Below are 72089 nucleotides of genomic sequence, written 5' to 3'. Positions count from 1 at the left end.
CTTCTGCACTAGGCTTCAACACACCAGACCAAACCAAAATGAAGTCACTCATGCTAAATGCCAACTAACCAGGTCCCATGGTGAAGGGACCTGGTTAGTTCGGCTGTGGCAAAACCAGGAATGGCACAAAAACCTCATTCTAAATCTGTGCCTTAATATTATCAAAAAACAGTAGAGAACGTCTGACCTGGACCCTCTGCATCTCAGAAAGATTTATCATCAACCAAAGGAAATAACACATAGCCTTTGCTGGGGTCAGTGATGTGACAAGTCTCTGCCCCATCCTAGGAGCTGCCCCATGTAGGGTTCTTCCCACACCTGCCCCCACTTGGGCAGCCTGGGAGCACTGGGCTGATACGGCATCCTCTGGCTGGATCCTTTATGGCTGCTGCATTCTGCCAGGGCCAGCCCTCCCCTGAGAGCAGTGCTGTCTTTTTCTCTCTCTGAGGAGACACAAAGCACAATGATTAGGAATGGGCGAGCCCCGTAACTGCAGCACCTGCTGTACTCGTGTTCCTTGAGTAACAGTTGTGTCTACACATTTCCATCAAGGCTGCTTCATTTAGAGGCCCTGCATCAGACCCGAGTCCTGAGGCTCAGAACCACTAAAGACAGGTCATGCTCCAGAAGCCCCTGGCAGTGTGCAGGGGATCCTTTAGGATGCGTCCCAGGAATGATGGCATGCAAGGAGCACACTGTCAATGGAATGGTTTGAAAGGACACATGCCATGGGTCTATTTAGGGAAAGATAGGCATGGCTGGTCCATACCTGGCATGGACAGCAAACCTGGTCTGCCCTGACGGTGCCAGCAGTAGCAGGGGCTTGCCGACTCATCCTCCAGGTGTGTTCACGCTGGACCATACATCTGAGCTGCCCCAGATGGTAACAGGAAGTATTGCAGTCACCAAGTCCTGGAATTGGGATTCTGATTTTGATTTTGGAAGCTTTTACATTGTTTCCTACCTACCTGGGTGTTATGCCAATAGTGGTCAAGTCTCTTGCTCTTGGGTTTAACTGCCAATTCCATGACTGGGTTCCTGCCATAGTCTGAGTGCTTGAGACTTTCCTTATGACCACAAGAGTCTCATTTGGATGAAGGCCACTTGTTCGGAGTTTCCTTGATTTGTAATTTGTTTATTTTATTCTTTTTTGTGAAAAGAATGATCTGCAACCACACTTGGGCCAGGGCTTTGCTTTAATGGGATGGATTTCCCTGGGCTCAGGGTGATTCCCCTAGCATGGCTACTTTCAAGTTGGTTGCAGTTAAAGGTTCTGTATAAAACCAAGACCTCTCCCGGCACTTTGGGAGACCAAGGCATAAAAAACACATTAACCAGGCATGGTGGTGTGCACCTGTGGTCCCAGCTACTTGGGAGGCCTAAGTCTAGGAGGCTGAGGTTGCAGTGAGCTGTGATTGCATCATTGCACTCCAGCCTGTGCAACAGAATGAGACTCTGTCTCAAACAACAACAACAACAACAACAACAAAATGATAATAAGGGTTTACTGGGAATATGTATGGCAGATTTGTAATTATCACTAGCATTAATATCCACTGTTGATTGTCTCATTTTTTCAAATTAATTTTGAGACAGGGTTTTGTTCTCTCACCCCAGGATGGAGTGAGGAGGTGCGATCTCGACTCACACCACCCTCAACCTCCTGGTCTCAAGTGATCCTCCCGCCTCAGCCCCCCAAGTATCTGAGGCTACAGGCAGGCATCACCACACCTGGCTAATTTTTGTATTTTTTGTGGAGACAGGGTTTTGCCATGTTGCCCAGGTTGGAAATTCCTTTTTTTTTTTTTTTTTCCCCAGAAACAAGGTCTCGATCTGTCACCCCAGACTTGAGTGCAGTTGGCAGGATCCTACGTCACTGTGGCCTCAACTCCTGGGACCAGGCCATTCTCCCTGCTCAGCCTTCTAGGTAGCTAGGACTACAGGCAGATGCCATGATGCCCAGCAATTTTATGTTTTAATGTTTTTGTTGAGACAGGGTCTCACACTTTGTTGTCCAGGCTCATCTCAAATGCCTGATCTCAAGAAATCCTGCCTCGGTCTCCCAAAATGCTGGGATTATAGGTGTGAGCCCCCATGCCCAGCCTCACTGTTGATTCTTGACCAAATCAGCTATTAATAGGGCAGCTGCCAAATGCTGGTTCTCTAACTTCATCCCTCCTTCATTAATTACTGGGTCAGTGGCCACTCTGTGGTAAGGAAGACTTCTCTCTTTGCTATTTATTTATTCAGGTATATCAGTGTGGATCGGGGGCTAGTGGGGAGGGGCATTGTGCTATTCAACAAGTTGTAATCTGTCCCTACTGTCATTGGTTTTTGATGTCCAGATTGCCCCAATCTGGCTAGGCCAGTGGGAGCCTGTAACTTTGGCCTGTTCTGTCTCCCTCAGGACACCAGTCATTCCCTTTGCTTCCTACAGGCTCCAGCACACTAGCCTCCTTAAGTGACACATCTGTCACCAGATGTCTGTGAATGCAGACCCCACCTCCCATGAGATCTGGAGGTCAGAAATTCTGCTCCAGGTGAGAGCTGAGCTGGTCTCAGCTTCTGTTTCAAAAGAAACTGTTCAGCCAGCTGGGCGCAATGGCTTATGCCTGTAATCCCAGCACTTTAGGAGGCTGAGGTGGGCAGATCACCAGGTCAGGAGTTCGAGACCAGACTGGTCAACATGGTAAAACCCCGTCTCTACTAAAAATACAAAAATTAGCTGGGCATGGTGGTAGGTGCCTGTAGTCCCATCTACTTGGGAGGCTGAGGCAGGAGAATTGCTTGAACCCAGGAGTCAGAGGCTGCAGTGAGCTGAGATTGTGCCCCTGCACTCCAGCCTGGGTGACAGAGCAAGATTCCATCTCAAAAAAAAAAAAAAAGAAGAAAAGGAAAAGAAAAAGAAAAGAAGTAAAAAAAGAAAAAAAGAAAAAGGAAAGAAAAAAAGAAAAAAGAAAAAAAAAGCTGTTCAACCACCTTCCACTATGTGGGGCAGAATCCCAGAGATCGCCCCTCCGCCAGGGGCTGATTCTAAATTGTTGGTATTTTCCTATGACATTCAGAAAACATGAAAATAAATCTGCCCACCCTTCTAACTTACAGGTCATTGATGATCTTTTTCATCCCAGGATCCCCTGTCCATGAGAGTAGTTTCTTCTTGCCCGTGGTGATATAATTGTTAGTCTTTTTGTTTCCATCTCCCTTGTTGTTGGAGATGTTTCCTGTGATTACAATCATGTGGATATTAAGCCCTGCCCCAGTAACATTTTTATGACATTGAATGGTTAGGGATCTGTGCAGCATCCACAGGCCTTCCATCAATTCAAGGCATCCAAGTAGTAGGTGACAGAGTCCTTTGTCTGCCCAGAGGGGCTCCAGCCTCTCAGGATGGTATGGGCTGGCTCACTTCCTGAGTGCTGGCCATCTCCCATGTCCTGGCTATGTCTTTGAGGCACACCTCAGAGAGATTCAGCAGGTGCTGCTTCTGACACTGGATCCTAGTGCTGACCTGGTAGCCACAGCCTCACTGTTGACAACCTGGCATGTAGATAAGATAGGATTCTTTCTCCCACCTTGTACATAACTCTTAGTATGCGGGGTGCTGCACTTTTTGAAGCTTCCATGCCATTTCACAGCTTCCTCGAGGAGTGGAATGGTAGGAACCATGACCCCTGTTCAGAGGGGACCATGGTGCCCAAATGGCTCTCGGGTGTGTGGACTGTGGGCTGTGCTGGCCATGAAGTGGGCAGGAGACCATGACACAGGCTGACAGAGCAGAACTGGAAGGTTCTGCTGTTTTCTGTACCAAAGTATTAATGCCTTTTTTTTTCAAATTTTTTTTGAGATGGAATTTCTGTCACCCAGGCTGGAATGCAATGGTGAGATCTCAGCTCACTGCAACCTCCACCTACCAGGTTCAAGTGATTCTCCTGCCTCAGCCTCCCGAGTAGCTGGGATTACAGGTGCCTGCCACCATGCCTGGCTAATTTTTGCATTTTTAGTAGATACGGTTTCACCATGTTGGTCCAGGCTGATCTCAAACTCCTGACCTCAGGCAATCCACCTGCCTCAGACTCCCAAAGTGCTGAGATTACAGGTGTGAGCCACCACACCTGGTCCTTTTTGTTTTTTTTAATCAAGAAAAAAATTAATTCTAAAATATACATAAAATGTACTGTCTTAACCATTTCCACGTGTACAGTCAGTAAAGTACATTCATGTTGTTGTGCATCCCATCTCCAGAATGCTTTTCACCTTGCAAAACTGAAACTGAATCGGCCAGGCCATGGGGGCCTCACATCTGTAATCCTAGCACTTTGGGAGGCCAAGAAAGGAAGGATTGCTCAAGGCCAGGAATTCGAGACCAGCCTGGCCAACATGGATCCCTATCTCTGTAGTGAAAAAAAAGAAACCAAACCATTAAACAATTTCCCACCCAGCCCCTGGCAAACAGTATTCTGCTATGTATTGGACTCCTTTATTTAGAATATTTATCTACAGCACACAGTACTTATTTGTGTGTGACTAGCATGTTTCACTTAGCATGATGGACTCAAGTTTAATCCATGTTACAGCATGTATGAGAATGTCCTTCCTTCTTACGGCGGAGTAGTGTTTCATTATGTGGATGTAACACATTGTGTTTATCCACTCATCTCTCAGTGGACACTTCAGTTATTTTTTCTTCGAGATAGGGTCTCATTCTGTTGCCCAGGCTGGAGTGCAGTGGCGCAATCTCAGCTCATTGTAGCCTCAAACTCCTGGGAATAAGCGATCTTCCCACATCAGACCCCGAAGTAGCTGGGACTATAGGTGTGTCCCACCACACCCAGCTAATTTTTGTATTTTGTAGAGACAGGTTTTCATTATGTTGGTCAGACCTGTCTTGAACTCCTGGCCTCCAGTGACCCACTTGCCTCCGTCTCTCAAAGTGCTGGGATGACAGGCATGGCCACCACACCTGCTGGCTGCCTTACTTCATCAGTAGTATCTTTTGATGCTCAAGAGTGTTGATTTTGATGAAGTCTAGTCTATTTGTTCCCTTCATTGCCTGTGCTTTGGGCATATCTATAGTTAATCATTCCATAATCCAGTGTTATGAAGCTTTCTCCCATGTTTTCTTCTGAGAGTTTATGGTTTTAGTTCTTATCCTTGAGTCACTTAGTTTTTGGTGAATGTGTGAAGGAAGGACCCAGCTTCATTGTTCTGCATGTGGCTATTCTGTGTTCCCAACTCTCTTGTTGGCAGTATTGTCCGTTCTCCACTGAACGGCCTTGGCACAATTGTTGAGAATAATTTGACTAGCTAATGCTTTTTGCGGTTTTGTTGAAATGTGGCTTCACCAGTATTCCTTGGAGATATGCCAAAAAATGCAGTCCCCTCCTGCCAAGGTATGTTTCCACAATTTTTCTTCCCATCTCCTGCTTCTGACTCTGCTCACCCTACTGCTTCTTATCCTGCCTCTGAGTGAAGTTTGCACAGGCCGGTGGCGAGAATAGAAACACACCACCCACCCCTCACTCAGAAGTCAAACAACAGGTGGCCAAAGTTCTCTAGTTCCTGGTTGAGGCGGGAGGGGGGCCGAGTGCTGCACTGTGATGTGTGGATACTTGAAGCCTGGAGGTCTGGCCTCTCCGGAAATCCCTCCCTGGCAGGCAAACAGATGAGGTTGTGGTGCTCTTGCTCTTGGGGTCAGGGAGCTGGGATGTCTCTGGGAGCCATGTTCTCTTCTGTCTCCTGACCAACAGTTCCTTTGTGTTCTCCCATGGTTGCCTTGGGGCAGACCCTGCTCACTATGGTGACCTTGAGCATCCTTTGCCTGTCCACCCCACTCCCCCCACCTCCCCCAGAGCATGAGCAACAGCCCTTCTCATGGTGGGTGGGGGCTGGTGCCCTCTTGCATGAGGCCTGGCCTGCCTCCTCTCCCTCCGCCTCGCCTCTCCCCGCTCCCTCTCTGGGCTGCACACTCCTGGCAGATGCATGGAGGTGGTGGAGGCCCTGGGTCGCTCCTGCTGTTGCAGTCCCCAGAGCTAGCAACCCCCTGGACTAATCAGTGCAGATGCAGCTGGGGACTGTAGATCTTCAGTCTATCACCTACCATGGAGTGGCTTGACTCACGCACATCTGGGACCCTGCCTGAGGCGGCATCAGCCAGGTAGTCTGGTGCCCATGGTGTCTGCATCACTGTGCTTGGGAAACTTTGGCTCTGTCACTGACAACATTCTTGAGAGCTTCCTCCAGGATGAAGGCTCTGCTGATGAAGAGTTAAATTTCAGAGGAGCATGCTAACACTCTTATGGTTCTGGGGAAGAGCTGTGGGTCTCCTGCCACAGTCTCTGCAGCCTGTTCCCTGGCCTCAGGCTTTGCTGTGTGGAGGCTGTCTCAGAGTACAGGGTCCCCCAAATCTTCACCCTCAGCATCACATGAGAGGAAAAGGGGGAAAGGCTGAGGATCCCATCTTGGGCCTCCTGAGTCGCAAAGCACCCTTCCTGCTTCCAACACAGACTTGCTTCGTGTGCCTGGCCTGCACTTGAGGGCCAGTTTATTCCCAGGGTGTCCTCCTGTGGGCTCTGGGATGCTCTCAGTGCTCCAGCATGTGCTCATGGCTCGGCAGGGGCAGGAGCCGCTGCACTGCATTGTGTTCCTGTTGCTCCTTCTGCCTTCTGAGTGAGTGAAAACCCACCTACAATCAAGGGCCAGCCAGAAAGGCTCTTCTGGGCTGTCACCTGTGAAGATTCCGTGTCCTTGCGGGTCAGGGGGAAGAGCAGGTGGCTGTCCCTGTAGAGAGCAGGAGACGCCTTTCCATTCTCTACATTCACTTACTCTTGGCTAGACCTTGAGGTGGGTGAGTCCTGCTCAGAATGACTTGCAGTGGCAGGACCAAGTACGCAGAGATGCTCCACTCTTTGCCTCTTCCAGTTGAGGTAAAACACAAAACGTGAGAAAACTGGGTGGGTCAAAGCCAGGAAAAGGCAGCTGTGGAGGTCCGTGTCCTCCAAGGCCCCTTGCCACTTGTCTGGGCCTGTGCTGTACTTGCCATGTAGAAATTCCTGCCTGTCCGTCCTAGTACTTATTTTCAGATGCAAGAAGTGAGGCTCCGGGGGTACCTTCCTCACGCAGGTTGAGTCCAGAATGTGTGCTTGCTGTCCAACGGCCCTGTAGGCAGTAAGGATGGCCATGGTACTGCAGGCCACTGTGTTCCCGCAGGCGAGGGCAGAGACCACACTGGGTAACTGTGTCTGACTCTTCCTTGAGCCCCAGGTCTGACACAGGAAGGTTATGGAGGACAGCACCTCCCTGCCCCGCTTCTTCTCTCTGCCGTCTTGGTGTCTAGCAGGTGTATTCTATTTCTCGTGACGTGGAGCACAGTAGGCATGCTGCTAGGGCAGGAGGCATGGTGCTCTCTGGGCAGGATGTGTGCCAGGCTAGCTCTGGCTGTGCTGAAGTCATGATTTGGCAGACCATGGTGCTGTGGGGTGTGGAGGTTGGAGGATCCTGGCTGGGGTCCAGCTCAGCCTCAGGTTCCTGCTGCCTCTCAGTGTGTATGACTGTGGCCATATCCTTGCGGGCTCCTGCTTTTGGAAGCCCATCGTATCTGGAGGGTGGGAGTTCCTGGTGCAGTAGGAGAGGCTGCTCCAGGAGTCAGAGCTGATCTACACACCTCCTCAGCTGACCTCCAGACTGGGGGGGTGGAGGGCAAGAGCTGGTGGCCTGGGCCTGTGCTCATCTCTGTGCTATCCTTGGGGACCTGTCCTCCTCCTTAGTTTTTAAAGAACCACTCATGGTGGGAATATTGATTGGGTTTTAGACACACAGCGATTCATCATGTCATACCAATTTGGTAAATTTCTCAAGACAACCCAGGGAAGTTCAGTCAATTGACCCACGTGTCTCTTCTGGGCAGTCTTCCTCCTGGAACACACTCCACTGGTTTCTTTTCTGAGCCTCAGGATCTGAGGTCTTCATGGCTGGCAGCATGTCCCAGCGTGAGCCCTGGGCTCTTGGACCACTGTGGTGTGCACGTGCCACAGTGTGGCCTCAGAGTCGCTGGGGAGAGTGGGTCCCATCTGGAAGGGTATAGTAAGTGGGGCCCTTCCAATGAGATAGAGACGCATTTGGGCCCCAGTGACAGTGGCCACCCAGGTGACCTAGGTCTATTCACCCACGTCTCCAAGTCCAAGTAGAGTGCAGCCACAGCCTTGGCCTGCCTGTGAAGGGGGGGTGTGGGTGCTGCCCTGACCCATGGCTGCTGGGACTGCGATTATTTGGATTGTGAATACGCTTTTGTTTTTCCTTCTCACTTATGGGCTTGTTCTCATTGCTTTCTCTCTCAATTTCCCCTTCCCATGCATGGTCCCATCTCTCCCCTTCCCTACTCCATCCTCTTGTCCTCTGCTTTTCTGTATCTTCCAGCTTCTGTTCATTGTCTTAGCTGGAGATTCTGCACTACTGTCTCCAAATCGCTGCACAGCCCTACCCAACCCAGCCTCCAGGCTCTCCACACCTACGAAGTATTAGCTGCGCTCTTTCCTTCCTTTCCTTCTGCCCAGAATGCATGTCTATACCTCGCAAAGCAAGAGGCAGGCTGCAGGTGACTCAGAGGCTAGTTCCGGAAAGAATGAAGCCCCTGTGTTGTGAGGAGGCAACCTCCAGCTGAGCCTGGTCCCTGGCTTTGCAGACTAGCCTGATTTGAGTGGGAGTCTGGCTGTGAGGCAGGAAGCATGGCGCCCTGGCTGGCCACTGCAGGTGTCACAAGCTCTCTGGCGTTGGAGGCCCTGTGCTTGGCCTTGGTTTGAAGGGCTGGAGTCATCAGACCTCTGCAGTGGTCACGTTCACTCCCGCTCTGCAGGGTTTGGCACTTCGGAAGATACAGAGACCTGGGACTTCTGGGTGGTGTAGTTTGTGCTTTTTTCAGAAGTATGTCACCCAGCTTGGAGGTGCTGTGACCCACAGCCTGTGTGTGAGGCAGTGGGGTGGGAAGAACCTGGGGCTTGACCCTATAGCCCACAGAGAATGTCAGTACTTGACAGCCCAGCTGGGGCATGCCAGCCTTCACCTGGGGAGCCTTGGTCATTCATATACACCTCCAGGGGCAAATGAGAGTACGTGGTGACTTCATAGAGATTGGGACTGCATAGGCAGAATGACAAGTGCATTAATGGATCTGAGATCAGTGAAGCGGAGTTCAGACCTGTAGGGGACTTCACGGATGGCAGAATTAACCAGTCTGTGAGAGCTGGAGATGAGCTGTGCTCGCAGCCCCGCGTTTGTCCCATTCACCTGCGAAGGAGCACACCAGTGAACAGGAATTTGAGCACAAGATGAGAAAACGTGTTGGCCCCCAAGTGCCAGTGGCCTGGGATGGTGGCCACAGCACATGGGGACACCATTATGCAGGAGCCACTGCAAAGGGAAGGACCTGAGGATTTGGGCCAGGGAGAGAGAAGTGTCTAGGAAGCTTGTGGCAAACCCCATGGCGGGAAGGGTGACCAGCAAGGCCCAGGCGGGTTTGCTGAGGTTCTATGAGGCTCAGCCCAGTGGGAAATGGTGGGGCTTTGGGGACACATCCTTAAGAACCAAGCAGGTGTGACTGTGGCCAGGGACGCCATGGGAAACATGGCCCAGGAGGGATGCCGAGCTGAGGGAGAAGTTTAGCTCTGCAAACCTGTAAGAAAATAGCCTGAGAGTTTTTCCACGTGACTGCCAGGGGCAGAGAGTTCCACGTGACTGCCAGGGGCAGAGGCAGGCTCAGGGGCAGACAATGAGCCCTCCAGACCCTTTGGAAGGACTAGGTGAGGTAAGGCAAGTGCACCAGCAAGGGAAGGCAAGTTTCTAGTTCCCATGTGGAGGCTGTCCCCTCCCCTGAGCTGCAGGGAGAAGGTCGAGATTCAGGATCCCAGTCCAGGATCAGAGGGAAGGCCAGGGCTGCAATTGGCAAAGGACCCCGTTCTAACTTCCTACCCAGCTGGTGCCCTTGTAGTCGGGCGGTATAGGTACAGCTATTATATTTCATGTTTTTCTCCTTTTTTATTATTCTTTTTCCTTTTTTGAGAGGAGGTCTCCCTCTGTCGCCTAGGCTGGAGTGCAGTGACACATCTTGGCTTATGGCAACCTCCACCTCCTGGGTTCAAGCAGTTCTCCCGCTTCAGCCTCTGAGTATCTGAGAGTACATGTGCATGCCACCACACCAGGCTAATTTTTATTTTTGTAGACACAGGATTTCAACCTTTTTTGGCCATGCTGGTCTCAAACTCCTGACCTCAAGTATTCTGCCTGCCTCAGCCTCCCAAAGTGCTGGGATTACCGGCATGAACCACCGTGCCCAGCTCTTCCTTCCAAAACAATGTAAATTTATTGCCCAAAGACTTGAAGATACAGATAACTAGAAGTAACAGTCTGGCACGGTGGCTCATGCCTGTAATTCCAGTGCTTTGGGAGGCTGAAGCAGGCAAATTGCTTGAGCTCAGGAGTTTGAAGCCAGTCTGGGCCAACAACGGCAAGACCTGTGTCTACAAAAAAAAAAAAAAAAAAAAAAATACAAAAATTATCCGGGTGTGGTGGTGTGTGCCTCTGTTCCCAGATACTCCAGAGGCTGAAGTGCAAGGATCCCTTGAGACCAGGAGGCAGAGGCTATGATGAGCCAAGATCACACCACCACACTCCAGCCTGGGTGACAGACCTTGTCTCAAAAAAGAAAATGCCTCCCACCCCATAGCTCCATCCTGACTCAGCCACTGATGCCTGGGGTGCCACCTGGACCTGTGGGGACATTTTCCTGACAGGGAGACTTGAGTGGATGGTGATGTGGGCAGTGTCCCTTGTGGGGTCTGCATCATTCCAGGATACACCCAGAAGCCGTGCCCTGCACCAGCCTCAGCAGCACAGATGTGTTGAGGCCCAAAGGGTTGGGGGACAAATGTGGAGAGGTGAACACGTCCACTCAGACTCAGTGTCCTGCCCTCAGTGCCCCCATTCCCCTGCTCTCATCCACTGGATGCTCCCACTTGTCCTTTACAATACTGAGCAACCACAAGTCCATGGCCAGCAAAAAGGCTTTCCTCTCACGCTAGGTCTCCAGGACCCTACTTGTAGGTTGCAAATCAAAAGTTTGGCCTACATGCTTGACTGTGCTTCTCTGAGGGTTTTCCTGACCACAAATTCATCAGCAACAGAGTGATGCCCAGGGCTTCTACTGGACTGAGCCTTTGCCTGGTTGTGTCCAGGAAGAGTAGGAGGTGGAAAGAATTGGGGAGATAAGCGAAGCCACGGTGTTATTTTTAAATAGGGTCTTACTATGCCGCCCAGGCTGGAGTGCAGTGGCACGATCCTGGCTCACTGCAGTCGTGAACTCCTCAGTTCAAGTGATCCTCTCACCCTAGCCTCCTGAGTCACTAGGACTACAGGTGTGCACCACCACACCCAGCTCACTTTTAACAATTTGTTGCAGAGACAAGGTATCCCTGTATTATCCAGGCTAATTTCAAACTGCGGGCCTTGGTGATCTTCCTGCCTTGGCCTCCCAAAGTGCTGTAATTAAACCTCTGAGGCACTGTGCCTGGGTTCCTTGTGCTTTCTGTACACATTCGGGAGGCCGGTGGGAGACCCTGGATCCAGAGATTGGGGATGATGCTGGCCTTCTCCTACCCTGAGGATCAAGCAGTGCACAAGGGCACAGCCTGGAAACCTGTGGCCTGTATCACCCACTGCGGGTGCACAGCGGTGTAGAAGCAGGGCTAGGAGATCCCCTGCAGATGTGTGTCTTAGTGAGCCCTCTGCAGGGTGGGCTGTGTGGGTGTTGGGCCAAGTACTTCCCTATCACAAGCTGGCTGTAGTTCAGACCAAGCAGTACAAGGCACGTCCACTGCGTGCCAGGCACAGTGGTACCCCAGAGGGTGGTCCCACTCTTGGCCCGGCTCATGCCCTCCGTGGGGAAGCAAAGCTACCAGCCTGGGGTGGGATGTGGTCAGACCTGGAGGCTGAATGCTGTGGGTCAGCAGCCCTTCCCAACCCTGACCCTTCCTCCTCCACCTAGCAGTGGTTCAGGCCCACTGAGGAGCACTGCTGGTGTGCCTGCTGCTGAAGCACCTGCGTGCTTTCAGAAACAGCCTGAAGCCAGAGCACACCTCACCCACTCCCACGCCAACAGGTCCCTGGAGGAGTTCAAATGGTGGGTGGCCCCTGTGGTTTCCCGCCACTGCCATCTCCCCTGCCTTCCCCTCCTCAGCTATTGCCCACAAGGATCTCACCCCAGGGCATAGGGAACAGGGTAAGTCCCTTCCTGTTCACAGAGCACTTGAGGCCTCTGGAGAGCTAGGCAGGTGCCTTATCACCCTGACCAGCGCCTGGGCTCCCAGAGCCTCTCTCCCCGGACTGGCCAGAGGCCTCATCATGATGCCATCTCTAGCTCCTCCCTACCCCTATCAGAGGAGCTGGTGTGGCTGACTCCAGGCCCACCAAAGTGGGCTGTTTGTGTAGGACTGAGATGAGGAGCACGCGGGAGCTGCACTGGCTCAGCTGCCTGTGTGCTGTGTCTCCTTGGGATGTTCACTGGCCTCTCTGAATCTTGGTTTCTTCCTCTGAGAAACAGGGGCTGAAGCCAACTCTGATCTCCTGGAGATCCCCAGCGCTCTCTCCTGTCAGAGCTGACCCTCATTGATGGGAGCTCTGGGCTCATCTGTGAGCAAGGCCTCCTTACCGGGCAAGCAGCAGGTGACCCTATTTCCTGCAAGGCCCCGTCCCAAGGTTTGTCCAGCAGAAACTTGACCTTTTTGTGCAGCACTGCTTTGGCCACTGGCCCCTGGACACATTGTTCAGAACTGTGAGTGTTGCCCCGTTACACATCTGTGTTCTCTGTGTACCCCAATGAGAAGCGATCCCCTGTGGCAAATGAGAACAAGTATAGAGAAGGTGGAGGAGGAGGTGGAGAAGAGGGTGGAGAAGAGGGGGCTGTTGGAAGGCCACATGGTTCCGTTTTAATTTCCAAAGCAAACCCTCAGGTACAGGAAAGCCCTGCCCTGTCCCAGCTTTCTGGTGCCAGGCAGGTTCCTACCCTTACCTGTCCGGGGAGCACTGAGCCTTTTGGGCTGGGAAAAGCCCACCCATGGCCCTGGCTTCTAAACGGCCAGCAACAGAGCCAAACCTCACAGGGCTGTGCACATCTCTCCTGCACCCTCTGGGGGATGTAGGAAGAGCCAGCCCCACCCAGCTGCTAGCTGGGACACCGACTCCAAGCCACTAGAGGATTTGGCCCCCAGCCACCGGACCCTCAGCTCACACCCGCTCCCACATGTCCTGGAGATGTGGCCGACCTACCTGCAGCCATGGCAGCATGCTCCCTGACAAGCAGGTTCTGGGCAGTGACAGTCCCACTGACTCCCAGTGTGTGTTGGAAAAATAAGCCTCAACCCCGCTCCTCACAGTCATGCCACTGGCTCCTGGGGATGGATGTTGCTCCTGTGGGTCAGGAAACGAAGCCAGCAGCCTATCCTGGGGTCAGCCTGGTCCTGGCCCCAGTGGCCTCCTGTGGTCTTCTCCCAGGCCTTCCCTAGTGGAGCACAGACCAGCCCTTCCTAGACTCAACCTTATCAGGCCCTAAAACTGCTTTCTCAGGGAAGCAGTGCACCGGTGACCCATCCTACCCTGTCCCTTCCCCCTTCTGGTCCAGATAAACGTTCAGCAACACCCAAACTATCCCTTGACCCTCACCGGCACAGAGCGCAGAGCAATGGCTGTCTTCCCCTCATCCCCTGGCTGATCGTCATGGCAGACCTCCAGGCTAACGTGGCACCTGGCGTGCCCACTGACCTCTTCCCTTCTTGCCCAAGTCCTTCCCCTTTGGATCCTTCCGGGGATCGTCCCTTGGCCCCCACGTGCTCTGAGCCAGCCTCTGCCATGGCAGCCTCGGTCCTCTTGGAAAAGGGCCTCAGCCTTGCTAACAACGCAGTGTTCTCAGAGGGCCTGGGTGTCACCTGCCTCTGGCCTGCCCTCCATGCCCACCCACAGCCCTATGAGCTATCATCTATGACATCTTACCACCTTGGCCACAGAGTCTGGAAGCACAGGGATGAGCAATCGTCTTAGGGGCATGGAGTGGTGCAACCCCTGCCTCCAGCGAGAGGGCTGATCCCAAATTGCCACTTCAGTCCCCAGGGCACCCTTTGTCCAGGAGAATCTGCTGATGTACACAAAGCCGTTCCTGGTCTTCCTGAATGCGAGCTGTGCAGAGACTTGGTCAGCCCCATACATACATGCACTCATGTTGTGAGTAGTCAAAGTCTTTGCCCAGCCCAACTTGGCTGAGATAATCCAGGTAAGTCCTCAGCCTGGGCCAGTCTGGCAGACCCTGACCCAGCCAGACCAGGCCAGGACCTTAGCTGGTGGGTGGCAGGTCTGCAGAAGGGAACCAAGTGCTCAAAGTGGGCCCCAGCAAAGGGTGTTGTGGAGACTCCTGGGAAACATCTGCAAAGTGAAGTGTGAGACTGGCTGGATCCCTGCCTGCCCTGCAGCTACCAGGCACTGAGCGAGGGACTGCAGGTGTGCCCATAGAGGGCAGCTGCACAGTCCAAGCTGCAGCCCCACTTTCTCCCTGATGACTCATGGCAGCTGCCTCAGGTCATGGTGAGCCAAGTCACTGCTGTGTGTTCATCCTGACTGGATTGGACACTGGCTTCTGTCACTCCTCCTGGTATTTGCCATCTGCAAACACTGCTGGAAGCTCTGTGAGCCACCAACTACCCCCCCCCCCCCACCCTCCCAATGTCAGCCACCTACTGCATGGGAAACGCTATGAGCCAGGGCCTCAGGAGAACACCCCCGAGTCATGGCTCCCCAGACGCCTCGGGGGAAACCCAGAATTTTGCAAGCAGCAGCCGGGTACTCTGTGCCCCTGGAAGTGGGCACCAGGTTCGTCTCCTGCCTTCCAGGTGACTAGCTGTTCCTGGAGCCAGAGCTTGTCACCTCTCCACCACCAGCACTGACTCTTCACCGCCCCCACGTTCACCAGCAGTTTCCTGTCACTGTGGCTGCCAGAAGTCACTGATGCGTCCTTCAAGGTGAAGAGCCACGTCTACAGCCTGGAGGGCCAGGACTGTCAGTTCACTCTGATGTTTGTGCCAGAGGCCCACATCCTGTTGAATGGTCACCAGTGACCATCCTCAGGAACCCTGGAGCCATGGGGCTGAACAGACCCCGGGGAGTGCTGTGTTCTGGTGGGAAAGGTCAAGGCTGGGCTTAGAGTTCAGGCTATGTCTCCTTACCCCCTTTCAGTAAAGTCTGATTTTTCCTAACAAAGGCAGTGTTGTTTGGAAAATTTAACATTCAGAAGATCATCCTTTAGTCTTTAAAAGTTCCCTGGCAGAAGCTGCTCCTCCTGGCACTCAGCAGTTTGGCTGTGCATTGGTCTTGGGGCCCCCAGCCGGCCTGCCTGGGTGGTAGCACAGGCCAATCTGTCAGTGACCTGCCTGCACCTCCCTCACAGGCCCTGCACCTTGCTCAGCATATCATGCAGGCCAAGCACATGGTCAAGCCCATCTTGGACCAGTGTGGAGAGCGCCCTACAGCTGCTCCTTCCTGTCGTGACTGGGCTTTGGCCCCATGAACCCCAACGGCTCTTATCCAGCCAACGACCTAGACAAGATAGGCCAGGATGGTGTCCAGCAGACAGACGAGTACCTGGAGGCAGCCCTGGAGTACCTGCAACAGCTATTTCTGGTATGAACTATGGGGACTGCCCCACCCACAGCCATCAGGGTCCCCTTCCTCAAAGGATTCGCTCCTCCTCAGCCTGTTGTCAGCCAAGTGCCAGTCCCAGGCCCCACTCAGAGGGAGCCAGTGTTGTGGGAGGCAGAGCCCCACCCCATCGCCTTGTTGGCACTGTTACAGGCCTGTGGGGTGAAGATCGCTCCCCTCCCTTCACCTTGATGCTCAGGGCAGAGGCGCTTCTCTCTGGCAACTCAGTGAAGTGCAGCCCACACACTTCACACTCGCCTCGGGCACCACCCAGGATGAGAATGAAAAGCAGTAGCTCCTCGACTGCATCACAAGTGAGGATGGACTCATTCTCCCAGACCTGGGTCAGTACCAGCTGAGAGGTTCCTGTCCCAGAGGTGTATGGGCTGGGCCCTGACCTGTCCCCAGCTCCCTCCTCCCCCGTAGCAGAAGCAGCTCCGCTCCTCTCAGTTGTGTGCGAGCTGTGTTTTCTGACCTGTCCCTGTAGCCTGGGTTTCGAAATCATCAATGTGCTGTCAAGGTTTGAAATTTTAGTACCAGGGGAACCCAGAGCTGCAGTCCATCTTAGGCTACGAGATTGCCAGCTTTGTCTGTATGCTCTTCTGGTGGTTATCTGCCGTCAACTGCAATGACTGGGCAGAACGAGCCTCGCTTCTTCAGAGGATTCTGGATGCTCCTGCCCAGGGTGCAGTCCCAGAGTGGCCTGTGGGGGTGGGGTGCTGTTGTCCTGAGGCACATCAGTTTGCAGGCCAGATGTTCGGGGACTCTGCATTCCTGGGATGACTTCCTCAGCAAGTTTCTACCATCTCACCAGCCTGTGCTGGCCAGCAGGCACCTGGTAAGCCCCATGGGTAGAGATTGGCCGCCAGCCACTCCCATGACCCCAGGTTCAGCCTGCACCTCCTGGGTAGCTACTGGATGATGCTCTGGCTGCTGCTGGCCTCCTTTGAGGCCTGTTTTGAATTGGGCCCTCCCTGGCACTGCTCCTTGCCCTGGGCTATGTTCTCTATGCCTCAGACATGAGGCTGCTGAGTGGGGAAGCTGCAGCAGCCCTGATGGTATTGGCCTCTGTGTTCAGAGCAGGCTGGGGGTACTTGCCACACAGCCCAGCCCTTGGGCTTGGGAGGTGATGGAAGCACACCCTCCAGTGACGCTGCAGCCGCATCTATGAAAGCCCACCACACTTCAGCAGTGTGAAGTTCTCACCTGTCAGCTGTGGAATGTCAACATCCAACAGGCCCAAGAGGTGAGGCCCTGGGTGGTGGGGGTGGCTGTGCCGCCTGGCGCTGCTGCTGGCCCCACCATGCTGATGTCCCCATCTTTCAGCTGCAGTACCTCAAGTCTGAGTAATATTAGTACTGGGGGACCCAAAGCTGCAGCCCAAGGGAAAAGTGCCAGAGGCCCTGGGTGGCCCCCAAAGGAGGCTGGATCTAGCTCTTCTAAGTGAATGCCCAGTCACCCCTTCCCCATCCCTGGGGCCTGTTTGAGGCCCGTTGCTGACTCTTCCTTCACCCAGGGACCAAAAAGCCATTCAGTTCCCCAAGGTCTCCACCAAGAGCCTTTCCAAGAAACGGTAAGTCCCATGGGTGCGGGAACAGCAGGACAACCCTGTCACGTGGGCCCCAGGAAGGGAGTGGTGGAGGGGTAGCAGCACAGCAGCAGAGGCGGCCATGGCCTCACTGGATCCCAGTGAGAGTCATGCAGGCCCTACTCCCAGCACGCTCCACTCCTGGGGACACTCAAGGTGACAGTCTCTCTACCCACCCCCAGCCTGCTTCTGAGCCCCATGCCTGTGGCAGCACGTGCCATTCTGCCCGCGCTGAAGCAGACCCTGAAGAACAACTTTGCCAAGTGGCAGAAGAGGCTGCAGGCTCTGCAGAACTGGCACCTGTACTGCTTGGTGCTTTGAGATGCCTGCATCTGTTCCCGCAGCTGGTCAGTGCCAGGCACACCTACCTGCAGCTGGAGACTAGCTCTCTATAGAATTTCCTGATAATTCCACTACTTTTAAACCCAGCTAAATTCCAAGACAGATGACACTCAAGATGAGAAAAGTATTTTATCTCCAAACTGACAAAACTGTTTACGTTCTAATATTTTGCTATTTGCTATTCACACAAAAGAATATGATGAAGTTAAGTATCACTCTACCTGTTGAAAACTGAAAATAAAGCTTGTTTCTTTCCAAGTCACGTGTGTGCCTTGTTCCTCACCGGCTATCAGGCATTTCTTCCCAGTCCCTGGCCCCTAGCCCAGCCCCTGCTGCTTCAGGGACCTTCCTGGGCAGCCAAGGACTCTTGCTCATCCTGGGACCTGGCAACTGCCCTGGAAGAGAGGCATTGGCAGAGCCGCACACACCTCCCTGGAGGCGGGAGAGCCTCCTGGTCCCCTAGGCTGGGCTGCAGTTGCCTTCCAAACACAAGATCACTCTGGATCTCCTGCCCAGAATGTGTGCTCCTGGGGGCAAGACACTGTCCTCTTGCCCTGACATAGCAGCCGTGACAGGGGGTCCGGCCAGGCTCGCCTTTCTCCTCAGAGGGCAATCTTTAGAGTGCTGTGACTACAGCCACACCAACCCTCCCACCACAACACAGCTGTGTTCATGGTCTCAGAGTAGCCAGCTCAGTACCATCCTCACCCGGCAGCACAGTCCTCCCAGGCCCACGGTCCCACTTTCTTGGCATTAATCTCAGCCTCTTCCTGCTTCAGGGAGCAGGAACTTTGCCAGGAAGCTGGAGAATGAACCAGGACAGTATGTGAGACAAGGATAACTGAGGTCTGGGCTGACCAGGGCCAGACTGGACAGTGCCAGCTCCAAGGCTGACAGCATTCAGACGACAGCAGGCCCAAGTTCATGGAGAAGTGTACACAGTGACAGCTACTGATGAACACAAACAATTGTAACAATCACAGATGGGGTAGTGCACAGAAAGGGGGGACCTCTCATCAGCAGAGGGCTGCAGTACCTCAAGTACCTCCGGTGCCCAGAGCGTCGGGCAGCACAGGGAGGCACTCACTGCCTGGCCCTGCCAGCCACCAGGCCCACTCTTGATGGGTGGTGCAGTGCAAGGTGTTTTGAGGACACGGGTCCTGAAGACCTTGCTCTTCATCCCTTTACAGCGGGGACATGGTCCCCATGTGAGCAGCACAGGTGTGCCTGCAGCAGGATCCCTGATGCCACTGACCCCCGGGTGCCCTGCAGTGCTCAACAGGAATGCCACGAGGGCTGAGGCCCAGCTGGTGGTGGGAAGCCAGCAGTGCCCACAAGCCAGCCCTTCCTCTGAGGGGCAGCCTTTGTGTTATGGACTTGGGCTTCCCCGGGGAAGTGCCCCACTTGCCTAAAGCAGCTCTGCCTGGACTCAGAACTGTGACGAGAAAATCACATGCATGTTTCAAGGGTTTCCTATGCCCTGTGTTGTCTTACAAAAATGAGTAGGAGTGTGTTGCCCACACACAAGATGCTCTAACACCACCGAGTGCACCCTCACACAGTTGAGATGAACCTGGACCGTGGACAGGCCGAGTGGCCCAAGGATCTGGCTCTCCCTGAAGGAAGTTACACGGAGAGCCTTCTCTAAGAACATGGCCAATGCCTGCCAGACAGCCTGCTCCACTGCCTCTGTTCCAGTTCCGTCCAAGCGTGGGATTTCATTAAGCAGGAACTAGGCAGCCCCAGTAGTGCCCTCTACCCAAGGAAATCACGCTGTCCTGACCTGGCCATCAAGCAGACAGACCTGTCATCCATCACCTTTACTGGTTCCATTAAAATACATATTAATAAGTTGGCTGATACACAGTTCACCAACTTAAAGCATGACATTCGTTGGTTTTTGGTACTACATTCAGAATTGTGCAGCACTATCAAAATCCATCTTAGAACATTTTCTCTTTTTTTCTTTTTTCTTTTTCTTTTTTTTTTTGAGATGGAGTCTCATCTCGCTCTGTAGCCCAGGCTGGAATGCAGTGGCATGATCTCAGCTCACTGCAACTTCCACCTCCCAGGTTCAAGCGATTCTCCTGCCTCAGCCTCCTGAGTAGCTGGGACTACAGATGTGCACCACGGCTCCTAATTTTTGAATTTTTAGTGGAGGCAGGGTTTCACTACGTTGGCCAGGCTGGTCTCAAACTCCTGACCTCAAGGGATCCACCTGCCCAGGCCTCCCAAAGTGCCGGGATGACAGACGTGAGCCACTATGTGCAGTCCCATTTTACAACATTTTCATCACGCCAAATGAAAACTCCATTTTCCCCACAGCATCTTTGGCCCTTGACAATCACTCATCAACTTTCTACCTGAAGTAGGCTAAATAACAGTACTTAGAGAGATCAGGTCCTATTCCTTGAAACCTGTAAATGTTACCTCATTTGGGAAAAGGGTCTTTGCAAGTGTGGTGAAGTTAAAGATCTTGAGACAGAGTGTTATACAGGTGGACCCTAAGTGCAATTGCCACATAAGAGGGAGGCAGAAATTCGCACACACACAGGAGAAGGCGATGTGAAGATGGAATAAAGAATCTACTCTGTGATGCTGGCCTTGAAAGACTGGAGTGATACAGCCACAAGGCAAGGAGTACCAGCAGTGACCAGAAGCTGAAAGATGTGAGAAACAGGTTCCTCTACTATAGCCTCCCTGCTGCCACTGTCATTTTTGCCCATGGTACTGACTTTGAGAACTTCTGGTCTTCAGAATTGTGAGAGATTAAATTTCTGTTCTTTTAAGTCATCAAGTTTGTAGGAACTTGTTAGAGCACTCACAGGAAACATATGCATTTTTTTCCTACCAGGAGTGGGGTGCCTAAAAATGTGGCAGTGGCTTTAAAATTGGATAATAAAGCAGCGATGGTAGAATTGTGAGAAATCATGATAGAAAAGGCCTAGGCTGCCTTGAAGAGGCTGTTGGTAGACATGTGGATGTTAAAGACTCGGTCACCCATACTCTGCCTTAAAGGAATTGAGGAACTTAATAGAAAGCCTGTGTGTTATTTTCAAGAATACATACTGTCATAAACAGAATGTTGGTAAACACATGAACATTAAAGGTGATTCTAAGGGCACAGAGGAAACAAGGAACATGTTACAGGAAACTAGAGCAAAGATTTTCTTTGCTATAGAATAGCAAAAATTTAGTTGGATTGTATCCTACAGCTGTGTGGAAGGCAGAATCATAAGCAATGAGCTTGCATATTTAGCTGAGCAGACTTGCAATCAAAGCACTCAAGACTCAGCTTTCTTTTTCCCACTTACAGTAAGTGCAAGAGGCAAGAGATAAATTGAGGTAATGTAACGAATTTAAAAGTACAATGAAATAGATAAACTGAGGGAAGAACTCTTATGCCAAAAAGAACCTAGACTTGATGATTTGGGAAATTCTTAGGCTATTCACATTGGAAAAAACCAAAATGCTAAAACTAGGAGATCCAGTTAGGAAAGCGTGTTCTGTAGAGAATGCCAATGGTGTGACATGCCTTGCAAATTTTCCTAGTGCCAAAGATATTAAACATGGGACTCATGAATCCCCTCAATCATCTCACAGAAGTGAGGCAAAGAGACTAAATTATCTAGGAAAGATCGGTGGAGAAACCTCATCTAACGCCATGAATTCCATCATATACGCAGAAATTCTACAAGGATTTTAGAATGTTCTATGAGACGAAACACTGCCATCTTGGACTAGAAAGTTTACAGACTAGACAAAATCATAGAAAGTTTAGAGACTAGACAAAACCAAAGAACTCCCAAAATTTAGAGGCAGAAAATAGGCTGATAAAACTACTCAACCTCAAACACGTGCTACTCTTTAAGGAAAGATGACCATGAGAGCAGAGTCATGGGGCTCAGAGGCCAAAGCCATGGACCCAGAGATAGGAGTCTCCAACTTTATGGTATCTTGTTATGGCAGCCATGGGAAACTGAAACAGTATTATAGAGAGTATCCACCTTTGGCTTTTTTTTTTTTGATGGAGTCTTGCTCTATTGCCCAGGCTGGAGTACAGTGGTGCAATCTTGGCTCACTGCAACCTTCGCCTTCTGAGTTCCAGTGGTTCTTTTGCCTCAACCTCCTGAGTAGCTGGGACGACTGCTGTGCGCCACTATGCCCGGCTGATTTTTGTATTTTTAGTAGAGATGGGGTTTCACCATATCGGCCAATCTGGTCTCAAACTCCTGACCTCATCATCTGCCTGCCTTGGCCTCCCAAAGTGCTGGGATTACAGGTGTGAGCCACTGTGCCTGGCCTCTTTGGAAATTTTATAAAAACGCAACATGGTCTTTTGTGACTGCTTCATTTATGTAATGCTTTAAAGCTTCATCCATGTTGCAGCATGTGTCAATCATACATTCCTTTGTGTGGCCATATGATATTCCATTATGTGGAAATTCGACACACTGTTCATCCAACAGCTAGTAGACATTTGGATTGTTTCCACTTTGTGCTATTAGGAATGATGTTATGATGTACAACAGTCTGTGTATGTTTTTGTGTGGACATGGTTTCTTTCCTCTTGAGTATATACCTAAGAGTAGAAAACGTCTGGGTCATACAGTAACTCTACATTTAATTTCTTGAAGAATTGTCATACTGTCTTCCACAGCAGCTGTACCATTTCACATTCTCTCCAGCAATGTATGAGAATTCCAGTTTCTCTGCTAAGTGTGGTGGTTCACACATGTACTCCCAACACTTTGGGAGGCTGAGATGGGTGGATCACCTGAGGTCAAGAGTTCAAGACCAGCCTCGCAAACACGATGAGCCCCCATCCCGGTCTCTAGGAAAAATACGAAATTAGCTAGGTGGTGTGTGCCTGTAGTCCTAGCTACTCGGGAGGCTGAGGCAGGAGAATCACTTGAAGCTGGGAGGTGGAGGCTGCAGTAAGCCAACATTATGCCACTGCACTCCAGCCTGGGTGACAGAGAGGGGCTCCATCACAAGAAAAAAGAGAATTCCAATTTCTCTACATCTTTGTCAATATTGTCTACCTTTTTTTAAATCACAGCCATTACAATAGGTACGAAGTGGCATCTCATTGTGGTTATTTGCAATCCCCTAATGATGCTGAGCATCTTTTCATGTACTTCTTGGCCATTTTTATCTCTTCTTTTTTGGAGATACTTATTCAAATATGTTGCCCATTTTTCAGTTGCATTTTTTTTTTTGGTGTTGAGTTGGAGAAGTTCTTTACGTATTCTGGATATTAAACCCTTACCTGATATGTGAGTTGCCAATATATTCTTGTTTTCCTTATTTTGACAATGTCTTATGATGTACCAATTTTTTTTTTTTTTTTTTTTTTTTTTTTTTTTTGAGACGGGAGTCTTCCTCTGTCACCCAGGCTGGAGAACAGTGGCCGGATCTCAGCTCACTGCAAGCTCTGTCTCCCGGGTTTACGCCATTCTCCTGCCTCAGCCTCCCGAGTAGCTGGGACTACAGGCACCTGCCACCTCGCCTGGCTAGTTTTTGGTATTTTTTAGTAGAGACAGGGTTTCACCGTGTTAGCCAGGATGGTCTCGATCTTCTGACCTCATGATCCGCCTGCCTCAGCCTCCCAAAGTGCTGGGATTACAGGTTTGAGCCACCGCGCCCAGCCAATGTGCAAATTTTTAACTTTGATGAAGTCAAATTTATCTACATTTTTTGTTGCATGTGCTTTTTTGGCATCACATCTAAGAAACTGCTGTTGCCTAATCCAAGGTCATGAAGATGTATGCCTTTGCTGTCCTCTAACATATAGTTTTAGCTTATAAATTTACATTTTTCGCCCATTTTGAGTTAATTTTATGAAAAAAAAGTTGAAAATAATTAGCCAGGCATTGTGGTACACACCTATAGTCCCAGCTACTCAGGAGGCTGGGGTGGAAAGATCACTTGAATCCAGTAATTTGAGGGTGCAGTGAGCTATGATCACACCACTGTACTCCAGCCTGGGCAACAGAGCAACACCCTGACAAAATAAATAAATAAATATATAGCTGAAAGTAGGAAAACATCTCCATTCATCAGAGGCATGTGAGCATCTTTGTCCTCTCTTGCTCTCCTGGGGAACAGTTGGGCCTATCTTTTTGTCCCTTGATTCTAGCTGGTTGGTGGCTCAGCCCAGGCCTTCCTCTCTGATAAATCCCAAAGTGGCTGCCGTGTTCTGATGCCGTTTCAGCCTCCCTAGTCCCTGAGTTTCACCTTTGTTCTCTAATTAGGGTTCAATTCTGTACAAATAGTTTCCAAACTGCAAACCAGAAACACATATTACTTTTCCATAATACTATGTTAAGTGCAAAACAGGTATTTAATTTTAAATGGCCCAAGTAAGCAAATGTCCAGAAATACATCCAGTTCCCGTAAATATATCTCCACACTGCCCCTCTAGGTGCTGACACAGAGGTGCCAGGACCCCTGTCTTCTCATTCAATGGGTGCCAAATCTTCTTGAACCTTCCCTTCAGGAAGTTGGCTGGAACGTTTGGAGATGCCATTATCACTATCGCCTATCACCCCCAAGCATAGCTATTTTTGTATCCCTGAGTCTCCCTTAGACAGAGAGTAGTCCCACCCATAGAAATTAAGGTGTTAAGGAATTAAAGTGAGTGTTGGGTATCTTTTGCTTTCAAAGGTTCGGGAGTCAGTAAGAGATGTGACTAAGAGCGTGGGCTCTGTCATCAGCAAAGTGACATCCTGAGCAAAACAGTATCTTCATGCCTGAGTTTCCTTGCCTGTAAACTGGAACGAATGGTATTGCAATTGAGTAGAGATCAAATGAGTTCACACGCATGAGGCATGCAGAACAGGGCCTTGCAGGCAGACATCACTGTAGAGTGCACAAATGGGGTCCGGCTGTGAGAACTGGAGCCAGGCAATGAGAGAATAAGGAGGGCTTTAACTTGGGGTGCTAACACCCACGCTGAAGGCATGAGCTCACTCCAGACAATTTCGTTAATTCCTTTAGACAAGTACACACAAGGCTTTCTTTGCTTTGGGGTATACACTAGACAGCCTGGGGTGCCCATTAGCAGCCTGGTTTCTTTTGCGATGGGCACCTCTGGACTCCGAAGCCTGCCAGGATTGCAATGGAAGGTCATCCTCCTCCTCCATGATCCACAACCTCCCAGAGTTTCTTGGGATCTGGAAACACAGAGAAATTACTTCTTCCTATCCTCTTCCCTGCTCATGGGTTTCACGTTTTACATTCATTCACAGTTGTTACAACAGGGTCTCAGACAGCAGGGGCACGTAACAAGTGTGCCCCAGCTGCATCTGACCCAGAGCGTGTCCTACCACAGTCCACCTGCTGAGCTGACCCTCACAGCACTAGCTGGCATTCCTTCCACGTGGAGCTTGAGCAGTAAGTATAAAGATGGCCACCAGACAACAATATCCCAGTAAGATGTCTGTCTCTGTAAAAGTGATGTAGAACATTTCCAACACAGCTCTTATAAATACTTGTCTTCCAATTAGACAGAGCTTCTTCCTGGAGTCAGGAATTTAGAACCAGCTTGATAAAAGAAAATGGACTAAAATCATTAAGGCACAGTGTGTGGGCTGCAGTAATTTGGGGGCCAAGGCAGAGCAAGCTGTCATGGGGAGGGGTAGGAGTTCTGCTTGATGCCTCCTTTGGGAGAGAAAGCTTAATCCTCAGGTGGTGGGAAGGTCTCTGTGATAGCTAGTCTCCATGATGCTCCCAAACTGATCAACGGTCTGCCTGTACCTATAGGCTGCTGCTCTTATCAAAAGGTGGAGGTGAGTTACCCTCCCCTGAATCTGCACTGGCCTTCGAACTTACTGTTTTCAAGTGTTGTTCTAGGAGCTGTGACGACTGGCAGCTGCCACTTCTTCCTCCTCTTGGAAGCCAGCTGCCATGTTGTAGGGAAGTCCAGCTACGCTGCTAAAGATACCACGTGGAGGCGGTGTCAGGAAAGTTGACGTGCAGCCACCTGAGTGAAGGCTATTATGGCCCTCCCGCTTGTCTGGAAGGGAAAACAGCCACATGGGAAGTCACAAGTGAGACCGGGAGAACGGCCCTGCCATGTAATCCCAGCTGCCCCAACTTCTGACCCACAGATGCAGGAAAAATAGTAACTCACTGCTTTAAGCTCCTAAGTTGTGGGGTAGTTTGTTATGAAGTAATTAACAATGCTGGATAAGTAAGTCTGCCTTTCAAAAATCTGAGACAGTTTAATAAGTCCTTACAAAACTTCATTGAATTGTAAGAAAATACCAACTAACAAAAACAATTTAAAATGTTATTTTTTTAAAAAATAGAAACAAAAAAAAACCAGAGTCAGTGTTGGCCAGGCACAGTGGTTCAAGCCTGTAATCCCAGCACTTTGGGAGATCAAGGCAGGTGGATCAATTGAGATCGAGTTCTCTACTAAAAATACAAAAATTAGACTGGCATGGTGGCGGGCACCTGTAATCTCAGATACTTGGGAGGCTGAGGCAGGACAATCACTTGAACCCAGGAGGCGGAGGGTGCAGTGAGCTGAGGTCTGACCACTGCCCTCCAGCCTGGGCAACAGATCGAGACTCCATCTCAAAAAAAAAAAAAAAAGTCAAGAGTAAAGGTCTCACCGTGTTGCCCAGGTTGGTCGTGAACTCATAGGCTCAAGCAATCCACCAGTCTTGGTCTCCTAAAGTTCCGGGATTACAGGAGTCAACCACTGCGCCTGGCCAAAAATTGTTAAATTTTTAAATTAAAAAATCCCCCAAAATAGGCCAGGCACAGTGGCTCACACCTGTAATCCCAGCACTTGGGGAGGTTGAAGAGGGTGGGTTCTTTGAGGCCAGGTCAAAACCAGCCTGGCCAACATGGAAAAACCCCACCTTTACTAAAAATACAAAAATTAGCCAGGTGTGGTGCTGCAGGCCTGTAATCCCACCCATTCGGGAGGCTGAGGCAGGATAATCGCTTCAACCTGGGAGACAGAGGTTGTAGTAAACTGAGATCACACCACTGAACTCCAGCCTGAAAAACAGAGCAACTCTGTCTCAATTTAAAGAAAAATTCCCCCAGATAATTTCAAATTACATATCTAATAAGAGACTTACATCCAAATGCATAAAGAACTATTAACAACCCAACAATGAAAAGAGTAACAACCCAATTTAAAAATGGACAAAGGATCTGAACAGACATACTTTCAAGAAAATATACAAATGGCCAAAAAGCACATGAAAAGATGCTCAATATCATTAGTCGCTAGTCAAATACAAATCAAAGCAATGAGACACCGATTCAATGGCTACAGATAAACGGTAACAAATACTGGAGAGGATGAGGGGAAACTGGAACCTCATTTAAGCTACTGGTGAGAATTTAGAATAGTGCAGTCGCTTTGGGAAACACACGGCAATTCCTCAAAAGGTTAAACACAGAGGTACCGTATGACCCGGCAACACTACCCCAGGTATATACCCGAGAGAAGTGAGAAAACAGCCCCCACAAACACTTACACATCAACTGTTATTCTGCTTATTCATAATAAGCAAAAAGTAGAGACAATCCATATGTCCACCAACTAATGAATGGCTATAATAAATGTGATATACACATTCATACATGGAATCTTTGACAATAAAAAGGAATAAAGTACATACCAAACATGCTTCACGGACCTTGAACCTTGAAAATATTATGTTAAGTGAAATAAGCCAGCTGTAAAATAAAAACATGGACTGTACAATTGTATTTACATGGAAAATTCAGAATAGGAAAATCCATGCCAGTGAAAAGTGTAAGTGGTGGCTGAGAGTTGAAGGAAAGGGGAGTGTGTGACTGCTAACAGTTACAAAGTTCCTTTAAAAAATGCAGACTGGGCCAGACGCAGTGGCTCTCATCTGTAATCCCAGCACTTTGGGAGGCCGAGGCAGTCAGATCACCTGAGGTCAGGAGTTTGAAACCAGTCTGCCCAACATGGTGAAACCCCATCTCTACTAAAAATACAAAAATTAGCCGGGCATGGTGGCATGTGCCTGTAATCTCAGCTAACCAGGAGGCTGAGGCAGAAGAAATGCTTGAACTTTGGAGGCAGAGGCTGCAGTGAGCCAAGATGGCGCCACTGCACTCCAGCCTGGGTGATAGAGCAAAACTTAAGTCTCAAAAAAAAAAAAAAAAAAAAAAAAAAAAAAAAAAAAATGCTGACTGGTCATGGTGGCTCACACTTGTAATCTCAGTACTTTGGGAGGCAGGAGGATAGATAAAACCCGGCAACATAGTGGGACTCTGTATCTACAAAAAAAAAAAAAAAAAATTAGCCCGGTGTGGGGGTACATGTTGGTAGACCCAGGCCTGGGATCATGCCACTGCACTCCATCCTGGGTTACAGGGACACTGTCACCAAAAAAAAAAAAAAGTTGTAAACTTAGGCTGTGTGGCTCACACCTGTGACCCCAGCACTTTGGGATGCCTAGGCAAAAGGTCTGCCATGAGGCCAGCAGTTTGAGAACAGCCTGGGCAACACAGTGAAGCTGCACTTCTATTTATTTATTTATTAATGAATATTCCAAAATTAGATTTTGATGACAGATGCAGAACTCTGTGAATATCCTAAAGACCACAGACACGTAAACCTTGAAGTGTGAATTACATAATGCTCTTAAAGAAAAAGCTTATCACATGCATGCATAGACAGAGCCCACTCCACCCACCTCAGCCCCTGTGCTCTTGAAGCTCTATCTTGCACACACACGGGCACACAACTGCTTGTATGTTTCATTCATTTCTGGTAAAACGGTTCTGTTCCAGGGAGCACACACAGATGAAGGGAAGTCGTCACATCAGGCCCTCAGTGTGGTGCTGGCCCAGGGAGAGAGCCTGTGTGGTAGAAACCCTTATCCTCTACTCCACCCAGGATGAATTCTTCTAGATAACTTAGCAAAAAGGGACAAGGATGCTTCTGGCTCATGCCTCAGGGCACTGTGGGGCTTCGGTAAGGACCCCTCGGAGGGGCTGAGAACAAACGAGATTCTTGCTCACGACACTGATCCCTTCCACAGGAGCAACTGGGGGTCTAAGTGAGCTCTCTGTAGGATTCACAGGGGCTCACCACAGATGGAAGGTGCTGGCTGTGAGGTCTGGGGCCAGAGGCTGGGCCTGCATCCCAAGTGTCCTCCCTGTACCATGGACACACAGGAGCACCCAGAGTGCTGCAGGCAAAGCCAGCTGTGCCTGTGATCAATGAGCAACCACCCCACTCCGACTCCTGGTGATCAACCAATGTGCAACGCCCCCACCCCGACTTCCTGTGATCAATCAATGAGCAACCACCCCACCCACACTCCCTAGGACCCCCCAGAGAAGGATTCCAGAGTCTGTGACACTCTCCTTTCCAAGCCTCTCTGGCAGAGGGGCTCCACCCGCTAAGGTCTTACTTGGGGCTTGGCCTTCAGGAACATGGCTCTCCATATCGTTGCTGGATTTACTGTGCGCCACGCTAGCTTTCCTCATGGCATTCTCGCTGAAACACAAACAGAGAAGAGAGGTTTGGTTACACCAGCGAGTCCAACGCTGCGGGGCCCTGGCCAACAGGTCCTGCAGAGCAGCTGCTCCTGGTAACAAGGTGCTGTCCTCAGCACACCAGTCTGGCTGAGGTCCAAAAGAGGCATGAAGAAAGGGGCACTCAACAAAGAGCAATGACAGGCCGCTGAGCCAGGGAGAGTGACCAGGATGATGAAACAGAAGGGACTGGAAAAGTGGTCACCATGGAGCAAAGACGGAACCATGGCACGAAGGGGTGGGGGGCTAGTCCCTACATGATGAAGGAGGTATGCATTAGACTACGGCGGCAGCTGGTCTCTAGTTCCTAGTTCCTGTTCTCTTGAGTGGCCTGGATCCCCACCAACTCTGCCAGCATGGTAGGACCCAGATTTCTCCTCTGTAAAATAAAGGGGCCACGAGAAGTCATCATTCAGTCCCTCCCAAAGCAAGGGTTTGACCCTGTGTGGGACAACGCAGGTCCTATATGTGGGATCAGAGAGAAGCCCCAACTTCAACACCTTCTAGCTGGGAACAAGAGGAGAAAGAAGACAGAAACATGAAACGTTATCTTTAATAACATTTACCAACAATTCTGTACTGAGAGATGGAATCCTATGAAAGGTTTTTCATCACACTTCTGCTCCGCAGAGACAAAGAGCCATGTGCGTCAGTTAAGCTGGAGCCAGCTTGAATGCAGCCCACATTGCCCCTGACATTCACAGGGCAAGACGGGAACAGGAGTGCATCTGTTAGGAAGGCCTGGCCTGTGGCTCCCAGGGACTGGCTGCCCTGGTCTGCTCATGGCCTGCCTTCTTCCCAGGAGGAGAGGTCTCTTCCCTGCCTGGTCTCCGTGCAACAGCTTTGAGGTGGCGGGATGACCCGGTTGAAGAAATGTACTTGGTGAGCTGAAGGCAAGGCGGCACCAGACACCAGTGGATTTGCTGGTGGACAAGCGCTGTCCTCTCCTGGGTAACATCACAGATGACATGCACACTGTGGGCACCAACTGTCAGCAACACTGGGCTGACTGATAAAGAAACAAGCAAGTGTGCCAGGGCTCGGGGGCCTTGTCTCGGAGTGAACTGAATAGGCCCAGTCCAGCTGGTGCTAGAAATAATTCTGATCACTCCAAACAGTAATCAACCAACCCCAGGAAACAGAAGGACTGTGCACACGGGGCTGCAGCAACACAACTGTGATTCCTCAAGACATCACAGAAAGGAGACTCAATGCTGAGACGCGCACACATCTGTCTTCATGTGAAAAGAAAAACAAAGCGACACTGTCCTACCCCTGCTCAATTCAAAAAGCATACTTGCAGCTCCCACCTCCCTGGGTGCTTTCTGAAGCCTCAACTGAGGCAACAAGGCAGCAAGAGGTTCCTGCTCACCAGGCATCCATGGGTGAAACAGAAAAATAAGGGGAAAGGTCACTAGGGCCACAAGAGATGAGAGTTATTAGTTCAGGAGGATGAGAACCAGCTCACACACAGTGCAGGGTCAGAGTCCTGGTGAAGCCAGGCAGGGTAGGCTGGGAGGACCCTGTGCACATGGTCTGGGGCTGGCAAGGGGCAGGCTCTCCAAACCCAGAGGCTGAGAAGGGAGCTGCTAGGCCCCAGGAGTCACTGAGCATTTCTGATAGAAGTGGCTGCACAGGCCTCTTTTCTGAAGGATGCCTCACCTGTGCCCCTCCCACCTCAAGAGCATACCTGTCTTTCTTCCCACCTTCCTTTTCTCTTTTGTTTTTCGAGACAAGGTCTCACTCTGTCACAGGTACAGCACAATGGCACAAACAGCTCACTGCAGTTGTGAACTCCTGGGCTCAAGTATCCTTCCACCTCAGCCTCCCAAATAGTTGGGACTACAGGCATGCACTACCACGCCTGGCTAAGTTTTTTGGTTTATACTTTTTATTATTTATTATTATTATTTTGGTAAAGACGGGGTCTTGTTTTATTTTCCAGCCTGGTCTTGAACTCCTGGCCTTCAGTGATCCTCCCAACTTGGCCTCCCAAACCACTGGGACCAATAGCAAGACTCAGAAGAGAGCAGCAGAAACAGCAGCAAAGCGGGACAATATAAAGGTTGGCTGTGTGAGGAGTGGGGAGGCCGTGGGGCACATGTGGCCAGGAGTCAGAGAGGGAGAGAGGTGCACAGGAGTCTGAGGGTGACATCCAGTTACACAGATTGGCTCTATGACCTACAGCAACAATCACGGAAGGCAAAGCCAGGCCTGATACAAAAGCAGTCTTTTCAAGCTGCTACTGGCTATTTTTGAGTGTGTCCGCACACTAGCAGTCCCCAGTCTTGGTGCAGCAGAGACGCCTGGCACAGTCACAGAGACAAGATCCAGAAACACGGCTTAGGGCAATAGCTTTGGGGTGGTGGAATGACCAGGTTGAAGAAACGTGTTTGGTGAGCTGAAGACAAGCTGGCATCAGACACCAGGGGATGTGCTGGTGGATGAGCCCTGTCCGGTCCTGGGTAACGTCATAGATGACGTGGACACTGGGCACTAACTGTCAGCAAGTGAAAGCCTGAGGAGCATGGAACAAACTGGAGGCTGGAAACAGGCATGTCTTGACAGGCCAACACCAGGAAAACCCAGCTTATGTCAACGTCCAGTCCTGGCTGAGCTTCAGCGGGTTGGAGTGGGGCTGAGAAGCAATAGGTGATCATCCTGCAAGGCTGCGGCTCTAAACAGCAGCACCGTGCCATGTCACTCGCATGTCCTCTATGCAGCATTCACCCAAGGAGGCCCTGCAGGTTTGGTGGCTGGTAAACAGACACCCTGCACCATTTTCAATTCTGTGAATAATATTTTTGAAAATGTCTTTGCTCTTGTTTCTACTTTGAAGATCGTGTGCCACAAAACAGACACAGTGAAAAAAAAGCACCCAGATACCCTGCAGTGAAACCCCCACACTTCCCCGTGGATGCTGCCCTCTCCTCTTCAGCTAGCCCAGCGCTTTCCAGAGGCATCCCTTGCCTGGACACTGACTCCACCAGGGCACTCATTTCACATTCCTGCTGAGATCCACTCCCCCACCTCCTTCCTTCCTCAGACCTAACATGCCTGCTGCAGGGACCAACTTTCAGAACAGCACCAACTGCTCCCAAAGCCCCCTTCTGATCTCAATGAGCTGGGCTCTGCTGCCAACCCCAGAATGCCTTCCTGAACAGTCAGACCCGACTGGCCACTCCTCAGCCTCGGTCTTGTGAAGACAAATTCCCTTCGATTCACTGTCATGAAATGAAGGAAAACGATTGTACGAGACAGCTCCAAACACGGAGCAAGGAGTATAGCTTCAGACAAAGAACAGAGAACCAACCTGTCATGGTGAGCTTTACCTCCACCCAAGCAAGCTTGGAAAACGAGGGTCTGCCCAGCCAGGGGCGGGCAGCGAGCAGACTGGTGTCAAGCTCAATGGCTGTCCTGCCATAGTCCCATCCAACATAAGCAACAGGCTCGCAAACAGTAGGAGCCTATAAGGCAGCCACCAAGGAACCCCAGGATGCCTGGATAGTGCTCACACTAGCTGAGGAAGGGGGCTGGGGGTTCACTCCCTGCTTGCGACCAACCAGACCTCTGGACACAAGGACTGTCACCTGCTCAGAGCACACAACCCCTTGCCGTGACCTCGGCTCCACTGCTCTGCCTAGGGCCATGCTCTAGCTGGCTGCCATGGGCATGTCTGTGCACCCAATCAGGGTTCAACTCGTATCTGGTTTAAAGCGAAGCCTCTCCAGGGACCTTACTGTCCAGAACTGTCCCCAGAACATGGTATGTCTCAAAGGCATTGCCTGACCCTTTCTGAGCAGCCTGCAGGGACACACTAAGAAAAGCTGTTGGTATTTTCATCGCCCAGCACCAAGTGCCTATGCCAGAAATCTGCGAACCCCCTTTACTTTCTAACTGCCACCTCCAATTCCCCAAGTTCACATCTCTGCCACAACTCCCACTGAATCTGTGGCAATTCCTCCCACTGGGCCTGTCTCCAGTTCCCCTTCCTACCCCCACACCCTTCCCAGCACCCCAAGTCACAGGACTGCCAGTGAGCGTGGGAAGCAAACTGGGCCATATCCCTGCCTGCCTCGAGGTCCTTGATCCTCACCTCTCACCAGGAGGGCAGGCAGCCTGTCCTGGACCCCACCAAGGCTGCTCCTATGCCTGCCTGCACACTGTCCCCAGGACCCTGGGGATGGTGACCTGCTGCCTCGCACACTGCCTGACCATCCCATCAGGACTGCATAGAAACCCTGTAGCCACCTCACCCATGTCTGTGGCACCTCCTGGAGAGATCACTGGTTCTTGTGTACCAGTCCCACTATACTCTGAACACCCTGTGAGTAGAGACAATGGCTGTTCACCTTTGTGGGCAGCAGACAGGCATCACTGCCAGACAAAACTACTGGCTCTCTTTAGCACAAGGAGTGGAACCGCCATGCATTTTGATGAGACATGATGTGCAGAATGAAAAATCAGCATGGCAGCCATAGGAGCAAACCAGGCCTAAAACAGGCATCTCCTGGCAGTGAAGACCAGGGTGCCCAGGGAAGGTGTGTGCTGGGGCAGGCAGCTGGGCCTGGCAGGAAGCAGAGAAGGGAAGAAGGGCCTGGGCTTAAATTCCAAAGTGGCCACTCACCAACTCTGGGTCCTGGGAGAGGCACTCCCTCCCCCAAAGCATGGCCCCTTCATAAAGGAGGACTCTGAGGGACTGTGGCCAGGATGAAGGTTCACAGAGAGGACCAGGCAGTGAGGACAGAGCCGGCGTTGGCTGGGTCTACAGGGCTACTGTCCAGCAGGGGCTTGTGGTTCCTCACCTCCTTCCTGTACCCAAATTGGGAAACTCTTATCAACAGAAGTCCACTCTCAGTCTTTACAATCTGAATGAGACTAGGATAAACCAAAAACCTGGCAAACTGAGTACCCTAGGGAAGGAACACAGGGCATCAAATGCAAAGCCTGCTAAGGTCAGCGAGGCCCAAGGCAAGCTGCCCCGTCTGCCCTCACCCAACTGGCAGTGCCTCCCCGTCCTCCCTTTGCACACAGGGTGGGGACAGTGCTGACCTCACGCAGGGCTCTGAGGTTAATTATCACTTAATATTATAAGGCACTGGACACACAGGAAGTGCGAGGGATGCATTAAAGAAATAAGTCAGGTAACAGCCTGCTGAACTGTGCAGTAGGACAGCATCCCAAAACACCTCTGCCACGCATTGAGGTTACTGTCACCCCCTCCACAGCAGATGATGGAGTGGTGAGCACCAGCAGCTTCCTGAGGCAGAGCCACCCTTCCACTGGAGCTCTGAGTCCCCTGCAGTGTACCGAGGCCAGCTCTACAGCCCGCAGGAAGGACGTTCACACAAACGTGGAGGAGGCCTGAGCTGGCCTCCCGGCTCCCACTCCTGCTCCATGCCCTGACTCTTCCTTCCACAAACACCCTGGTTCCCACTGAGGACCCTCTCTGCTCTCAATGAGGCCTCTCCCCGGCCCCACCCTCTTCACCACTGTACCCCCGCCACACTGCCAGGCCCCTTCCCTGGTCTAACTGCTTTCCCTTTGCTGAATGAAGGCATGAATTCCCAGGACAGCCAACTCCTCCGTCCTCCTGTGGTGTCCTAAAGAAGGGGAGCTGCTTTCCTCCCTGGGTCACAGACTCGCCCTCCTGACCTCAGGGGGACAGGATGATACCTCCCAGCTATTTGTGGGACAGATTTATGTTCTGCTCAAAGGAAACTTCTGTGGGTTTCTTCTAATTTTGAGAGGCACAACACCCACTAATCAAGTGAACTCTCATGGGGCAGAAGGAATTTTTGGCAGCTCCACTTTGCCCCACCCAAGAAGCCTCCTGGTAAATTGCTGCCTGTGTGTGCAGACAGTCTGTTTGCCCACCTGGGACAGGAGTCCACAGCTTGTAAGTGGGGCCCTTTACCCTGTGTGTTCACAAACCTAAATCATAGAGGACCAGAAGACAACAGAAGGAGAGTTACACAGTCTCAGGATGAAAAATATTTCCTAAGCATGTCACCAGAAACAGACACCATAAAAGAAAGATTTTCCCATACTGAAGATATGGGTGGGGCGCAGTGGCTCACACCTATAATCCCAGCCCTCTGGGAGGCCAAGGCAGGTGGATCTCTTGAAGTCAGGAGTTCGAGACCAGCCTGGGCAACATGGCAAGACCCCGTCTCTACTAAAAATACAAAAATTAGCCGTGCATGGAGTCTCGCTCTGTCGCCCAGGCTGGAGTGCAGCGGTGCGATCTTGACTCACTGCAACCTCCACCTCCTGGGTTCAAGCGATTCTCCTTCTTCAGCCTCTTGAGAATCTGGGATTACAGGCATGTGCCACCACACCGGGCTAATTTTTTTATTTTTAGTAGAGACGGAGTTTCACCATGTTTGCCAGGCTGGTCCCGAACACGTGACCTCAGTTGATTCACCCGCCTCGGCCTCCCAAAGTAATAGGATTACAGGCATGAGCCACTGCGCCCAGCCTGGATTCTTTATGGAAATTGATAAGCTGTTTCTAAAATTCATACGGAATTCAAAGAACCAACAATAGACAAAACAATCTTGAAGAAGAACAAGTTTGAGAACTTACATTTTCTGATTTCAAAGCTCGCTACAATACAAAGCTATACTAATCAAGACAGCATTTACTGGCAAGATGATAGACATATAGATCCATAAAATAGAACTCAGAGTCCATACATTTATGGCCCATTGATGCTAAGACAAGGGTCAAAACATTTTAATGGGAAGGAGTAGCCTTTTCAACAAATGGTGTGGGTGCATTTGTGTCCTCACACACACACAAATGAAGTTGTATACTTAAACCACAACATATACAAGAGATAAAATTGATTTTAAAAACCCAAATGTAAGAATTTAAAACTGTAAAATTCTCAGAGGAATAAATCTTTGTAACCTTGATTTAGGCAGTGATTTCTTAAGCTCTACCAAAGCATAAGCAGTAGGAAAAAAAAAAAGGTGAAGTTTCATTTCATCAAAATTAAAACCTTTTGTAAATCAAAAGACACTAACAAAAAATTGACAATCCATAAAATTGGAAACAAAAATTGCAAATTACTTATTTGATAAAGGATTTGTATCTAGAATATAAAAACTATTACAACTGAATAATAAAATCACAAACTCATTTAAAAATATGCAAAGGGCCAGGCGTGGTGGCTTACACCTGTAATCCCAGCACTGTGGCAGGCCAACCCAGATAAGACTGTTTGAGCCCAGGATTTCCAGACCAGCCTGGGCAACACGGTGAAACCCTTTCTACAAAAAAATGAGCCAGGAATGGTGGCGTGTCCTTTTAGTCCCAGCTATTCAGGAGGCTTAGGTGGGAGAATCAATTGAGTTCTGGAGTTCGTGGCTGCAGTAAGCTGTGATTGTGCTACTGCCCTCCAGCCTGAGCTACAGAACGACCATCTCAAAAAAAAAATATATATATATATATATATAGACATATATATATCGACATACATACATAGTGTATTTAGACACACACTAAAGAAATTTATAAAATCTTAAGAATGAGCAAAGAATCTGAATAGGCATTTCTCCAAAGAAAATACATAAATGATCAGTAAGTACAAGAAAAGATGCTAAAAATCAACAGCTACCATGGAAATGCAAATCAATACCACAATGAAATACCACTTCACATCTCCGGGATGGCCAGAACCAAACCAAACCAAAACAAAACAAAACAGATCAGATAGCAAGTGTTAGGAAAGAGGTGGAGAGAATGGAACCATCACATACTGCTGATGGGAATGTGAAATGGTGCTGTTACTTTGGAAAAGTATGGAAGTTCTTCCAGTGGTTAAACAGAGTTACCATATGATCTAGCATTCCCACTCTTAAGTACATACACCCAAGAGAAATGAAAACTATGTCCACACAAAACCTTTTACAAGAATACTTACTCATAATCACCAAAAAGTGAAAATAACCAAAATTTCTATCAACTGATAAATGAATAAAATGTCATATCTATACAAAGGAATAGTATTTACAAGTAAAAGTACTGATATATGCTATAAGACAGCTGAACACTGAAAACATTATGCTAAGTGAAAGAAGCCAGGCTGGGCACTGTGGCTCATGCCTGTAATCCCAGCAGTATGGGAGGCCGAGGCAGGTGGATCACTTAATGTCAGGCGTTTGAGACCAGCCTGGCCAACATGGTTAAGCCTCATCTCTACTAAAAATACAAAAATTAGCTGGGTGTAGTGGCAGGTGCCTGTAATCCCAGCTACTCAGGAGGCAGAGGCAAGAGAATCGCTTGAACCCAGGAGGCGGAGGTTGCAATGAGCTGAGATTGCACCACTGCACTCCAGCGCGGGCGACAGAGCGAGACTCCCTCTCAAAATAAATAAATACAAAAAAAATTAAAAAAAAAAAAAGAAAAAAAGAAAAGAAAAGAAAAGAAAGAGACAGGGCTGAGAGTGAAGTCCTGAAAGGATATACACAAACATACACCCTCCTCCCCCTGCCTGCATATTGGTATCATTCCATTAAATCAGCAGTCTTTGACTAAGGTTGTAACTCTAATTGTAATATTATCTAGCCTAAATTTTCTATCTTTTCTAGAAGGATTTTCTGAGAGCTTCCACGTCTATGAAGCTTTTCCTTACACGGCACCACCTCTACCCAGGCAGCACTGAACTGATCACTCCCCCATCTTTCTCACAACTGAAGCTTTTCACATTTTGCCACATTGTATTACAGTGATTTGTTTACAAGTCTGTCTCTGCTACAAGCCCAAGCTCTCTCAGAGGACAGAAACTTAAATTAACTGGAATCCCAGACCCTAGCAAAATGCCCAAAATTTAGTTGTTACTTAAAAAGAAAACTACTAAACACGTCTTACAGTTCAGACACATTAGATGTACAGCAGTTCCTATTTCTGCCATCACAGTATTATTACACAAAATCTAAACATTCTTTAAATACCCTTACCTGTAGCAAAACGGAAACAGCATAACTCAAGAAGGAAGGATGAATGACTACATTTAAACTTTTTATATTCAGCCACTCCAGTTTTTTTCTAGGATTTTAGGGTCAATACATATTCCTTTCCTAAAGGGTTTGGATGTCCACAGGCAACCAACCATGGATATTAAATAGTGATTAAATTCTTGATAAGTCTTGCTGCTGAAATCAAAACCTGATTTTGTCTAATGGGAAAGAAATAAAAAAATTGTCACTATCACCTATTTTCCCTTTCCTCCTTCCCATCAGGTCACGTAAATCTAGACTTAATTTTTGAGTAACAGTGATTTAACACAGAGCTTTCTCATTCATACCTTTTGTACCAAACATTTTTCTTTGCGGCAGTCAGATTTTTACGATACCTAACAGAAAAAAACAAACAGAATGAAACATTTAACATACCTTTGAATACAATGCCTTTGACATAGTAAAACACAAAAATACACTATAAATGTAAATATATGCAAATATGTACATACACAAATATCCAGTTGTCTAGGTAAGGATTTTATCCTTTTGTGGTACATTCTCAAGTGAAAATAAATAGAGGCTCAATAAGTTGTACACTTAAGATGCTTACTTCACTAAATAAAAAATAAACAATAAAAAATGCTTTCAATGTTTCACTATTAAAAAATTAATAAAGTTCTGGCTGGGTGCGGTGGCTCACGCTTGTAATTGCAGCACTTTGGGAGGCCAAGCTGGGTGAATCACCAGGTCAGGAGTTTGAGACCAGCCTGAGAAACATGATGAAATCCCGTCTCTACTAAAAATACAAAAATTAGCTGGACGTGGTGGCGTGGGTGCCTGTAATCCCAAATACTCGAGAGGCTGAGGAAGGAGAATCGCTTGAACCTGGGAGGCAGAGGTTGCAGTGAGCCAAGATCGCAACACTGCACTCTAGCCTGGGCAACAAGACCTAGATTGCATCTCAAAAAAATAAAAATTAATAGAGTTCTCATTCATAAGTAGGGGTTGAATGATGAGAACACATGGACACAGAGAGGAGAACATCATACACTGGGGCCTGTCGGGGGTGAGGGGAAAGGGGAGGGAGGGCATTAGGACAAATACCTAATGCATATGGGGCTTAAAACCTAGATGACAGGTTGATAGGTGCAGCAAACCACCCCATGCCACATGCATAACCATGTAACAAACGTGCACCTTCTGCATATTTATCCCAAAACTTAAAAGTAAAATGAAAAAAATTAATAGAGGCTCAAAAATGGTCACTGATGTAAAACGTACTTTCTTAATGGAAAGAAAATGATGCAGCAGAAAGCACAAAAGGGAAACCTACAAATATGTTTTTCTTGTCTGAGAACTATTAACTAATTAGTTTTTAAACATTTTAAACTTGACATAGTCCTACAAGTTACACCAACAAGGTCTGCACTTAGCCAGGCATGGTGACTCATGCCTGTAATCCCAGCAATTTGGGAGGCCGAGGTGGGCGGATCACCTGAGGTCAGGAGTACGACACCAGCCTGGCCAAAATGGTGAAACCCCGTCTCTATGAAAAAACACAAAAAATTAGCCTGGCGTGGTGGCAGGCACCTTTAATCCCAGCTACTCCGGAGACTGAAGCAGGAGAATCGCTTTAACCCGGGAGGCAGAAGGTGCAGTGAGCCGAGAAGGTGCTGTTGCACTCCAGGTTGACAAGAGCAAAACTCTGTCTCCAAAAAAAAAAAAAAAAAAAAAAAAAAAAAAAAAAAAAAGTTTACATTTATGGACTGAGAAAAGTAATTTCAGTCCACAAGTTACAGAATTAGAGGAGACCAGAAATAATACTTACAGTTCCACATAATTGGCAACAGCTCCCCTTATCTCCCAGAAAATATTTTTATCAGAGAAGGTACAAATACTTAAAGCAATTGTCAGCAAATGACTTAATTTTTCCTGAAGACACAGCAATTAGAATGAACAACGCTGAGTGCAATAGTACCACTGCACAACAGGTCCTTAACTATGATTTTTTTTTATTCTGTAGCCACACCAGTGGAGGATTTAAAAACACCACAGCTGTCATGGCCCCATATTGGAATCTCATGTCCAATAGCAAGCCTGATTTCCAGAAGCCCTGGCCAAAGACAAGTAGGAATATTTTTTGTATTACAGCTGAAAGATGAAGAGAAAATTATAATATACCATTTCATAAAATGGTAAAAAGGCTTTGTACCTGCTCATAATAAAACACCTCTGGTTCAGGATGTTGGCATCCAGGCTGAAGAGTACAGAATATAAGATCCCAGGAAGAGACACCACCACTAATGGAAGGTTATAATGTATATATGTGTCACACACCTTTGAGAAGGAAAGATAACATCAGTATATAGACTATTCCCCAGAACTTCTCAACCAAGTTCACCCAAAGAATCATCAGTATAAGATAATAATGTAACATTAGCTTTGGACATGCCTGACTCCTAAACAAACAGATAACTATAAGCTTGCTTAACACAGACTTCACCAAATATCAGTCATACTACAGAGGATAATTTCTAAAAGACCATTACTTGAATCTTTCATTTCTTCTAGGGAAAGGTCTTACAGTTAGGGGGACAGGGTAAAGGAAGGAAGGAGTTCTTTCCCCTTAAGTCCCAAAATACTTATTTATCATATGAGTTAGCTGTCAACCTAGAAAACAAAGGAGCGTGTTTCTAAGCAAATGTGTAACACAAGACAAATAGGTATTAGCAGAGGAAGCTGGGAAAAGTGAGACTATCATGGACACTTCATGGATATTAAGTTGCTGCAAAAGTAATTGCAGTTTTTGCCATTGAAAACAATAGCAAAAACCACAATTACTTTTGCATCAGCCTATAGTTCTGCCCAGGTTATATACTGTAACACAATAAAAGGGTACTAGGTACCAAGAGAAGTAAGGCAGTTGAAAAGTAGACATGGAGATCTGAAGAAACAACAAGAAATTTTTGGTTTCCACCAGGAGTCACGAATGGAAGGAACAAAAAATAATGCTAACAACAGACTTCTGTCTAGGACCAGTGTTAACACAGGGTAATGCTGTGGTGCCTGGACCTTAGGAAAAAAAAAAAAGCATTTGCTTTTCCACGTGGTTTATGAAAGTCAATTGTTCTGGAGAGAAAATAATCATGAACTTCAAAATGTAAGGTTACTTTAATGATGCTAATGAGATCACAGCCTACCTTAATATTTGTGCATAAAATTTAAATACTATGCCAATAAAGTGAATAGCCTTCACAAAAATCCCAATGGGGAAACTGAAACATGTTTTACCTTCTCATAGAAATCCAAAATAAAGTGCAGCAAGAAAGTTCTGTTGCTCTCCACGTGCACTGCAGTAGTGGACAGCCACCCTACATAGTGGAGCAGTTTAGACACAGAGCTCATGGATCCGCCCAGTTCTCTCTCTGCAATAAGAAACCATAACATTCAGATAGAGTAGCAAAAGTGGTCACAATTTCCAAGCTAAAGGTGAATAATATAAAGGAAAAAGGTGGTGAAGGTTTTAAAACTATCAGTGCTCCAATGTATAATTTACTTTTTAAAAAATCAGTGGTTAATCATAAAACTACACACAGCCTTCCAGGGAATCATTAAGACGAAATCACATAGAACATTCTAAACAACCAGACTCTACTAGTAAATAACAGATAAATACAGTATTAAGCTCCAAGCAGTTATGAAAATTCTCAAGTGAGAGATATAAAAACCACTAGAAATATAGGTATTTCATTAACAGTTAAGGGGAGAAAAAGGCTCACATAAAAGTGACATGAAAAATTCATGGCCAAGCACAGTGGCTCACATCTGTAATTCCAGTACTTAGGGAGGCCAAGGCAGGCAGAGTTCTTGAATCCAGGAATTTGAGACCAGCCTGGGCAACGTGGCAAAAGCTCTTTACAAAAAATACAAAAATTAGCTGGGGTGGCAGCACACACTTCTAGTTCCAGCTACTCAAGAGGCTGAGGTGGGAGGATTGCTTGACACCCAGAGGCAAAGGTTGCAGTGAGTGAGACTGCACCACCGCACTCTAGCCTAAGTGACAGAGCAAGACTGTTCAAAAAAAAAAAAAAATCAGGCCATGTGCAGTGGCTTATGCCTGTAATCCCAGCACTCTGGGAGGCTGAGGTGGGCAGATCACTTGAGGTCGAGTCTGAGACCACCGTAGCCAACATGGTGAAACCCCGTCTCTACTAAAAATAAAAAAATTAGCAAGGCGTGATGGTGGGTCCCTGTAATCCCAGCTACTTGGGAGGCTGAGGCAGGAGAATACCTTGAACCCAGGAGGTGGAGTTTGCAGTGAGCCAAGATCATGACACTGCACTCCAGCCTGGGCAATATAACAAGACCCTGTTTCCAAAAAAAAAAAAAAATCAGGATGAAATGTGAAAATGGACAAAATGATACAGTAAACTAGAAAACAGTGACAACTAATTTATTCGAACCAAATCAAATGTGGTTTAAAGGAATAAACATTAAAATGACTTTAGGAATCGTTTCCTATACTGTCAGTAACATTGTAACACAGATGCACAGAAACCTACCCTACACAAATCAAAACTCTGTTTTGCCTGAATTCCTGAGCTTTATAAAACGCTGTTAAACATATTTTCACTTGAATTTGGCGTGGCACAGTGACTCATGCCTGTAATCCCAGCACTTTGGGATGCTAAGGCAGGCGGATCACCTGAGGTTGGGAGTTTAAGACCAGCCTGGTCAACATGGTGAAACCCCACCTCTATTAAAAATAAAAAATTAGCCAGGTATGGTGGTGCAAGCCTGTAATCCCAGCTACTGGGGAGGCTGAGGCAAAAGAATCCCTTGAACCCAGGAGGTGGAGTTGGCAGTTAGCCAAGATCATACCACTGTTAAACGGATTAAGAAAAGACTTACAAATGTGAATTCACAGCTTTACTCTCCTATTTAGGCAGTCAACAATGGTTATGCACAAGGAAAAGAACATGTATAATCTTAGAATTTCAGAGATGATGACGACTCTACTACTGCCCACCACCATGATAGTTCAGTGTCAGGACAATCAATGATCAGGAGACCATTCAAATATGCAAGCATCCACACATAGCCAGTTGGCTACTTGCAAAACTAAGTAGTTTTTTGTTTTTTTTGTTTTTTTTTTCTGAGATGGAGTCTTGCTCTGTCACCCAGGCTGGAGTACACAGGTGCGATCTCAAATCACTGCAACCTCCTTCTCTGGGGTCAACCAGTTTTCGTGCCTCAGGTTCCTGAGTAGCTGGGATTACAGGCGTGTGCCACCACATCCAACTAATTGTTATATTTTTATTAGAGACAAGGTTTCACCATGTTGGCCAGGCTCGTATGAAACTCTAGACCCTCAAGTGATCTGCTGGTCTCAGTCTCCCAATGTGCCGGAATTACAGGCGTAACCGTATCTTAACTATGATTTTGGGTAGCACTTGGCAACTGTGTCAATTTGAAACAATGACGATTGCTTCAAACAGTCTCTTTTGAAGTATTTTTCCACACCACACTATTGGCATTTTGGATCAAACAATTCACTGTTCAGGACTGGCTCTTACTACACACGCAGCCCCTGAAGCACACTGAGCATCCCCACCTCCCACATATTAAATGACAGTCGCAATCTCTTCCCGGTCACCATGACACCAGAAATGCCCCCTCCCTTCAAGAACCACTGCTGAGAAGTTTTCTACCCTTCTCTTCTTATGATAGATAACTACAATTTACTCCCTTTTTGACAATGATATGGCATATGGTCACATGCCAGAAATATGGCATTACACCTATATTTACTCAATTATTGAAAACTTGAGCTATACTATATAATGCCAAATATTGTTATGACAAGCAAAATTATCCACATGTCCATTAAATTTTAGAAAGCAGAATTCCTTTTTAAATTGTCTCCCTTATGATACTAATAAAAGGAAAAATAATACAGAAACTGTAAGGCAACTATTTCAAGGGTACCAGAGACTTACACTGCAACTTGGCCAAATATTGTAGATGCAAACATACTGTTTTGTTCAATCTTTTGCTCATCTGGGGAATAGAGAATGAATAAACATGGGTCCAGGCACAGCAGCTCGAAGAGGGGAATGCAGGTTAGGGATAACCACAAGTAAGAGAGAAGAATTTCAGGCTGGATGTGGTGGCTCATGCCTGTGATCCCAATACTTTGGGAGGCCAATGCAGGAGGATAGTTTGAGCCTAGGAGTTCAAGACCAACCCAGACAACACAGTGAGACCTTGTCTCTACAACAAAAATCAGCCTGGCATGTTATATTGGTGCACACTCTTCGTCACAGCTACTTGGGGGCTGAGGTGGATCGCTTGAGCCTGGGTGGTTGAGGCTGCAGTGAGCTGAGACTGCGTCACTGCACTCCTGGGAGACAGAGAAAGACCCTGTCTCACACAAAAGCGGAGAGGGGTAATTTCAAAGGTACAGTTCTTGATGTAATTTAGGTAGAAGAGGTTAAACATTTAAGTGGAGTTTCTTTTAAATAGTGGTTCTCAAACTTCAGCATGCACCAGAATTATAGTAGTGTTTAATTACAGAGCCCTAACTCCAGAGTTTAATTCAGTAGGTCTAGGCCAAGACCTAAGATTTGCATCTCTAACAAGTTTGCAGGTTATGCTGATGATCCAAGGACCGTATTTTGAGAAGCATAGCTTTACAAGATGTTTACTACCCACTAATGCTCCATTTCCTTCTAAAAGTGATCAGGTGTATCTGGAAACAATTTAATAACGAATATGAAGAATTAAAAACAATTTTCCAGGCCTAAGTAGCTTCTACTCTCTATTCTACCAAAGTAAGAAACCACTATAGGGATAAGAACATACAGAAAAATGAGTCTGGGCTCATCTGTTAACCAAGCTAACCACTAGCTATTTACAACTGAAGCTAAGGGGAATTTGAACATTGGTTAGATATTTAAAGATACTAAGAACTATTGGCTTGGCACGGTGGCTCACGCCTGTAATCCCAGCACTTTGGGAGGCCAAGGTGGGTGCATAATTTGAGGTCACAAGTTCAAGACCAGCCCTGGCCAACTCTGTGAAACCCTCTCTCTACTAAAAACACAAAAATTAGCTGGGTGTGGTGGCACATGCCTGTAGTCCCAGCTACTCGAAGGCTGAAATACGAGAATTATGTGAATCCAGGAGATGGAAGTTGCAGTGAACTTTCATCAACCCACTGCACTCCAGCCTGGGCAAGGGTGAGACTGTCTTTAAAAAAAGAAAAAAAAAAGCTTCTAATTTTTTAGGTGTCATAATAGTACCATATTTTACAGTTGAAACGGGAGCTGAGTTTTGCTTTAAAATAATGGAAAGGAAAGGTGAAATGTATTATAGATGAAAAAAGGTTAACCAATAGTTGCTAACTGTTGAAGATGGGTAATGGGCACAGACGCGGAATACTGCAGTATTTTCTCTACTTTTGATTGTATTCGTAATTTTCTATAATATAGTTTTTCAAATGCCAAAAAATTACGTGGCTGATAATAGAATTTACGAGAAGCAGCCAGGCACAGTGGCTCACACTGGTAATTCCAGCACTTTGGGAGGCCAAGGCGAACAGATCACCTGAGGTCAGGAGGTTGACACCAGCCTGGCAAAAATGGCAAAGCTCCATCTACAAAACAAAACAAAAACGTAGCTGGGTGTGGTGGCACATGCCTGTAATCCCAGCTACTTGGGAAGCTGAGGCAGGAGAATCATTTGAAGCTGGGAGGTGGAGGCTGCGGTGAGCCAACGTTGTACCACTGCACTTCAGCCTGGGCAACACAGCGAGACTCAGTCTTAAGACAAAAAAAAAAAAAAAAAGAGTGTAAGAGAAGGCAAAAAACTTTAGGTAGAAAGACTCAAAAAAATCTGACTATGCAGTTCCTTGAAATTTAGTCTTTTACTTTGAAGGTAAAGCACACATATAACAAAAATTTAGGGTTCTTATTTTAAACTCCAAAGTTAAGATAAATTAATGCATATAACCAAAATACAGGATACAAACATACTGTCCAGCTACCCTACCCTCTATTTTTTTTTTATCTTCTGATATCTCTGCTATCACTTGGAAGCTCATCCAGATTCACTGAGGAGCTTAGAACTCTGTATCATGTCCTGCCATCAACATCTCAGTTACACCAGTGTCCATGCAAATGATCCCAACATTTCAGTTTCAGTTTCTTGACTTTGAATCAAATAACCTTCACCTTCACTCCACCTTAGTTACCCAGTCCCACAGATACACACTAGATTCTGTCATAACCTGAACTGAACCACACTGGGCAATAACTGAAGGCTCCTTGATGGCGCTGATACCTAAGCTGCAGCTTAAAATACAACTCAGGGTTACCCAGACCAGAGTGTCCACTGGCTGGAATTTATTTGATGCTCAAAAAATGTTTGTTGATTAAAAGAATATAAAAGTAGTGACCTTATGAAATTTACATTACTAATTCAATTACCTGAATACATTTAATTATATCTTCAGTTTGTCCTCCTCAACTACAGGTTTTTCCCTTTTATTTGCGTAATGTAACATATTCTTTCTTCAAATCCAACAGTGTAAAGATAAAAGTCCAACTCAGCTCTCTTTATAAAGACTTTCAAATTGAACAAATTGAACAAATATTATTTACAAATCATGTCAGGTACTTAAAAAACGTTTTTGTTGTTGTTTTTGAGACAGGATCTCACTTTGTCACCCAGGCTGCAGTGCAGTGGCACATCTACAGGTCATGGCACCCTCGACCTCCTGAGCTCAAATGATCCTTCTACGGCATCCTCCTGAGTAGCTGGGACAACAGATGCATGCCACCATGCCTGGCAAAGTTTTGTATTCTTTGTAGACATGGGGTTTTGCCATGTTGCCCAACCCGCCTCAGCCTCCAAACTGAAACTGCGGAGATTACAGGTGTGAACTACCACACTCGGCCAAGAAAAAGACTGTCAATGGATATCTAAATAAATTTTAGTAAAGAGTGGTGGAGTGTGGAAGAAGCAAGTGAAATCTTACTTGTAAGAAGGACTCTGCCCTCACAAAGTATCCAGGAAGTTGGTAAATTCTTTTCCATGTTTGTAATTATTCACCTTGTACCAAATACATTCTAGAGCAGGAACACTAAATATAAGCATCTAGCTGTACCACAATAAAAAAGTGCACAAAACAAAATTATCACCAAAGTTACAAATAAGTGACAAAGTAAAAAAGCCACTAGTCTCATACATCCTGACTAACTCATAATGTAGACGAGAACAGACAGATGGAGGTGACAGTGAGATGTTCCTCAACAACTTGGTAATCTAGGGAAAAGCCTAGTGAAAAAACAAGTGGAGAGAATTCACATATAATGAATAAGATAAACTTTATATCACAGTCATCCAAGCAAGTTATAAACATCTGAATTGAAAGTTTTAGAACACTCTAGACTTCAATTAGGGTAGGCTGGGTATAACGGAAAAAAGATTGAAATTTAGTAAGTGGAAATCTAATAAACTGCATCATATTCCATTTAAAAGATTCAGAGTAGAAGAAGAATTGGCCTGGAACCAATCAAAAGCAACTTTAACCACCAGAAGAATCGGAAGTTGCTTATCCAGTAAAGAAACACTTAATTTGGTCAAAAGAAATGCTATCTTCCCACTGCCCCCCACCACTGGAGGAATGAAATGCCCAGGCTTTACTATGGCCTGGATGAAAGACTCCTCACTGCCATTTCCTCTAATTCTATAATTAAGAAACCTTCTACTGACAAATCTTGTTCCCATATATGCAGATAGCACAGAGGGGATATTCTAGTTGGCAGATATGAGCATTATGCTTACCAGAAATCATTCATTTTATATTAAACTGATATCCTGGCTTATACATTCATCTCCTCTGAGTTTCATTACCATTAACGGGATGACTCTGGGGGCCTAACAGCAAGTTTCTGGACATATAAAGATGAAAAATCCTTGGATTGTGAGAATCATCAACGTAGAGCCACCCAGTGAGTTTTGGTGGCCATCCAGTAGTGTTTCCTTAACATAATCCCTCTCCCTTCTTACTACCTTAAAATTACAACAGAAACATTCATGCTCTAAATATATGATTACCACAGACATAATTACAAGAAGGCTCCTCTTATCTTGAATTTGGCACTCCCTTATAAAAGAAATTCATTTGTAAACTATCTTGTCCCATCCTCCCTCAATTCTTACCTTCTTGTAATATTTGACTCAACCCGTAGTAAGACCTCAGCGAGACCGACTCATCTATGACACAGTCAATATACTGAAGCAGCAGAGAGTTGTTTAGCACTGAGCCCATCTGAGAATGCAGCTGCAGTAACAGAACCACCGATCAACTTCTGAAACTAAAGAAAATATGTAACAAAAAATAGGCTAGGCATGGTGGCTCATGCCTATAATTGCAACACTGTGGGATGCTGAAGCAGGAGGATCACTTGAGCCCAGGAGTTTGAGACCAACCCGGGCAACATATTTTTAATTTTTTTTTTTTTTTTTTTTTTTTGAGACAGAGTCTCACTCTGTCAACCAGGCTGGAGAACAGTGGCGGGATCTTGGCTCACTCCAACTTCTTCTCCCAGGTTCAAGCAATTCTCATGCCTCAGCCTCCTGAGTAGCTGGAAGTACAGGTGTGCACCACCATGCTCAGCTAATTTCTGCATTTTTTGGTAGAGATAGGATTTCACCATGTTGGCCAGGCTGGTGGTCGTGGTCTTGAACTCCTGAAACCTCAAGTGACCTGCCCGCCTTGGCTTCCCAAAGTGTAGGGATTACCAGTGTAAGCCACCGAGGCTGGCCTGATGTAATTTTTTTGAAAAATTAGCCAGGCGTGGTGATTCACATCTATAGTCCCAGGTACTTGGAAGGCTGAGGTGGAAGGATTACATAAGCCCAGGAGTTCAAGGCAGCAGTGAATCATGACTGTGTTACTGCCTGGGTGACAGAGTAAGACCGTCTCAAAAAAACAAAAACAAAGGCCATACAGTTCAAACAGAAAATGCGAAGAAGCACATGGTCCAGTCACACACCTCTAAGCAATGGATATTCTGTAAAAGTTGGGGAAAACTTTGAAGCTGTTCTAGTGGAAATGATCCACTTCTATTCAGACAATCAGACAGACTCACCTCTTTTTTTCCATATTCTTTAGTGTAGCTACTGGAATTGAGCACTGGTATAACTGAGAGAGAATTCAATTTCTAAAGAAAGATAATAAAACAATCTATCAATGGACAAAACAAACTACAAAACACAAATATAAAAGCAGCTGTTAATGTGTTTCAATTAAATGGGAATATGGTTTACACAGAATCCTGGGTAACTGACATGTATTTAAATATCTATAATCTCCTCTAAGATCTGAATGGTTATTATTTGGATTTAACAAAAGAAAGCCATGCAACTTGTTTGAGCTTTAGATACTATTTTTAGAGGATGAACACTAGCTGGACCTAACATCAACTTCCGAGGTTCTGGAGAAAGTCCCTGGTTTCTTCACTTCATGGCAAGCAGAGCCATCTTCCATATATTCTCTGAATTCTTAAAATAGATCTATAAATTTGGATATAAAGTACAAGAGAGTAGGTACCCACAAATTGGAGTGATGTAAAGTCTAAAACTGCTCATTAATTGAATATATATTATGAATTCCTTTACATACAAATGCATTTATTTTTCTGATCAGCAATCTATTAAATGCACCAAATGGGATCAACACGAAGTGCCAATCCCTAAAAAAAACTTCCCCAGAGCAGTACCACAATACTAGACAGTAAAACAGTAGGCTGTAAGCATTTTAGTTGAAATCTGTAAGTTAACTTTAACAAAAATAACATATTTCAGTCTCAATATGATTTCTCTCTCCTTAATCCCTTACCTTTTTCCTAACAGGCAAAGATACAGAAATCAGAGCAGAAGCAAAGAACCTATACAGCGACAACAAAGCCTGAAGATGAAGCTGCATTCCCTGAAATAAAATAAGTTTTCCATTTTCAATTCTGTGGCTACTAAGAAACTGAGAAAACAAATACCAGTAAGAAGAAAGAAAGTATATTCAGACCATAATTTCACCATGAGATATAGCTATAGGAAGATGCTATCAAAAATCAAGGAAGGAGTAACCAGACATTGAAGTCAACCACCATAAAACAATCCGCTCCAAACTGTGATCTTCTCTCTTACTACCATTACTGACTTTAGTTCTTTCTCGTATTTTCTCTCCTCTTCCTGTACCTTAGGCTTAACAGTCATACTTACTAGCATTGCATAGCTTATTCTCACTGGTAGCATACTCAGGACTCAAAGTTTATTCATCCTTGATTTACACATCAAGGAGATACGACCAAAAGAGAAGCTAATACCTGATTATTATAGTTCTTGGAAAAGTATCTAGGAAATTACAATTGGCATGCCATTATCAAGCAGCTTTGACATAACTAAAATCTTAACAAAGCACTAATTTCACAATGAAAGAAGTCATTACTGCTAGACACCTGCATCTGACTATGCACAGAAAGCACACCACTAAAACGAATTCCGAGGAAGTAACCAAATTGTTTTGTAATACTAAAATTTTATTATATCAAATACTGTACAAAGGCAGGCAGTAAATGAGGCTTAGAAATAATTATTTTTTGAGATGGAGCTTTGCTCTTTTTGCCCAGGCTAGAGTCAATGGCATGATCTCTGCTCACTGCAACCTCCCCTTCCCGGGTTCAAGCGATTCTCCTGCCTCAGCCTCTCCCAAGTAGCTGGGATTAAAAGCAGACACCACCACACCCAGATAATTTTGTATTTTTAGTAGAGACTTGGTTTCACCATGTTGGCTGGGCTGGTCTTGGACTCCTGACCTCCAGTAATACACCCGCCTTGGCTCAGAGAAGATGTCTATGACCTAGAATCAGGTACACGCTGGAAAGAATCTCAGAGCATGTGCCTATTACCTGGAATCAGGGCATAGGCTGGAAAAAAGCTGAGATGCAAAGGCAGGTGCTGCCTCTGGGGAGAACGGACAGAGTAGGAACCACTGTAGTTTCTTGCCTTTACAGTTGTGTACATATACTACTTTGATAAAATTTATATTAAAAAATTAAAAATTAAATGAGGTTGAATGTGATGACTCATGCTTAAGCCCAGGAATGCAGGACCAACCTGGGCAATATATTGAAACTCCATCTTTATAAAAAATACAAAAAATTAGCCACTCATAGTGGCATATGCCTGTAGTCCCAGCAACTTGTGAAGAGCATCTGCTATCAAATCTAATATACAGGCAGTGAGCTCCTGGGATATGAACCATTTTCTTTAAATTTACAGTTGTCTCTGCGTAGCTGGACTGTTTCCAGACTTTCCAGCAGTCCATGAGGCAGGAATCTTTAAACCCATGAGAAAGCCTGGCTCTTCCCTCCTCTTCTAACATTCCTTTTTTTTTTTTTTTTTTTTTTTTTTAAGACTAAGTCTCATTTTTGTCACCAAATCTGGCTGCAATGGTGCAATCTCGGCTCACTGCAACCTCTGCCTCTCAGGCTCAAGCGATTCTCCTGCCTTAGCCTCCCAAGTAGCTGGGATTACAGGAACCCACCACCACGCTCAGTTAATCTTTGTATTTTTAGTGGAGACAGGATTTTACCATGATGGGAAGGCTAGCCTCGAACTCCTGACTTCAGGTAATCCCTGCCACCTTGGCCTCCCCAAAGTGCTGGCATTATAGGCGTGAGCCACTGCACCTGGCCTCTTCTAACATTCTAAAGAGAAAAAGAGAAAGCGATTTAGCTTAGCAGCCAAGGAAAGAAAAAACAACGTATACATTAAATTGCCCTTTAATTTTTTTCTTTTTTTTTAAAATTATACTTTAAGTTCTAGGGTACATGCGCATAACGTGCAGGTTACATATGTATACTTGTGCCATGTTGGTGTGCTGCACCCATCAACTCGTCAGCACCCATCAACTCGTCATTTACATCAGGTATAACTCCCAATGCTATCCTTCCCCCCTCCCCCCTACCCGTGATAGGCCCTGGTGTGTGATGTTCCCCTTCCTGTGTCCAAGTGATCTCATTGTTCAGTTCCCACCTATGAGTGAGAACATGCGGTGTTTGGTTTTGTGTTCTTCCGATAGTTTGCTGAGAATAATGGTTTCCAGCTGCATCCATGTCCCTACAAAGGACACAAACTCATCCTTTTTTATGGCTGCATAGTATTCCATGGTGCATAGGTGCCACATTTTCTTAATCCAGTCTGTCTCTGATGGACATTTGGGTTGATTCTAAGTCTTTGCTATTGTGAATAGTGCCACAATAAACATACGTGTGCATGTGTCTTTATAGCAGCATGATTTATAATCCTTTGGGTATATCCCCAGTAATGGGATGGCTGGGTCATATGGTACTTCTAGTTCTAGGCCCTTTAATTTTCTTTCTTTCTTGAGACGGAGTCTCGCTCTGCCGCCCAGGCTGGAGTGCAGTGGCCGGATCTCAGCTCACTGCAAGCTCCGCCTCCCGGGTTCACGCCATTCTCCTGCCCCAGCCTCCCAAGTAGCTGGGACTACAGGCGCCCGCCACTGCGCCCGTCTAGTTTTTTGTATTTTTTAGTAGAGACGGGGTTTCACCGTGTTAGCCAGGATGGTCTCAATCTCCTGACCTCGTGATCCGCCCGTCTCGGCCTCCCAAAGTGCTGGGATTACAGGCTTGAGCCACCGCGCCCGGCCGGCCCTTTAATTTTCTACAGCTTGCTTGCAGTATGGTAACACTACTGGGGCTTTTAAATGTTTCATATCAGTGGTGATCACAAACATTTTAAAATTCCTATATTTAAGGGTTTTTTCTTCTTTGTTGTTAGATATATTTGCTTTTGTTTCGTTTTCGCCTTTTTCTTGGACATGAAGCAGAGATATATTTTCATTTTTCCCTATTTTTTCAAGGGAGAAGCCCAACTGATATTCAGGAAAAGACCTGACCAATTCTCATTTAAAGTTACGCAAAACAGTGGCTTGTGCCTGTAATCCCAGCACTTTGAGAGGTCAAGGCAGGCAGATCACCCAAGGTCAGGAGTTTGAGACCAGCCTGGCCAACATGGTGAAACCTCATCTCTACTAAAAACACAAAAATTAGCTGGGCATGATGGCACACACCTGTAACCCCAACTACTTCGGAGACTGAGGCAGGAGAATCACTTGAACCCGGGAGGCGGAGGTTGCAGCAAGCTGAGAGCATGCCATTGCACTCCACCCTGGGCATGACAGAGAGACTCTGTCTCAAAAAAAAAAAAAAAAAAAAAAAAAAAAAAGATACCATGAAGGGACTTTAAGACTGGCCACTTCCCAAATCCCACAGGATAAGTATCCTGTAAAAATTTGCTTTTGTTGATAGGTACGTGAAAACTCCAGGATTCGACATATCTACTTTTCCTGTAATTTTTACTAAACAAAGGTGCCTTTAAAGGTTCTCTAACCTGCTATAATTGAACTCTCATGGAGCTTGAGACTGTGGAACACAAACTCTTTTAAGACTTAAATCTAGCTGCCGTGGAATTCTTTTATGCTTTCACAGCCCCACTATCCAATACAGTAGCTACTAGTCACATGTGGCCATTTCAATCAGATTGAATTTAAACGAAGTAAAATTTAAAATGCCTTCTCAATCACATTAGCTATATACATGGCAGGTGCTCAAAAACAACCTGTGGCTCTGGCACTAGGCAGCACAGTTTTCTCCTCACTGCAAAAAGTTCAATTCCACAGCACACTGCTCTAGAGAAACCCAGGAAATCTTCCCTTTTTGACGGATATTTTAAAAAGACAGCTTTAGTGCAACATTATTGATATGATAAATTACACATATTTAAAGCATACAACTTGATAAATTTGGACATTTGTGTACACTCATTAAGTTTCCTTTTTCTTCTTCTTTGTAATCTCTCAGTTTCTTCCCCAGGTGATCATTTATTTGCTGCCTGCCACTAGAGATTAGTTTTATATAAACAAAATAACATAGTATGTGACCTAAGGGGAAGCAGCTGCTTTCACTCAGCATTAAGTATTTTGAGATTATATACACGCTGCTCTATGTAACAATAGTTCATTCCTTTTCATTGCTGATTAGAGTCTTTCCTTTGACTATATCACAATTTGTTTATCCATTCTCTTATTGATGAAGATTTAGTTTGTTTCCAGTTTGGGGCTCTTCTAACCCAAACTGTTATGAACATTAATATAAAAGCCTTTCTAAGAGCTATGCTTTCTTTTCTCTTGTGCAAATACCTAAAACTGAAATAGCTGGATCATATAGTAGGTCTACGTTTAACTTTTTAAAAAACCACCAAACTGTCTGCCAATGTCATAGTATTTCACATCCCAACTATCAGCGTATGAGAATTTCAGACCCATTTTGAACTGAGCTCTTGACCCATGGGGAAATTTACTCTAACCAGTTCCTATAAATCTACAAAGCAATTCTACAGCTATCTAAAATTTTGACTCCCAAGTCTTTCTCTTTTCACAGTTACATAATTCTCGCCAAAAATCATTGTCATAAAAGGAGTACTAGGAAAACAGTGTGGCGATTCCTCAAGGATCTAGAACTAGAAATACCATTCGACCCAGCCATCCTATTACTGGGGATATACCCAAAGGATTGTAAGTCATGCTGCTATAAAGACACATGCACACGTATGTTTATGGCGGCACTATTCACAACAGCAAAGACTTGGATCGACCCGAACGTCCATCAGTGACAGACTAGATTAAGAAAATGTGGCACCTATACACCATGGAATACTATGCAGCCATAAAAAAGGATGAGTTCGTGTCCTTTGTAGGGACATGGATGCAGCTGGAAACCATCATTCTCAGCAAACTGTCGCAAGAAAGAAAACCAAATACCGCATGTTCTCACTCATAGGTGAGAACCGAACAATGAGATCACTTGGACACAGGAAGGGGAACATCACACACCGGGTCCTACTGTGGGGATGGGGGAGGGGGAGGGATAGCATTAGGAGATATATCAACATAAATGATGAGTTAATGGGTGCAGCACACCAACATGGCTCATGTATACATATGTAACAAACCTGCATGTTGTGCACACGTACCCTAAAACTTAAAGTATTAAAAAAAAAAAAAAAGGAGTACTAGGCTCTCACCAGAAGAAAATAAGAAGAGGGTTCCTGAAAGGAAGCAGCATCCATTGCCTCTCATCAGGGAACAGCCTGCACTTCCGGTCTGGTGCACCACATGGGGAATAGCCCACCTCAGCAGAAAATGGACACGGGATTTCAAGCCACAAGCTGTCTGAAACATGAAACCATCATCATGCCTTCAATTATCTGAATGGTATGATAATTGAATGGTACTGTCAATTATCTGAATGGTATTATCTGAATGGTATGAGAGCCAAACTTAAAATTCTCTCTGAAATCATCTTTTTATAATCCTAGTCTGCCCTCCTTCACTAAAAAATGCTATGCTACTTAAGACGCAACATTATTTTACTTCATGCTGGAATGGAATACACCATTTATATTAGTTACTATTAGCTGGCAAGGATTGAGGAGACAAACTAAAATGGTAGGTTTTTAGTAGCATTATGTATCACAGCATTTTTACAGCTGATTGAAAATGAACCCCTGCTAAACGACTGCAGTTAGTCTGCAAATCCAGTTTACTTCAGTGAAAGCAAACAGTTGCCCTGTGAAGCGGGTTGGCAAAAAAGCAGTTCACTTTGGCACACCAAGGATTGTACCTGGCTGGTATACAGTCCCAGCTGCATTAACTGAGGCATCAGGGTATCGACCATGATCTGAGTCTGCAACTTTCAATGCGTCACAGAGGTCAGCAAAACTGGAAGAAGGTGACCGAGCATAGTAGCCTTAGTAACTTCTTCCAAGCCTTTTAACCTACAGAAAGTTCAAGAAAAACACTCAGCCTAAGCAATGCCCAACCACCACATGAGAAGCAACTAATGTCATCTTTATCTGACAAATTCTCTTAAACTACATCTCCTTAAACTAGTTAAGCACTTTCAGCAATAGTAATTCAGCCCACAATTTCCCACCTTCTGCCACTGATGAAGAGGGAAAAGAGCAGAAAGCTATTAATGGACAAGCTATTAATAGATACCATCTCTCACCTATCAGAATGGCTATAATTAAGCAGAAAAACTAACAGATTCTGGAAAGGTCGTGGAGAAGATGGAATACTTACACAGCGCTAAAGATGTGAATTTGTTCAGTCAGTGTGGAAAACAGTGTAGGAATTTCTCAAAGATCTTACAAAAGAAGTACCATTTGACCCAGAAATCCCATTTTTGGCTGTATACCCAAAGGAAAATAAATCTTTCTACATGATTAATGCATGATTCAGATACATATATGTGTGTGTTAATCACAGCACTATTCACATTGGCAAAGACATGGAATCAACCGAAATGCCCATCGACAGTAGACTGGATAAACAAAAAGTGGTACACATACACCAATGCAGCCATAAAAAAAGAACAAGATCCTGTCCTTTGCAGCAACATGGATAAATCTGGAGGCCATTATCCTAAGCGAACAGTCATAGGAACAGAAAATCAAATACTGTACATTCTCACTTATTAGTGAGAGTTAAACACTGAGAACACATGGTCACAAAGAAGGCAGCAACAGACACTGGGGCCTACTTGAGGGTGGAGGATGGGAGGAAGGAGAGGATTAAAAAAACACCAATTGGGTACTATCCTTATTATCTGGGTGACAAAATAGTCTGTATGCCAAACCCTCATAACATGCAGTTTACCTATATTAACAAACCTGCACATGTATCCCTGAACCCAAAAGTTAAAAAATAAAAACCCCCCTCCAAAAAAGGAAGTGCCTTAAGTGCTTTAGAAATATTATCTTATTTGATCTAAACAGTAACCCTGCAAGGTAGACTATTTTTCTCTTCACTTATGATGACCACAGAGATGTTAAGTAACTTGTCCAAGGCCACACAAGTTACCAATGGAGGAACAGTGTTGGGGGTTGAGTTCAGACAATGCAGTTCCAGAGTCCGTGTTCCTAATCATTAAGCTATGCTGTGCTGTTTCTCAAAAACTGTAACAGGTCACACACACATGGCATTTACTCCATGCCAGGAATTGCTCTATGCACTGACACATACATAACAATGTAACCCCCAAGGTCACCCATGGGACGCAGTACAGTGCTCAGGAAGGCTCCCCCATTGAAGTTGAGAAAGGAAGGGGTGGGAGGAGCAGACTCTCAATCCCACACTGATGAACACCAGTTTCTTAGACACTTACTTCATTGACTGTTTCTAAAACATTCAACTTCTTAATGGCACTATTTCTTGTTTTTTTTTTTAATTCCTATTTCATCAGTTATGGAAGATTTAATGGTATTATCACAATGGTAAGTACCAGTTATAATTAACAAACCGGTTTGGGAGCAAGGCTGACTCCTGGTGAGCCTGCAGCTCTCCCCTGGTGAGAGCAGCAGTGCACAGATGTATCAAGCAGAGCCGACCAGCCTCGTGGGTTCAGTGGGCCATGGCACTGGCCTGGACATTTTATTGAGTGAATGGAGAGATCTAATCCATCTGGCAAGTCAGTTAAGAGAGCTTCTATCATTTTTGTTGACATGTAACACTGTAATAAAACTCACTTGTAATACTGTAAAGCTCTGTAAAAAAATTTTAAACTAGCCTATTTCTTTAAAGGAGATGTTAAGCAATTTGTGCTCCCTTGAACCTCTTCATTTTTGCTTTTAGGACAGTAGAGCTCAGTAACACAATCAGTTACTAAACACAATCAATTACTAAAATAAATATTATCAACAGTAACCAAAAAATTCAACTTAAGGCTATCATACCCGAACTCAAATATCCAGAAGCCAATTTAAGTAATCCATGCCTCCTTGGCAAGAGTGTATGGATAATACCTTTTCTTTGTGATAGTAAAACCTACCTATTTTCTCACCTTACCCAGTATCAGGTTTTATGCATCTACAGATAAAGCAATCAACATACTGCATAGAAATCTTGAGCTCTTAATTGAAAGGTACACCAGAGTTATATCTAAATCATTGGCTACAATGATCTAAAACACAGTTACATCTAAATCTTTTGTAACTATGATCTAAAACCACTTCAGTTACATCCTAGTATTAATCACAGGATGAAAACTCTTACATTACCTTTACTTTCAGAACTATAGCCAGTGTTGCTATCTTGTGCAGGCAACATGTCTTCATAACCCCACAATACTATGTGTTTTCCCCGAAGTAAACAGGAGGGAGATCCAGACGCCCCTTCCAAAAGCAACAGCTTGGAGGAGAGAAGAAAAATCAAAGACACTTAGACCATTCAATTCAGCAAGAAGTGAACCTGCCACCCCAAAGGGCAGAAAACAAAATCTTAAAATTAGTATTTTATATATTCATCTCAAGTTATTGCAATATCTTTAAACAAAAAATTACAAAACCATGTTTCCAAAAATGTTATAATAAAACTATATCTGTGTGTAAAGTGTATAGATTTTATGAGTACATCTGTGTGTGTGAGAGAGGGGGTTATGAATTAGGAAGCATATGTACCAAAACATTAGAAATATTTGGGTAATGAGATTATGAATGATTTTGACTTTCTTCTTTACACCCTTAATATATCATCATCTCAAAATTTACAATCAGAATTCATTATAAGCTATTGTATTTTTATTTATGTATTTATCTCTTTATTTAAGGATACGTTGTCTTACTCTGTCAGCCAGGATAGAGAGTGCAGCTGCGCTCTCAGCTCACTGCAACCTCAGCCTCCCAGGCTCAAACAATCCTCCCACCTGAGCCTCCTGAGTAGCTGAGACCAAAGTTAAGTTTTCCTCGGTTTAAAGTAACTTGTTATACTTATGTTGTTTAGCCTCATGGTAACCAGAAAACAAAAATCAATAAACACCCTAAACATAAAAAGTAAGGAATTAAAACACACACTAGCAGAAAAATACTACTTCACTACAAATAAAGACAGGAAGGAAGGCAAGGAGGAAAGAAAAGAAAAGAAGAAAAAGAGATCAGAAAGAAGGGAAACAGGGAAGGGAGAAATAAAAGAAAAAAGAGTAGCAAAACCACCATAAAACAAGTAAAAAATGGCAGTAGTCTGTTTTTACCTGTGATAATCCTGAATATGAATGAATTAAATTAAGACACAGTGGCTGAATGGATTAAAAGACCCAGTTTTATACTACCTACGAGAAACTCAGTTCACCTTTAAAGACATACACAGACAAAGTGAAGGGATGATAAAAGATACCCCATACAAATGGAAACAAAAAAAGCAGGAGTAGCTATACTTAGATAAAATAAACTTTAAGTCAAAAAATAGAAAATAAAAATTATATAATGAGAAAGAAGTAAACAGCTGCCTAACAATTATAAGTGCATGTGCAACCAACACTCAGGCACCTAAATACAGATGCAAATATTAACAGGCCTTAAAGGACAGATGGACTGCAATACAATAGAGTACCTCAACACTCCACTATCATCAGCACCCCACTACCGTCAATGGACAGATCATCCAGACAACAAAACGTCATCAGCTAAACTGTACTCTATACAGAATGGACCTAACAGACATTTTCACAGTTTTCCACTCCACAACTGCACAAAGCACATTCTACTGAGTAGCACGTGGAGTATTCCACAGGACAGATTATGTGTCAGGCCAAAAAACAAGTCCCAACACATTTTTAAAAACTGAATTCATATCAAGTATCTTTTCTGACCTGAGTGGAATCGTGTTAGAAATCAGTAACAGGAAGAAACTTTAAAAACTGTACAAATACATGGAAATTGAAATACATGCTCATGAGCCAATAAATAAAAAAAAAGGAAATTAAGTATTTATTGAAACATAACAATAGAAACACAATAAATCCTGTGGGATGCAGCAAAGGCAATTCTAAGAGGAAAAGTGCATAGCTATAAATGCCCACATCAGAAAAATAGAAGGATCACAAATAGCCATCCTGACAGTACACCTCCAGTAATGAAAAAAACAAGAACAGTCAAATGCTAGAATTAGTGGAAAAAATACCATAAAGATTAGAGAAAAAATTTTAAAAATAGAAACAAAAAATACAAAAAGTCAATGGAACAAAGAGCTGGAGTGTTTTAGAAAAAATAAATTCAAAATTGACAAGCTTTGACTAGACTAAAGATATAAAGAAGAAAACAAAATCGTAGATAAAAAAGGAGACATTGCAATTGATAACGCAAAAGTATGAAGGACTGTGAGATTTAGAAGTGAATAAATTTCTAGACACAACGAATTCCCAAGATAGAATGATAAAAAAATAAAAATAAAAAAATCTGAATAGACCAATAATGAGTAATGCAATTAAAGCGGTCATAAAAAGCCTCCCAGCAAAGAAAAACGCTAGAATCATGGTTTCTCTGCTAAATTACCAAACATTTTAAAAAGAGATAATACCAATTTGACTCAAAATATTCCCCCTAAAATAAAGAGGAAGGATGGCTTCGAAACTTGTTCTATGAGGACAGCGTGACCCTGGTACAAAAACCAGACCGGGACACAACACAAAAAGAAAACCACAGGCAAATATCCCTGATAAACATAGGTGCAAGAAATTCTCAACAAAATAGTTGGAAATTGCATTTGACAACACAATAAACAGATAACCTGCCATGATCAAGTGGGTTTCATCCCAGGAATATGAGGACGATTCACTAAACACAAATAAATGTGCGACATCACATTCAGTAAATCAAGAACGAAAGCCATATAATCATTTCAGTAGATGCTGAAAAAAATAAAAATCAACATTCCTTCATGATAAAAACAACATGAGTAACAGAAGGAACATATCTCAGCACAATATAAGCCATATATGAGAAACCCACAGCTAACATAATCAATAGGGAAAAATTAAAAGCTCTTCCTCTAAGCTCTGGAACAAGCGTGGCTACTTTTACACCACTTTTATTCATCATAGTACTGGAAGTCCTAGCTAGAGCAATTAGGAGAATGCAATAAAAGGCATCCAAATTGGAAAAAAGGGGAGTCAAATTGTGTCTGTTTCCAGGTGACATGAACATATATAGAGAGGACCCTAAAGATTCCACAAAAAACCTACTAGAAATGAGAAATTTAGTCAAGTTCCAAGATACAATATCAATATATAAAAATGAGTAGCACGCCCATGCACCAGTAGTGAAATGTCTAAGAAAAAAATCAAGAAAGCTATTTTATTAGAAAAAAAGATATCTAGGGATAAAGTTACCCAAAAAGGCAAGAAATCCCAAAATGAAAACTATAAAACATAGATGAAAGAGATTAAAGCAGACAACACAAGTAAATGGAAAGATATCCATGTCCATGCACTGGAATAATGTTAAAATATCTGTATCACCCAATGTGATCTACAGAATCAATGCAATCTGTGTTCAATTACAAAACACTTTCTTCATTGAAATAGGAAAAAACAATCTTAAAATTCACATGGAAATTCAAAATGCCTCAGATAGACAAAAGTATCTGAAATAAAAAGAAAAGCTGGAGGCATCACACTACCTGATTCAAAATATACTACAAATCTATAGTAAGCATGGTACTATCAATAAAAGGGGTTGGGGTGAGAAAGAGACAAATGACAGATACAGACAAGTGAAACGGAATAGAGAAATCGGAAATCAACTCACACATTTACGGTCAACTCACTTTTAACAAAGGCACCAAGAACACACATTGGGGAAGGATAATGGCTTCGATAAACTGTGCTAGGAAAGCCCAACACCCACATGAACAAAAATACATCTAGGCTGTTATCTTACCATATACAAAAATCTACTCAAAATGAAGATTTAAATGTAGGACCCGAAACTATGAAACTACCAAAGAAGAAAACATAGGATAAATGCTTCATGAAATTGGTTAGGACGACGAATTTTCAAGTAAACATCAAAAGCACAAGCAACAAAAGCAGAAATGTAATTACATTAAATTAAAAGTTTCTGCAAAGCAGAGGAAGCAATCAGTGGAATGAAGGAACCAGAGAATGGAAGTATTTGCAAACTATTCCTCAGGCAAGGGGTTAATACACAAAACACATAACTCAAACTACTCAAAAGCAAAAATACAAATAATCTTATTTTTATAAATCTACCCAAAACTTTCGTTCCCCACCATTATTTCCCCACCTCCTTTTCCCGACCGCATTTGGCCCCCTCCCTCTCGCCACCCTTTTTCTTCCCCCAACCACCCGCAAACTTTTTCACCATCATTTTTTCCCTACCGTCGCAAAGCTTTCTCTAGTCTCCTGCTCACCGTGCTAATTCCCCATCCATCTACCCAACACTTTCACCACTGTTTTTTCCCACCGTATTTTCCCCTTCTCCCTGGCCACCCTCTTTTTCCCCCTCCCGCTCTCATCACCCCCTTTTGCTTCTTCATCTAAGCAAACACTTTTTCCCCGTCTTTTCCCAAAAACTTCTCCCCACTCCTACTGCTCACTACCCTCTTTTCCTCCTTCATCTACCCAAAAACTTTTCCTCATCGTCTTCCCTCAGCTCCTCCTTGCTATTCTCTTTCACTTCTCCAACCACCCAAAAACATTTCCCCAATCTTTTCTGAAAGTCTTCTTCCCATTCCTTCTCACCTCCCTCTTTTCCCCCTCCATCTACCCCCAAAATTTCCCCCAATGTCTTTTCACGAAGTCTTCCCCGCTTCTTACTCGTCCTCTTCTCTCCCCTATCCTGCTTGCCACCCTTTTTGCCCTCTACCAACCATAATTTTCCCATCTTTTCCCCAACCTTCTTTCTCGCTCCTTCTCGCCACCCTTTTTTCTCCTCCTCCTCGTCACACTCTTTCCCCCCTCCATCTACCCGAACACTTTTTACCCACCGTCTTGTCTTTTCTTTCTTCACCATCTTTCTTTTCTGCCACTGTTTCTTCACTAAACCTTCTCTTCCTCCAGTTGGCGGCTACCCTCTTTTTCCTTCTCCCATTTGCTACCTTCTTTTGCTTCTTTATCAACCCAAAAACTTTTCTCCCCACCATCTTTTCTCAGAATCTTCTCTCACTACTGCTCGCCCCCGTTTTCCACCCATCACCATCTCTCTTTTTCCTCTCCCATCTACCCATAAACTTTTTACCCAGTCTTTCTGCAAAACCTTCCCTCCCTCCCGCTCCCCATCCTGTTTTTCCGCCTCCATCTACCCAAAAACTTTTTTCACCACTCTCTTTTTGCAATGTCTTCTCCTCCTCACTATCCCTTTTTCCCTTTCTTACTAACCGCCTTCTTTGCCTCACTCCATGTATCTATCCCAAAACTATTTTCCTCTTCCTACCGCTCCAGCCTCTCCGTCACCGCCACCATCAACCGCAGCGAGGCGAGCAGTCCCGTAGGGTCGCGACTCAAGCCTCCAGCACGCGGCGTGCTGCTCCCTTCTCTTCGTCTTCTAAGTCGGGAACTGACCAGCTTCACAGGAAGACACGGAAACTAAAAAAGCCTGCCGCGCTTTCAGCATCATTTATATACTGACGTCATGGAGGTGGAGCTTCTTTGACTGCATGTTCTGATTGGATGAGAAAAAACCTCCAGGCTTACTCGGATTGGACTTTATTATCGTGTTCTGATTGGATGAGAGCAAGTCTGAAGACAACCAATCACAGCATGAAAATAAAGCCCAATCATAGTAAGCGTAGAGGTTTTCTCTCATCCAATCAGAACATGTATTCCAGCATCCGCATGTGCGCGACCTCAGTATATAAAGCATGTTGACGTGGTCTGAGGTCATTTCAGACTCCTGTTTGTGAGCGTGCTGAGCTGTTACGTCCCAGCTTAGAGAACTGGAGAACTGGAAGGGGCCGTCACTTGCTGCCCACGGGAGCCTGGAGCCCAGAGCCGGGAGCCCAGAGCCTGAGGCCCTGCTTCGCTGTTGTTGGTGGTGGTGACAGAGCGGTAGGAGGGCAGCTAGCAGCGGGAGTTTCTCTTGCCTAGCTGGAAGACGAGAAGCAGCACCACTGCATGCTGGAGGCTGGAACCTGTGCCACCGCGGGTCGCCTTGCTGCAGTGGGTGGTGACATCGGAGACTGCAACTCGGCCAGAGTGGTAGAAATGTGGCGGGATAGGTGAGTTATCCAGGGCTGCACTGTCCTCCTGGGCAAAGGTTGGGTGACCTATTGGGGCTCACTGCCCAAGGCTAACTATCTGTGGCATTGGTCTGGTTGGGGGCACTCTCTGAGGTTACATTGCTGGTGGTGGAGTGGGGGCTACGGTGGTGGGGGTGGTCACGGGAGGCAGGTCGTGCACACTAACGTGTACTGACGGTGGCAGTGGATGGGTTAAGGGCACCATCTTCTGGTGCACTGCTCGTGGCAGGGGGCGGGTTCGGTGGAGCTATCTGGGGCTACAGTGCTGGCAGTGAGGGGTGGTTCAGGGGCATCATCAGGTGCTGCACTGCCCGTAAGTGGGGGTGCACTATTAGGAGCTGTGCTGCTCATGGTGGGGTGGGGGAGGGCAGGTTTGGGGCGCTGTCTAGCGCAGTAACACCCGTGGGTGGGTCAGGTTGTGGGCACTATCGGGTGCTAACACTGCCTGCGGGCTCGGGGCCTGGGGGCGGGGAGGGTATTGGGGGTTACATTGCCTGCAGCTGTAGGGTGTGTTGAGTGTGCTATCCAGGGGCTACAGGGCTGGCAGCAGGGGGCAGGGTAGGGGTGCTATTGGGGGCTATACTGCCAGCGGGGTTGGCAGGCTGAGGAGGCTCCGTCTGAGTTTCTCCTACTTGGGCTCCCCAAGGAGTGCAGTGCAGATGGGCCCAGCAATTCCTGGCCAGCTGGACCTTTTGCTAGAAGCAAAAGCTGGGATTTGGAGGGTAGGTTTGAGTGCCTTCACTGAAACTGGTCCCTGCCTCCCAGTGGCCAGCGTGACAAGGTGAAGCTTTAACACTTCCACTCAGTGCTTCGTGTTCTAGGCTTTTCTGGCTTGGGGAGCTTGGCCCTCCTTCAGGCTCTGTTGTGCGTCAGCTGAGGCTTGGGACAACCTAGGATATGTAGAGAGTTTATCAAGCCCACTATAGTAGCTTACATCCTGGAACTCCCTGGAAATTCCCTGGCTGTCACCTTGCTGTTTGCGTCAAACAGGATTTCAATCTCAGGCTAATACGACTGCTGGCCCTGCATGTTCATGTGTCACTGAGATCATCACTTTAACTGACAGTGCTTTAAGTGAGTCCCCACTAGCAATAGCAATTAGACTGCTAATTTGCAAGGTCTGCTCTTCCTGGTTGAACCCCTTTGCCAAAAAAGATGAGGTGTGGATAGGAACATCGTCAATAAAAATGCCACATGCTCTCACTGTTACTATTCAAAGTTTAGTCATTTTTGTGAATAAACACTCCTTGATTTGTTATGTACCTCTTTTATAGTTCCCAAACATTTAAGTGACTGTTTTTGACAGTTTTGTACAGCTTTGTAGTCATTTTCTATGGTGAGAATTTCTCAACCTCCTCCTTTCATCATGATAAAAGTGAATCAGGTTCGCTTTTATTTTCCTTAAGGACCATTCCTATAAAATTCATCAACCGGCAGTCTCTCTAATAACTGACTTAGTATTTTTTCTCAGTTTTGCCATGTTAATTCTACACATACAGTATCTTCACTGTGGAGATAAAAGCATTGACATTACCCTTTTGTGTTTAAGAATTTGTGATCATTAACTGTGGTTCCTTATTTGGTTTTAAGCAAGGAATATTTACACATCTGCTGCTTTGAAATTGATCTTTCTCTTTTCTCAGCTCATTTGTAATTTATACAAACCTTTCTCCTTCTTAGAAATATAATCAAAACTTTTATATGTTTCTATCACAATTTTTAAAAAGAAATTAAAATATATTGAAAGCAAATGGGAGACCACAGTATTTAGGAAGTATTACAGTTTATCACTCTGCCGTTTCCCTTTCTGAGGTTTAAATCTATAGAGGTTTTCTCTTTTATTTTCTTTTTTTTCCTTTTCAAGGAGGGGAGTGAATGATAATCAGAGTATTTTGGGGTATACATTGAAGGTAATTTATCCAAGTCTTTACATGATTTCTTGAGACAGAAAATTGTATGGTGACAACTACCACTGCTGAAATTAGTGTACCATTCTGCTAACATCTACTAAAATCAATTTTATTGGAGTCAGAGACTCCAAATATAATTTCAATGATATTGTATAGCCATTCAGAGCTCTAATTTTTAATTTTTAATTTTGGGTTTATGCATATTTTTAAAGTGGTTAGATAATAGCTATAGTAATTTTAGAGAAATTGCATGAAAAAAGATCTGTTTATTAAATAAGTGTTTTTTATTACTGTTGTCTTAATGTAAAACAAATACACATTTTCTAATTACATAATTCATGAATTTGTACTTAATCTGCTTCCTAACAAAATTTCTAATGATGTAATTCGTGAATTTCTACTTAACCTGCTTCATAGCAAAAGATTCAGAAGAGAAATAAAAAATGAGAAAAATTGCTTAAAGTATATACAATAATATCTATTGATTTAGACTAAAAAGTTATTTTATTCAAAATAAGAACGTGAAAGGCCAAAGACTATTTTTGCGAACTTCAGTTTTAATATTTAAAAATACTTTAGAATAGATTGTCGCAAATAGTACAAGTAGAATTCTGATTTATTTTAATTAAAATAGTTAAGTGTATTATGCATTGAAATTTATTATTGAAAATAATATATTATTTTTATTCAGTAATTTCAATAATGTATTCAATAATACATTAATGTAATGTATTCAATATATTACATTAATATTTGTTAATATACATATATTTTCAATAATATATTCAATATTTATACATTATTGGAAATAGATGTATATTAACAAATATTAATGTAATATATAAATGTATACAATGTATATGATATACAAATATGTATATATACACATTAAATTGGTAGCTCACTACAGGGTTGACATGTGTCTTTCTTTCAAATGACATCAAATTATGATTTTTAAAATGAGGGAGATTTTATAACATAGCAAATAGTTTTGGCTGAGATGTCAATGATAATCTTTCTGATTCAATGTAAATCACCATTTACCCATTATATTTTGATTTTTCCTCGGGATTTTTATAAACATTTGCTCTAGAATAGGATTTTTACAGAAAATTATAATCCTGCTGGCTATCCAGCATGTTAGAAGCATCTACTCCACTAATCTTAAATTTACCCTTTTTCACCAAGTCACATTTACATGCCAAACTTGACAAATACCTCTGTAAAAGTTTTCTTTTAACTTGAAATAGTAGCACTACACTGAGTTGTTTAAAAGTAAATGACTATGAATTTACTAACAAAGAAAGAGTGGACTTAATATTTTATAAGTGCCATTATTTCTGTTAAAGCCAGTTCATGCTCCTTTTGCACTAAACTTGGCTCCCATAGTTCTTTGGACAATTGGAAGCATTAAATCTACCATCAGAGGGCAAAGAGCTAGAATCATTAAGGATATTCAAAAGCATATGCCAAGACGCTAAAGGCAATTCAATACCAATTCAGAAAATTTCGACACTGGTATTGTTTTGATTCTGCAACACTCTTTCAGTTACGTACATATAATACATTTCAGGTATGTACATATAATACATTTTTAATGAACCCATTTCTACATTTTAATGTCCTGTATTTACATTAAGGTGTAAGAATTAATCAGCATGAAATACTTGGGAAGCAAATGGGGGCTGGAATATTTGATACTTGAGTCCATGACAATATGTGTCCAGGAAGAATTTTACAATATAGAACAAATGATGTACCATCTGTCTTTAAAAATGAAATTGTTCTTTTACATGTTAAAAGTAAATGGGATATTAGGAAGTGATTATTATGCTGTTTTTGTGTTACTGTTGTTTCTTTTCCAAAAGAGGAAAGGAGGTCTGGAAAAAAATGCTGATGCTAATGCATATTTGACAATTAAAAGTACACACAATATAGTATCTGAAAATGAAAAGATGCTTGTTACAAGCACTTTACCATTAACAAACTATTACTTTCATCACCCCAAAGCATCAACATAAAACTGAGCATCAACAAAAATGGAGTAAAAGCTATCCAAAGATTAGTCTAACACCCCAACTGTTAATTCATTGCTGCCGTTTATTCTTCAGTAATTTGCTCTGCTGTGGGTTTTTATCACTGGTATGAGTTTGAAATGAGTTTCAAAGTACGATTTAATAATCTATTAACTTAAAGTTTGAAATAAAACTCATAGGATGAAATAAACTAACATGAAAGATACTGCACCATAGCAAAAACTTTTAAATGGCTTGATGTTAGGGCTGTGCCTATAAAAATTTATTAGCAAATATTCTTTTTTTAATTTTTTTTATTTTTTTATTTTTTTAAATTATTATTATACTTTAAGTTCTAGGGTACATGTGCATAACGTGCAGGTTTGTTACAGATGTATACTTGTGCCATGTTGCTGTGCTGCACCCATCAACTCGTCAGCACCCATCAACTCGTCATTTACATCAGGTATAACTCCCAATGCTATCCCTCCCCCCTCTCCCCTCCCCCCTCCCCATGATAGGCCCCGGTGTGTGATGTTCCCCTTCCCGAGTCCAAGTGATCTCATTGTTCAGTTCCCACCTATGAGTGAGAACATGCGGTGTTTGGTTTTCTGTTCTTGTGATAGTTTGCTAAGAATGATGGTTTCCAGCTGCATCCATGTCCCTACAAAGGACACAAACTCATCCTTTTTGATGGCTGCATAGTATTCCATGGTGTATATGTGCCACATTTTCTTAATCCAATCTGTCACTGATGGACATTTGGGTTGATTCCAAGTCTTTGCTATTGTGAATAGTGCCGCAATAAACATACGTGTGCATGTGTCTTTATAGCAGCATGATTTATAATCCTTTGGGTATATCCCCAGTAATGGGATGGCTGGGTCATATGGTACATCTAGTTCTAGATCCTTGAGGAATCGCCATACTGTTTTCCATAATGGTTGAACTAGTTTACAATCCCACCAACAGTGTAAAAGTGTTCCTATTTCTCCACATCCTCTCCAGCACCTGTTGTTTCCTGACTTTTTAATGATCGCCATTCTAACTGGTGTGAGATGGTATCTCATTGTGGTTTTGATTTGCATTTCTCTGATGGCCAGTGATGATGAGCATTTTTTCATGTGTCTGTTGGCTCTATGAATGTCTTCTTTTGAGAACTGTCTGTTCATATCCTTTGCCCACTTTTTGATGGGGCTGTTTGTTTTTTTTTGTTTGTTTATTTGTTTTTTAATTTATTTATTATTATTATACTTTAAGTTGTAGGGTACATGTGCATAACGTACAGGTTTGTTACATATGTATACTTGTGCCATGTTGGTGTGCTGCACCCATCAACTCATCATTTACATCAGGTATAACTCCCAATGCAATCCCTCCCCCCTCCCCCCTCCCCATGATAGGCCCCTGTGTGTGATGTTCCCCTTCCTGAGTCCAAGTGATCTTATTGTTCAGTTCCCACCTATGAATGAGAACATGCGGTGTTTGGTTTTCTGTTCTTGTGATAGTTTGCTAAGAATGATGGTTTCCAGCTGCATCCATGTCCCTACAAAAGATGCAAACTCATCCTTTTTGATGGCTGCATAGTATTCCGTGGTGTATATGTGCCACATTTTCTTAATCCAATCTGTCACTGATGGACATTTGGGTTGATTCCAAGTCTTTGCTATTGTGAATAGTGCTGCAATAAACATACGTGTGCATGTGTCTTTATAGCAGCATGATTTATAATCCTTTGGGTATATCCCCAGTAATGGGATGGCTGGGTCATATGGTACATCTAGTTCTAGATCCTTGAGGAATCGCCATACTGTTTTCCATAATGGTTGAACTAGTTTACAATCCCACCAACAGTGTAAAAGTGTTCCTATTTCTCCACATCCTCTCCAGCACCTGTTGTTTCCTGACTTTTTAATGATCGCCATTCTAACTGGTGTGAGATGGTATCTCATTGTGGTTTTGATTTGCATTTCTCTGATGGCCAGTGATGATGAGCATTTTTTCATGTGTCTGTTGGCTGTATGAATGTCTTCTTTTGAGAACTGTCTGTTCATATCCTTTGCCCACTTTTTGATGGGGCTGTTTGTTTTTTTTGTTTGTTTATTTGTTTTTTAATTTATTTATTATTATTATACTTTAAGTTGTAGGGTACATGTGCATAACGTACAGGTTTGTTACATATGTATACTTGTGCCATGTTGGTGTGCTGCACCCATCAACTCATCATTTACATCAGGTATAACTCCCAATGCAATCCCTCCCCCCTCCCCCCTCCCCATGATAGGCCCCTGTGTGTGATGTTCCCCTTCCTGAGTCCAAGTGATCTTATTGTTCAGTTCCCACCTATGAATGAGAACATGCGGTGTTTGGTTTTCTGTTCTTGTGATAGTTTGCTAAGAATGATGGTTTCCAGCTGCATCCATGTCCCTACAAAGGACGCAAACTCATCCTTTTTGATGGCTGCATAGTATTCCGTGGTGTATATGTGCCACATTTTCTTAATCCAATCTGTCACTGATGGACATTTGGGTTGATTCCAAGTCTTTGCTATTGTGAATAGTGCTGCAATAAACATACGTGTGCATGTGTCTTTATAGCAGCATGATTTATAATCCTTTGGGTATATCCCCAGTAATGGGATGGCTGGGTCATATGGTACATCTAGTTCTAGATCCTTGAGGAATCGCCATACTGTTTTCCATAATGGTTGAACTAGTTTACAATCCCACCAACAGTGTAAAAGTGTTCCTATTTCTCCACATCCTCTCCAGCACCTGTTGTTTCCTGACTTTTTAATGATTGCCATTCTAACTGGTGTGAGATGGTATCTCATTGTGGTTTTGATTTGCATTTCTCTGATGGCCAGCGATGATGAGCATTTTTTCATGTGTCTGTTGGCTGTATGAATGTCTTCTTTTGAGAAGTTTCTGTTCATACCCTTTGCCCACTTTTTGATGGGGTTGTTTGTTTTTTTCTTGTAAATTTGATTGAGTTCTTTGTAGGTTCTGGATATTAGCCCTTTGTCAGATGAGTAGATTGCAAAAATTTTCTCCCATTCTGTAGGTTGCTGGTTGCTATGAAACCAAGTCTTTTTCCTGGGCAAACCTACACCTCCACAGGGTCCCTCAAAATTCTATTTTTCCCATGTTATGATCTCAGCTGTGGATGGGGAAAGGTCCAACTTAAATTAGCTAGCAGTGGACAGTAGCAACTAAGTTTTGGCTTATGAATTAGTCAACCCGATTGGCTACTCATCAGGGTGATGAGCCAAGCAGTCTTTATTTCAGAATATATGAGATGCTGTGCCAACAGTATTTGGGAATTGCTTCTATATAGTGCATTTTAGTATTTGTTGAGCTACCTCATGCACTGGAAATTATCATATGTAGAAAAGAATTAAATATGTAATTAATTTTAAAATTAATTTTAAAAATACCTTTTTTTTTTTTTTTTTTTTTTTTTTTTCAGATGGATCTCTCTCTGTTGCCCAGGCTGGAGTGCAGTGCTGCAATCTCAGCTCACGGCAACCTCCACCTCCACCTCCCTGATTCAAGCAATTCTCTTGCCTAAGCCTCCCAAGTGGCTGGGATTACAGGTGCCCAACACCATGCCCAGCTAACTTTTGTGTTTTTAGTAGAGACCGGGTTTCACCATGTTGGCCAGGGTGGTCTTGAAATCCTGACCTCAGGTGATCCACCAGCCTTGGCCTCCCAAAATACTGGGATTACAGGTGTGAGCCACTGTGCCTGGCCAAAAATTACCTTTTGATTAAAAAACATATACATGGCACACAGTCCATACATCAAT

General features: G+C 45.1%; 1 protein-coding gene across 3 annotated transcripts; it reads right to left on the bottom strand.

The window, feature by feature from the left end:
- Positions 1–23986: 23986 nt before the first annotated feature.
- LOC139359480 (centromere protein I-like) lies at positions 23987–51960 on the bottom strand. 3 transcript variants are annotated; one of them, XM_071082528.1, is made up of 9 exons: positions 51836–51960; positions 49335–49406; positions 48403–48557; positions 41467–41600; positions 40388–40512; positions 38520–38567; positions 29083–29168; positions 25496–25679; positions 23987–24837 (listed from the first exon to the last, which is right to left on the bottom strand). In XM_071082528.1, exons 3-8 carry the CDS (start codon positions 48509–48511, stop codon positions 25513–25515), a joined length of 669 nt encoding a protein of 222 aa, XP_070938629.1. In that variant the 5' UTR covers positions 48512–48557; positions 49335–49406; positions 51836–51960; the 3' UTR covers positions 23987–24837; positions 25496–25512. The 3 variants fall into 3 exon arrangements, with proteins under 3 accessions (XP_070938629.1, XP_070938631.1, XP_070938630.1); XM_071082530.1 differs by lacking the exon at positions 25496–25679; XM_071082529.1 differs by lacking the exon at positions 38520–38567.
- Positions 51961–72089: the final 20129 nt, after the last annotated feature.

Source organism: Macaca nemestrina, chromosome 17 (genome assembly GCF_043159975.1).
Source record: "Macaca nemestrina isolate mMacNem1 chromosome 17, mMacNem.hap1, whole genome shotgun sequence".
NCBI classification, from domain to species: Eukaryota; Metazoa; Chordata; class Mammalia; order Primates; family Cercopithecidae; genus Macaca; species Macaca nemestrina.
This window is presented reverse-complemented; position numbering and strand designations above follow the sequence as displayed.

What these genes read in the sequence shown, in the direction of transcription:
- LOC139359480 (XM_071082528.1), bottom strand. Translation starts at nt 48,511, where the DNA reads ATGGGCTCAGTGCTAAACAACTCTCTGCTGCTTCAGTATATTGACTGT. An exon ending in GAGTCAAATATTACAAGAAG is followed by an intron (nt 41,601 to 48,402) that starts GTAAGAATTGAG and finishes TTCTTATTGCAG; the next exon opens with AGAGAGAACTGGGCGGATCC. An exon ending in TCCTGAAGGCCAAGCCCCAA is followed by an intron (nt 25,680 to 29,082) that starts GTAAGACCTTAG and finishes TTTCCCTTCCAG; the next exon opens with ACAAGCGGGAGGGCCATAAT.